Here is a 61,367-nt window from a genome sequence, read left to right on the forward strand (position 1 = left end):
TATTATATTGAATCTATAGATTCCTTTGGGGAAAATTGCTATTTTAACAATACTGAGTTTTCTGATTTATGAACATGCTATATTTTTCCCTTTATTTAAGTCTTTTTTTTTTTTTTTTTTGAGAGGGAGTCTTGCTTTGTCACTCAGGCTGCCAGGCTACCAGGCTGGAGTGCAGTGGTGCTATCTCAGCTCACTGCAACCTCTGCCTCCCAGGTACAAGCGATTCTTTTTCCTCAGCCTCCTAAGTAGCTGGGATTACAAGCACACACCACCACGCCCGGCTAGTTTTTGTATTTTTAGTAGAGATGGGGTTTCACCATGTTGGTCAGCCTTGACTTAAACCCCTGACCTCATGATCTGCCCACCTTGGCCTCCGAAAGTGCTGGGATTATAGGCATGAGCCACCATCCTGGCCTATTTAAGTCTTCTTAATTTCTTTCAGCAATGTGTTGTAGTTTCTTTTTTTTTATTTTATTTTATTTTAATTTTTTATTTTAATTTTTATTTATTTTTATTTTTATTTTTTAATTTTTTTTTTTTTTTTTTTGAGACGGAGTTTCACTCATGTTACCCAGGCTGGAGTGCGGTGGCGCGATCTCGGCTCACCGCAACCTCCGCCTCCCGGGTTCAGGCAATTCTCCTGCCTCAGCCTCCTGAGTAGCTGGGATTACAGGCACGCACCACCATGCCCAGCTAATTTTTTGTAGTTTTAGTAGAGACGGGGTTTCACCATGTTGACCAGGATGGTCTCAATCTCTTGACCTCGTGATCCACCCGCCTCGGCCTCCCAAAGTGCTGGGATTATAGGCTTGAGCCACCGCGCCCGGCTGTGTTGTAGTTTCATTGTAAAAGTCTTGAACGTCTTTTGTTAGGTTTGTTCCTAGGTGTATTATCTTATTCTGGTGTTACTGTAAATGGTATTCTTTTTATAATGTCATTTTCTAGTTGGTTGTTGCTAGTATACAAGAATTCAGTTGACTTTGTATGTTATCCTTGTATCCTGACACTTTATAAATTCATTTATTAAGTTCTAGTAATTGTTTTGTAGATTCCTTGGGATTTATTTTGTAAATAATAATATAATCTGCAAGTAGGGACAGTTTTGCTTTTTCCTTTTGATCTTTTTATAAACTTATCGCAATGACATTCATCAGTGAAACTATGTGAGCCCGGAGTTTTCACTTTGGGAACTATTTCATACATTCAGTTTATTTAACAGATATGGGGCTATTTAGATTTCCAGTTTCTTCTTGTGTCTGTTTTGGTAAGTAGTATTTTTAAAGAAATTTGTTCATTGTAATTTTTCCATTGATTAGCATAAAGTTATTCAAAGTATATTATTATTTACTGTCTGTATAATCTGCGATAACCCCTCTTTCATTTCTGTTATTGGTTATTTGTAGTATTTTTTATTCTTGATTAGTCTAGTTACAGAGTTGTAAATGTTGTGATCATTTCAAAGAACCACATTTCCTCTGTTGTCTGTTTTCTAGTTCATGAGTTTCTCCTCTTACCTTTTCTTTAGTTTACTTTGCTTTTCCTTTTAAGTTATCTTAAGATGAAATTTTAAGTCATTGATTTTAGATCTTTTCTAGTATAAACATTTAGAGCTTTAAGTTGCTAAGTATTGCGTTAGTTGAATCCTACAGATGTTGATACGCATATTTTTGTTGTTTTTCAGTGCAAAGTATTTTCAAATTTCATTTGTGATTTTATTTTTGACCTATGAATTATTTAGAAGTAGATTATTTAATCTGGAGATATTTGGATATTTTTGTGTTTTCTGTTTGTAGGTATCTTCCTATTATTGATTCCTAAGTTGATTTCAATGTGGTCAGAGAATACACTGTGTAATTTTCATCCTTTTAATAAAAGTTAAAGTTGATGGCCCAGCGTAAGATCTATCTTAATGAATGCACAATGTGCACTTGAAGAGAATATATATCCTGCAGTTGTTAGATGTAGTGTTGTGTAAATGTTAACTAGAGCAAGGTAGCTAATAGTGTAGTTCAGATCATTTTTTGTCTTTTACTGAATTTTTATCTAGTTCTATCAGTTGCTAAAAGGAGGACGTCTTAAATTCTCTGCTGAGATTATGCAGTTGTCTATTTTTCCCTTTAATTCTGTCAAGTTTTGCTTTGTGTACTTTGAGGCTCTATTATTAGGTACCTACAGTGGGTAATTATGTCTTCCCAATGATTTGACACTTTGTCATTATGAAGTGTCTCTTTTTATCTCTGGGAGTACTCTTTGTCTTGAAGTCTGTTTTATCTGACATTGAAATAGTCATTCCAGCCTTCTTATGTTTGCTGATTGTATGATACAATTTTTTCATCTGTTTACTTTCAATCTACAGATATCTTTATATTTTAGAGTGCTTCTTGTAGATAGCATGTAGTAGTAGGATATCACTTTTTAATTTGTCAATAGCTGACTTGTAATTGGATTATTTAGACTGCAAACATTTAAATTATTTGTTGGTACGGTTGGATAGGTCTACTCTTTTATTTTTTGTTCTCTGTTTATCCCTTGTTTTTTGTTCCTCTATTTCCTCTTTGGGATTATATGAATGCTTAGTGTATGCCCCTCCCAGCTCTTGTTTTTTTAGAGACCGTGTCTCGCTCTGATGCCCAGGCTGGAGTTGGTGGCACCTTCCTTGCTTTCTGGGCTCAAGTGGTCCTCCCACCTCAGCCTCCCAGTAGCTGGGATTACAGAGGTGTGAGGCATCTACCCCGGCCTATTTATCATTTCTGTTGCTCTTTCTTCATTCTTAAAAATCCAAGTTTCTCTCTGGTATTATTTTTCTTCAGCTGGAATCATTTGTTTTAGCATTTCATATGGAGCAGGTCTGCTTACAACGAATTCTTTTTATTTCTGAGGGTATTTTTACTGGATATAGAATTCTGAATTGACAAATTTTTTTCTCTCAAGATTTTAAGGATATTTCTTTTTCTTTTTCTCCATCCCCTCAAGCATTTATCCTTTGTGGTATAGACAATCCAATTACACTCTTTTAGCTATTTTAAAATGTACAATTAAGTTCTTAAAATTATTTTTTGGCCAGGCGCCTTGGCTGACGCCTGTAATCCCAGCACTTTGGGAGGCTGAGGTGGGCGGATCACTAGGTCAAGTGATGGAGAGCATCCTGGCCAACATGGTGAAACCCCATCTCTACTAAAAACACAAAAAAATTAGCTGGGTGTGGTGGTGCACGCCTGTAGTCCCAGCTAGTCGGGAGGCTAAGGCAGGAGAATTGCTTGACGCGGGAGGCAGAGGTTGCAGTGAGCCGAGATCGTGCCACTGCACTCCAGCCTGGCACCTGGCGACAGAGCAAGACTCTGTCTCAAAAAAAAAAAATTATTTTTTGTAGAGACAGGGTCTTGCTATGTTGCCCAAGCTGTTCTTGAACTTGTGGGCTCAAACAGTCCCCCTCCCTTGGCCTCCCAAAGTGCTTGGATTACAAATGTGAACCATTACATTGGCTTATTTTAAAGTTACGGTACTGTGTTCTGGTCTTCTTGGTTTCTGTTGAGAAACCCATGGTCATTTAAATTATTTTCTGTAATGTAATATGCCACTTTTCTGAAGCTTTCTAGTTTAAAACAAAATTGTTGTCTTTGAATAGTTTTTTGAAACAGGGTCTAACTCTCATTGCCCAGGCTGGAGTGCACCGGCACAACCTCTGCCCACTTTTCCTTCTGGGCTCAGATGATTCTCCCACCTCAGCCTGCTGAGTAGCTGGGACTACAGATGCACACTACCACACCTGGCTAATTTTTTGTATTTTTAATAGAGATAGGGTTTCACCATGTTTCCCAGGCTGGTCTTGAATTCTTGGAATCAAGGGATCTGCCTGCCTCAGCCTCCTAAAGTGCTGGGATTGCAGGCTTGAGCCACTGCACCCAGCTTAGTTTATTTTATTTATTTATTTATTTATTTGAGACATAGAATCTCACTCTCTCGCCCAGGCTGGAGTGCAGTGGTGTGATCTTGGCTCACTGCAACTTCTGCCTCCCAGTTTCAAGCGATTCTCCTGCCTCAGCCTCCTATATAGCTGGGACTATAGGCGCCTGCCACCACACCTGGCTAATTTTTGTATTTTTAGTAGAGATGGGTTTTCACCATGTTGGCCAGGCTGGTCTTGAACTCCTGAGCTCAGGTGATCCTCCAAAGTGGATCTTGGCCTCCCAAAGTACTGGGATTATAGGCATGAACCACCATGCCTGCCCCCTCCCCCCTTTTTTTTTAAATTAAGAGATGGGGTTTCACTATGTTGTCCAGGCTGACCTTAAACTCCCGGCCTCAAGCAATCCTCCTGCGTCTTCTGAGTAGCTGAGCTTATAAGCACGAGCCATCTTTACTATTTTTAAGTGTACAGTTCAGTGGTAATAAATACATTTATATTCTTTTTTTTTTTTCCCTCTCTTTACCTTCCCCCCATCTCTCCCTTCTCCTTCCTGGCTGAATAATTTCATTAAGATGTGCCTTCACTGGGTACCGTGGCTCCTTCTTGTAATCCCAGCACTTTGGGAGGCTGAGGTAGGAAGATTGCTTGAGCCTAGGAGTTTGAGGCCAGCCTGGACAACAAAGTGAGACCCCGTCTCTACACACACCAAAAAAGAATGAGCTGGGTATGGTGGTACACATTTGTGGTCTCAACTACTGAGGAGGCTGAGGTGGGAGGATTGTTTAAGCCTGAGAGGTGGAGGCTGTGCTTGAGCCACTACACTCCAGCCTGAGTGACAGAGTGAGACCCTGTCTCAAATAATAATAATAATAGTAATGAAGCGTTTTGCACCAGCCTGGGCAACACAACAAGACCCCATGTCTATGAAAAAACACAAAAATTTAGTGGGCGTGATGGTGTGCACCTGTGGTCCCTGCTAGTCTGGTATGGTGAGGTGGGAGGGTCACTTGAGCCAGAGAGATTCAAGCTGCAGTGAGCCATGTACCACTGTACTCTGGACTGGGCAACAGAACAAGACTCTGTTTCAAAACCAAACAAAAAGATGTGTCTTGGTATATTTTTCTTTGAGTTATCCTATTTGGTGTTTGTTGAGCTCCTTGAATCTGTAAATTTATATCTTTGACCAAGTGTGGGGGATTTTCCACCATTTTTTTTTTCAAATGTATTTTTCTGCCTTAGTATCTTTCTCCTCTCCCTCTGGGATTACAACTATACTTAGGTTAGAACTTTTGGTATGGCGGCTCTGTTGACTGTTTTTCAATCTTTTTTTCTCTTTATTCTTCAGACTGGGTCATTTCTGTTGATTGATCTTCAAGTTCACAGACTCTTTCCTCTGTCCTCTCCATTACTGAACCCATCCAATGAGTTTTTATTTCAGACATTGTATTTTTCAGTTCTAAGATTTCATTTGGTTCTTTTTTATGGTTTCTTTTTCTGCAGATGATTCCTACCTTTCATTTCTTGTGTGCTTTCTTTTATAAGAAAGAAATTTATAAGGAAATACTTTTTACTGAAAGTATTGACAGTTCCAACATCTGGATTACCTTGGGGTTGGCATGTTTTGATCATCTCTTCCTTTGAAAATTGCTCACATTGGCTGAGCACGGTGGCTTCTGCCTGTAATCCCAGCACTTTGGAAGGCCAAGGTGGGTGGATCACCTGAGGTCAGGAGTTCAAGACCAGAACTGGTGAACATGGTGAAACCCCATCTCTACTAAAAATACAAAGAAATTAGCCAATCATGGTGGCACATGCCTGTAATCTCAGCTACTTGGGAGGCTGAGGCAGGAGAATAGCTTGAACCTGGGAGGTGGAGGTTGCAGTGAGCCAAGATTGTGCCACTGCACTCTAGCATGGGCAACAGAGCAAGACTCCATCTCAAAAAAAAAAAAAAGGAAAAAGGAAAATTGCTTACATTTTCCTGGTTCTTTATGTGTTGCGTAATTTTGGAATTTATCCTCAACATTGTGAATATTTTTTGTGTAGATTTTGGGATCTATTATAATTCTCCTGGGAAATGTTGCCGTTTCTGTTTTAGCAGGCAACCCTGCTTTAGGTTCAGGCCAAAACTTCTATCTTGCTTTTTGGAGGCATTGGTTAAAATCTCAGTTCTGTCCTTTAGGTCTTTGCTATGATGATTTGGGCTGTCCCATACATGAATAGCTCAGGGGCTTGTCTGAGACTTCTGCAGGTGTTTCCAATCTTATTTCAGTTCTCCAAGCTTTTGCTGCTTTGGTTTGGGTCACATTAGCGTTCAAATCTCATTTTGGTTTTCAAAGTCTTTGCTAGGCTGGTATGTATGGGTACATGCCACACATTGATGGCTAAGGTCAACTTGTGACCTGTGTGGATTCATACACTGATTTAAAGGATTCTTGTTTTTTGCCTTTCTCTCCAGCTTTCCCCCTTCCCCATTCCCCAACTCTGGTCTACAGGAACCTTTTTTCCTGATTTGCTTGGACAGAAAGAAGGGAGTTTCTAGAATTAAAGCTGCTCACACATGAGGGAAAAAGACAGAACTGGAAAACTCACCCCATTTGGGTCACTTCTCCCAGCTTTGACGTCCCTGTGTAATTTACTTGTTTTTGTTTGCTTTACAGAGTCCAATCAGCAGGAGGGGTGGGGCTTAGTGGGGTTAGCTGCCCCACCAGAGCCAGGACTTCTGTGTATTAAATCTGTGCTATTGGACCTCATGTGCAGAGAGCCGAAACTCATCCTTCTCTGTTTGTAGCCTACTGACATAACCAGTCTCTGTTATGTTTACTTATTCCCATTTCCATCCCTTCCCTCCTAGAGGAAACTGTATAAACAAGTGTGATGTTTGTCCTTAAATATTTATGACTCCTTTAAAAATAAGCTGCGTTTATGTGAGGATTTGTTTTTAGCTTGCTGAATTGACATTGTGCTAGAGATGTTGTTTTGTTTCTTTTTTCCTTCAATAGTATGCTTTTTAGTTATGTTCGTGTCTCTATGTATGGAATTGGTTTATTGCTTCTAATAGCAACATAGTATTCTATGCATAGCAGGCATCTATCACATTTTACAAGGGTGGTCACAGACAAACCTCTGTATGTGTAATTCTTTTTTTTTTTGAGATGGAGTTTCACTCTTGTTGCCCAGGCTGGAGTGCAACGGTGCGATCTCAACTCACTGCAACCTCTGCTTCCTGGGTTCAAGCAATTCTCCTATCTCAGCCTCCCCAGTAGCTGGAATTACAGGCATACACCACCACGTCCAGCTAATTTTTTTTATTTTTAGTAGAGACGGGGTTTCAGCATGTTGGTCAGGCTGGTCTCAAACTCCTGGCCTCAGGTGATCCACCCGCCTTGGCCTCCCAAAGTGCTGGGATTACAGGCATGAGCCACCGCTCTATGTATAATTCTTATTAGCTCTATATCTGAAGTGTTATTGTGAATCTTCCAATTCAAGTTAACTTTTTTTCCTTTTGTTTACTTTTTCTCCCATGGTCTGTCTCCATACAGCAGCCAGAAGGATCTTTCTGAACTGTACATCTAAAATAGGCCTCACAGGTATTAAGCTGGAAAAGGGAGGTTCTAGGAGTCCCTAGACCACTCTTGGAGAATTGCTGCTCTACTGTATCTTGAGCCATCTACAAGAGTGTCTGATGCTTTGTAGTTACACAGTCATGTTTGTTAATTGTCATACTGACTGGTCTTAAATTTTGGACTCTGGATTCAGCCGTATACCAGAATTCTCTGGCCAGATTAATTCATACAAGATAGCATCCCTCCTTTAGCTGTGGAAGCTAAGTATCATGTTGCCTAAATAAGATGGGGCATCAGGGTTTAGGGAGAATGCTGAGGGAGAAGAAAGATGGGTCAGATTAGGCCCTACAGATATTCCTTTCCCTTAGAGATACCCTTGAGTTACCGTGCCTCTGTCAGAGAAATAGAGCGGCTGGGTCAGACCAGGTTACAAATCCAGGAAGTCTTCTGAAGGGTCACAGAACAACCTTATTGCTTTGGCTACTTTCTTTTCTTAGATGAATCTAGGAAGGAGTGTCTACTTGGACTGCAAAGTGATCATTTATGTGTACTCCTTACTCTTGCTGATTACAGTGAAGAGTGATAATAATTGCACATGTTGTATTAGATCAGCTATTGCTATTGTTAGATGATTACAACTTACATTCTGTTTTTATAAAAGCAGGCTTCTTAGTTTTCTGCACAGGTAACCAACCTGGTTATAATATAAAAGAATGTATAGAAATTTTGCTACAGACCTTCCTTTGTGGTGTATATTTTTATGTTGTATTAGTAGCAGGACCCAGTGCTCCATAAAGGATAATAGTTTCCAGTACACTATTCCTCATGATGACTCCTTAAGTGGTTCATCATCTGCCTCTTCGTGTGAACCAGTGAGTGATTTTCCAGCATCTTTTCGAAAATCTACCTACTGGATGAAGATGAGAAGGATCAAGCCAGCTGCTACTTCTCATGTTGAAGGTATCAATATCAGTGTCTTCTTATTCCAGAGATGGAACACTCCCTAAAGTTATAGTGTGAGATTATTGTAAATACCTCTTAAGGGTATCAAATGCCAGATATTTGTTTCTCATTAGTGATTTTAAAAAATTTAAGGTGTTAGGCTATTGGACCCTGTTAGCTTCATGAACTGTCTGATAGAATAAAATTCTGCTAGGTTATACTTAGCATTTGATTTTCCTCTTTGTAGGATTTGAACTTCTTTTCCTCTTTTCTTCTAGTTTGAACTTCTGTTGATGATTTAGGGGCTAGTGTAAGGGTTATTTAGGGGAGAATATTCTAGATGGTCACAGTCTCAAGGGTCCTTGGATAGCTAGCCCTCTATCTTGAGCAACTCTTGTGCTCCTTTTTAGTCTCAAATCAAGATTAAGCAAAACACATTGCCTGAAGGCCCTTACTGTTTATAAGGAACAATGGATGGTTTGGGATAGACAACAAGGTAAAAAGAAAGAGGGAGGTTGGGTCAGTTGATGAGAAGTTACACCAGGTTCCCTAAAAATCTCACAGATAGTTCCTGAGTCCTGTGTTCACTGATGCTTTTTCCTTTTGATGGTCTCGTGAATGATGTTTTGAAGGCAGGCCTAGCTGTTATTTACAAAGTGTGCTGAGTTTTTGTTTTGTTTTTGTATGGTACTTCAGGGTCAGGTGGAGTATCAACCAAGGGAAAAAGGAAACCCAGGCAGGAAGAAGATGAAGACTATCGAGAATTTCCTCAGAAGAAGCATAAGCTTTATGGTAAGGCAGTAACTTTGCTACTTCTTTTTCCTTGGGTGACTGGGCTTTATTCTTTGAGGGTAAAAGAAAAAGAGACCTTAGTTTGAGCCCTTTAGTGACCTCTGAGCCCTTTGAATTGTTTAAGAGGGAATGGTCTCCATCCTGCCGCCTTATACCCTTTCATTATGTCATGACTTAGGCAGTCAGTCTGTTGAGGGACTGGGAAATAGGGTGTTGAAGAGAAGGGGAGGGAAGACATTTTGGTATTAGTAAAGGTGACATGTTGGGCTTCAAGTTTCTGTCTTGTGTCAGGGAGGAAGCAACGGCCTAAAACTCAGCCCAATCCCAAATCCCAGGCTCGTCGCATTCGGAAGGAACCACCAGTTTATGCAGCAGGTATGTTTTCTTCTGGAACCATTGTGGGATGTAGTTCTCACACCCTGATTTGTTGTTGGTGTTGTCTGTGAAGAAATGAGGTACTGAAGCATTTCTTTAAGGAGGCAGTTACTAAGGGCCCAAGTTTGGAGTCAGACAGACCTTTGCTCAAGTTTTGGCTCTTCATTAACTTTCTGACCTGCCTTCATTTATTTACCTTCTTCTAGCCTCAGTTTCCCTGCCTATGAATAGGGATGATAAAGGCAGTCAGAACTGTTGTGAAAATTAAATAGATAAAAACATTTAGCATAGTCTCAGGCACATAGAAACACTCAGCAGATAGGCTGTGACATTTCTCAGTATCCCATTGTTATATCCTGTTGTGAAAAATGTTGCTGCCTAGTTCTTTAAGCCACTGGTCTTTGGAGTGGTTCTCAGGTGGTTTTTATCATGGAGAAATGAGAATGAGTTTTCAGAAACTACACTGTCTGAAAAATACTACTATTAGAAGTTATACCCAGCAAGAGTCTCTTTGTTACAGTCTACCAGGAAAAGGAAAAAGCATTTTATGATACTTTTCCTAAATTGTGGGATTATGCTTTTTGTTTTTGGAGAATACTGCAGATTACAAAGTGTTTCTTTCTCTCCTTTGTAGGCAGTTTGGAGGAGCAGTGGTACTTAGAAATCGTTGATAAAGGCAGTGTCTCCTGCCCTACCTGCCAGGCAGTGGGGAGGAAGACCATAGAGGGTTTAAAGAAACACATGGAAAACTGCAAGCAGGTTAGATATTTTGGCATTTCGTTACTGTTACGATTTTAAATCCAAACTTTAGACCTCTTTTGCTGTGTTGGATGTGCTGGTTATAATGGATGAAAAGCAGCATTGTGTAATAAAGGAAACATAGGCTTTGGATCTGACAGTTAGGTTTGAATCTTTTCTTAGCCACATACTAGTGTGGCATTTAGCTTTTTAAGTGTGTACCTCAGCTTCATTTGTAAAATGGAGAAAATATAATACATATGAAATAATAAAAACCTTATATAGTCCAGGAGAGGATAAGAAAGAAGTAACACGTGGTCAAGTGTCTAACCCATTACTTGGCAAATACTGGCATTCAGTAAATGGTAATTCTTACTATTTTAAAAGTGAATTGCTTTTATTTTGCCCTTAAGGACATGACACTGGGTTTCTGGGATTTTGAGGTTTATTGACTGTTGAGTTTGAGAAATAAAGGAGACATAGACAAAAGCATTTGAGTAGGACTTTGTGTCATTCTGTCTCTCTGTGGAACAACCTAGCACTGAGCAGTATTTTTCCTTTTAGGAAATGTTTACTTGTCATCATTGTGGGAAACAACTTCGTTCACTGGCAGGGATGAAGTATCACGTCATGGCAAATCATAATAGTTTGGTAAGAGTGTCTTCTGCCTTTGTGAGTGTTTGGGTGGGTGGGTGTTTGTTTGAGATGGAGTCTCACTCTGTCGCCCAGGCTGGAGTGCAGTGGCGCAATCACTGCAACATCTACCCTCCCAGGTGCAAGCAATTCTCATGCCTCAGCCTCTCGAGTAGCTGGGACTACAGGTGCATGCCACCACGCCCGGCTCAGTTTTTGTATTTTTAGTAGAGACTGGGTTTCACCATGTTGGCCAGTCTGGTCTTGAACTCCTGACCTCAGGTGATCCATCTGCCTCAGCCTCCCAAAGTGCTGGGATTACAGGCATAAGCCACCGTGCCCAGCTTGGATGCCTTTTACTTACGTGAATATAGATATCTCAGTGCAGATAGCTCTTGGATTTTGTAAGAGTATGAGTAAGAGTCATGCACAATGAAACCTTTGCAGTAGATCCATAAATATTTGTGTGTTTAGGTTAGCTCTAAAGGTTTATGTTCTGGGAGGTAGAGGCTCAGAACTCTTATTTCCATTATATTCACTTCCTTTGTCCAGGAGAAGATGGAGAAAGCCAGGAGTCAGATAACTTGGGATTCATCAGCACCAGCTTAGCTGCTAGTCCAATCCTTGATTCTTCTTTGATATTTTTTTCCCCGTGTCTCTTTTCTATGAATCATCTGCTTGTTTACTTCTCTTGATTTCTAGCCCATTTTGAAAGCCGGAGATGAAATAGATGAGCCAAGTGAGAGGGAACGGCTCCGAACAGTTCTTAAGAGACTGGGAAAGCTCAGGTGCATGCGTGAGGTAGGAGACCACGGACACAACTCCTTCTCCCTGAATTCTCAGGTCAATGTCTTTCGTTCTTCTTTTCCATTTCTTCTCTTCCTCATTGTAGACCTCCTAGTTCTGTACTATCTTGGGGTCTTGAACTCATTAATAGTTCTTTATTTTCTTCCTCATTAAAAAAAATTTATTTTTCTCCCCTTTCCCTTTGTTTGATGGGGTTTCCTTACCATCCTTTCTTTAATGTGATGAAGAGGATCCCAGTAACCCCTCACTGTGCTGAACTGTGGTACATATTGCTGGGTATTTGATTGGGATGGGATTGGATCACAGACCAAGGAGGAAGCTCTGACATAGAGTAGATGCACAGTTATAGTTTATCAAGGGCTGACCAAGCTGATTCAAAATCATGCTTGGTCATAGCAGGATGACCAGAGACAAGGAAGGTTGTGCTGATAGGAGATGTTGGAGAGAGTCTACCGAAATCAGAGGGCCTGTTTGTATTTTGTGGTGGTGAGTACTTTATGGCTGTTTAGAAATTTAGCGATCATGTCCAAAGATGTAAGATTATAGTTTAGGCTTCTCTCCTGTGTTCAGAGTTGCTCCAGTAGCTTCACCAGCATCATGGGATATCTCTACCATGTCAGAAAATGTGGCAAAGGGGCTGCAGAGCTGGAAAAGATGACCCTGAAATGTCACCACTGTGGAAAACCATATAGGTCGAAGGCTGGACTTGCGTATCACCTGAGGTCAGAGCATGGGCCTGTGAGTACTGATCCCTTTCTATACCCTGGTTGGGGATGTATTTTGTGGTGAGTCCTTACCCCCCTCTATCTTCCCATATGTGTTTTGTTCCTCATTTGAATCCTCTTTTAATCTCTGAATGCTTGTGCTGTCTCTTCTTTGTCCTTTTGTTATTTCTGTCTTTTGAACATTATTAGGTTAGATAAATCAAAATTCAAAGAATAGTCCAGGCAGAAGTAAACTCATTATTATGTATTTTATATTTATATGTTATATATCTTATATATTTTTATATATTACATATATATATACATAAACACACATTTTTTTGAGAGACAAGATCTTGCTCTCTCAGGCTGGAGTGCCATGGTGGGATCATAGCTCTCTACAGCCTTGAACTCTTGGGCTCAGCCATCTTCTTGTCTCAGACTCCTAAGTAGCCAGGACTACAGGCTTGTATCACATGCCCAGCTAATTTTTTTGTTTTTAATTTTTTATAGAGATAGGGTTCTCATTATGTAGCACAGGCCAGTCTTGAACTCCTGGCCTCAAGCATTCCTCTTACCTTGACTTCTCAAAGTGCTGGGATTATAGACATGAGCCAATGTGCCCATTCATTCATTCATTCATTCATTTGACAGAGTCTCCCTCTGTTACCCAGGCTGGAGTGCAGTAGCTCAATCTTGGCTCATTGCAACCTCCACCTCCCAGGTTTAAGTGATTCTCTCACCTCAGCTTCCTGAGTAGTTGGAATTAAAGGCACGTGCCACTACGCTAATTTTTGTATTTTTAGTAGAGACAGGGCTTTATCATGTTGTCTAGGCTGGTCTTGAACTCCCTATCTCAGGTGATCTGCCCACCTCGGCCTCCCAAAGTGCTGGAATTATAGACGTGAGCCACTGTGCCTGGCCTCATTATTATATTTTTAAAACTAAAGGCATTCCCCTGTAGCTAGAACTTTTATGGGCATCTGTCTAGCAGAGGTTGCAGTAAGCCGAGATGGTGCCACTGCACTCCAGCCTGGGTGACAGAGCAAGACCCTGACTCAAAAACAGAAAAACAAAAAGGTTGTGTTTTGTTTTTCTGAGACAGGGTCTTGCTGTTTCACCCCGGCTAGAGTGCAGTGGCGCTGCCTTGGCTCACTGCAACCTCTGCCTCCTGGGCTCAAGCCATCCTCCCACCCCAGCCTCCCTAGTAGCTGGGATTACAGACATGTGCCACCGTGCCCAGCTAATTTTTGTATTTATAGTAGAGATGAGTGTTTGCCATGTTGGCCAGACTGGTCTTGAACTCCTCAAGTGATCTGTCTGCCTCGGCCTCCCAAAATCCTGGGATTTACAGGTGTGAGCCACTGCACCGGCAAAAAAGATTTTTATGTGAAAATAAATTTTAATTTCCCTTGGGTAAATACTTAGGAATGAGATTTCTGGGTCATATGGATTAATGTATATTTAACTTCATAGAAAGTGCAGCACTGTTTCCCAAAGTGGCTGTGCCATTTTGCATTCCCACCAGCAAAGTATGAGAACACCAGTTATTTTGCATCCTTGTCTACATTTATTATTGTCAATTTTATTTTTTGATCCATTCTAATAGATATGTAGTAGTATTTTACTATGGTTTAAATTTTCATTTCCCTAATGACTAACAATGCTTAATGTTGTTGACCATCTTTGCATGTGCTTATTGGTAATTTGTATGACTTTAATGAAGTCTCTGTTCAAATCCTTTGTTCATTTTGGGGGAAGGATTTTGTTGTCTAATTAAGTTAGGGATATATTCTGAGTTTTTTTTTTTTTTTTTTTTTTTTTTTTTTTGAGACGGAGTTTCGCTCTTGTTACCCAGGCTGGAGTGCAATGGCGCGATCTCGGCTCACCGCAACCTCCGCCTCCCGGGTTCAGGCAATTCTCCTGCCTCAGCCTCCTGAGTAGCTGGGATTACAGGCACACACCACCATGCCCAGCTAATTTTTTGTATTTTTAGTAGAGACGGGGTTTCACCATGTTGACCAGGATGGTCTCGATCTCTTGACCTCATGATCCACCCGCCTCGGCCTCCCAAAGTGCTGGGATTACAGGCTTGAGCCACCGCGCCCGGCCCTGAGTTTTTTTTTTTATCATTCTGGATATAAGTTCTTTATCTTTTTTAACATTGTCTTTTGAAGAACAGAGTTTTAGATTTTGGTATAGTTCAATTTATATATTTTTTCATTTATGGATAATGCTTTTGTTGCATCGAAGAAATCTTTGCTTAATTCAGTGTATGATTTTCTTTCTTTTCTTTTCTTGAGACAGAGTCTCACTCTGTTGCCCAGGTTGGAGTGCAGTGGTGCGATCTTGGCTCACTGCAACTTCTACCCCCCGGTTTCAAGCGATTCTCCTGCCTCAGACTCCCGAGTAGGTGGGATTACAGGTGCTCACCACTGCACCTGGCTAATTTTTGTATTTTTAGTAGAGACTGTTTCATCATGTTGGCCAGGCTGGTCTCGAACTTCTGACCTCAGGGGGTCCACCCGCCTTGCCCTCCCAAAGTGCTGGGATTACAGGAATGAGCTACCACACCCGGCCCTGAGAAGCTTTTTTACCCATAAAATATGCATTAATATGGTGGAACTTGATGCTAGTGGTTAACAATCTACTACCTAGCTCTTTTGATATTTAGAGCAGGAAGCTCAGCCTTTAATCACTGGCTCTGATGGATGCCACTTATCAGGCCTATGCTTTGCTGTGTCTCTTTCTTGCAGATCTCCTTCTTTCCAGAGTCAGGACAGCCAGAGTGCTTAAAGGAAATGAACCTAGAGTCAAAGAGTGGGGGCCGAGTTCAGAGACGTTCTGCCAAGATAGCTGTATACCACCTGCAGGAGCTGGCCTCTGCTGAACTGGCCAAGGAATGGCCCAAGAGGAAGGTGCTTCAGGACCTGGTGCCTGATGATCGAAAGGTAAGGCAGAAGCATATATCAATTTGGGAACCATTATTTCTAATATTGTGCCTTCTGTAAAAAGAAAAGTAAATGCACTTGAGTGTGTATGTGATACGAAGTATTTTGTTTATTTATCCTTGGATATAGAGTACATCTGATCTAGTTTCAGTGTTTGGATTCAGTTAGGTTCTAGAGTGACAGTCTGTTTCATAAGTTTCTTAAAGAAGTAGTTCAGAATTAAAGGGCCTTCTTAATTCTGAACTACTTCCAGAGGGAACCTGAATTCCCAGATTAGATTTTTGTTTAATCTTTGTTTAATGTGTTTTTGTTTTGTTTTGCTAGCTCATATATAGTAGTTTCTATTTAGTTTAGATAAGTGGTTTCAGTTTGTTTTGTAGTAACAGAACTCCTCTCTCCCGCTTTTTTCAAAATAAAATCTTATGCAAAACACCAGTATATAAAATAACTTAAAAACAGATTTGCTCTGAGTGACTGTGAGTAGTGAGCCCAAAGCCTTTTCTACTTGGCCTTTTTCTTCATGATACTTTTGTTTTTCCCCTACATGGCCCCAAGCATACTTCTGAGGGGTGCAGAACATGTTTGGAAGCCCTTGGACTTATTAGAATAGATCATAGAGGAAGGGGCATTATTTAAACAAAAGGAGACAGGGATATATGATTATGGGATAGTCTTGGGAACAGGTTGAAGGGATACATAATAAGGAGTAAGATAGGAGCGAAGGGCCTCTTTTTTTTTTTGAGACAGAGTCTTGCTCCATCGCCAGGTGCCAGGCTGGAGTGCAGTGGTGCGGTCTCGTCTCACTGCAACCTCCGCCTCCCAGGTTCAGGCAATTCTCCTGCCTCAGCCTCCCGAGTAGCTGAGACTACAGGCGCGTGCCACTATGCCCAGCTAATTTTTGTATTTTTAGTAGAGACGGGGTTTCACCATGTTGGCCAAGATGGTCTCCATCTCTTGACCTTGTGATCTGTCTGCCTTGGCCTCCCAAAGTGCTGGGAAGGGCCTCTTATTCTCCAGGGTATCAAGAAGTTCACATTTGGCATAGGGCTCTGACCTATGTGAGAGGAATGTTATGTCTTACAAGAAAATAAGGTCAGGCCGGGTGTGGTGGCTCACACCTGTAATCCCAGCACTTTGGGAGGCTGAGGCCGGCAGATCACGAGGTCAGGAGCTTGAGACCAGCTTGACCAACATGATGAAACCCTGTCTCTACTAAAAATACAAAACTTAGCCAGGAGTGGTGGCATGTGCCTGTAATCCCAGCTACTCAGGAGGCTGAGGCAGGAGAATTGCTTCAACCCAGAAGGTGGAGGTTGTAGTGAACCAAGACCGTGCCACTGTATTTCAGCCTGGGCAACAAAGTGAGACTCCATCTCAAAGAAAGAAAAAAAAGAGGGTCTCCATGTTTGGGTCCCCTTCCACAAATACTCCCTTTGTGGAAGCCGTCTTTCTCTCTCCTGGATTTTCCCTCTGGAGTCCCCTTCCACATTCTCTCGTGGAAACCTGTCTTCTCCTCCTGAACTCCATCTCTCTCTATTCCTTAACACTGAAAAAAAAAAAAAAAAAAAGAAAAAAGAAAGAAAATAAGATCATATTCTAGTTTCTAACACTTACATCTTTTTTGGTTTAAAAATCAGTCCCAAGGTGATAGGTGTGCCCACCTGGTGGACGCTCTTGGTGTCCAAGGAATTGGATTGTATTTTTGAATATCAGATATACTTTCTTATTTTGGACTTATTTCTACATTTTTTTTTCCTGCTACAGGCTAAAGTACATGGCTATCTAAATCCAATTTAAATGTGGGTTTTGCATAGTGATATTATCTCATGATATTATAGTCAGGTTTCACTGTGCATAGATGTCATAAGGAAATTTAAATATTTGTTAACTGGCCGGGCATGGTGGCTCACTCCTGTAATCCCAGCACTTTGGGAAGACAAGGTGCGAGGATCACCTGAGGGTCAGGAGTTCAAGACCAGCCTTGCCAACATGATGAAACCTGTCTCTACTAAAAATATTAAAAAATTAGTGGCTGGGTACAGTGGCTCTATTACCTGTAATCCCAACATTCTGGGAGGCCGAGGTAGGCCGATCACCTGAGGTCAGCTGTTCGAGACCAGCCTGGCTAACATGGCGAAACCCTTCTCTACTAAAAATACAAAAATTAGCTGGGCGTCGTGGTGGGTGCTTGTAATCCCAGCTACTCAGGAGACTGAGGTGGGAGAATCACTTGAACCTGGAAGGCAAAGGTTGCAGTGAGCTGAGATTGCGCCATTGCACTCTAGCCTGGGCGATAAGAGTGGAATTTTGTCTCAAAAAAGAAAAATTAGCTAGGTGTGGTGGTGCACTCCTGTAGTTCCAGCTACTGAGGAGGCTGAGGCAGGAGAATCATTTGAACCTGGGAGGCGGAGGTTGCAGTGAGCCAAGATCATGCCACTGCACTCTAGCCTGGGCCACAGAGCAAGACTTCATCTCAATCAATTAATCAATCAATCAGTATTTGTTAACTCGTTGATAAAATTGGGTATTCTCATCCAGCAGATGCTTTCCTAAAACCAACTAGAGATATAGATAGATAGATTGATGGATTGATTGATTGATGAGTTTTTGAGACAGAGTCTTGTTCTGTCATCCAGGCTGGAGTGAGATGGTGCCACCTCTGCTCACTGCATCCCCCGCCTCCCAGGTTCAAGTGATTCTTGTGCCTCAGCCTCCCAAGCAGCTGGGATTACAGGTGCATACAACCATACCTGGCTAATTTTTTGAAATTTTTTTTTGTTTTTGTAGAGATGAGGTTTTGCCATCTTGCCTAGGCTGATCTCAAACTCCTGAGCTCGGGCAATCTGGCTGCCTTGGCCTTCCAAAGTGCTAGGATTACAGGCGTGAGCCACTCTGCATGACCCAGTTTATATTTTTGACAATGTATAGGTAAAAGGCATTGTTCTTTCTTAAATATAAAAATTTAATCTTTTTGAGTAAATAACATATTCTTCAAATGGTTCAAAAAGTCAAAATGATGATAAACATTGAGTTACCCACCCTGTCCTTGTTCTGTCCTGTCCCCATGGTTAAATTAACCATACTTACTAGCTTCTTGTGCGTCTTTCCACTGTTTCCTGATGTGCATATAAGCAGTGTGTATTCTTTTTAAAAAACTCTTAATTTTGAAATAATTTTAGACTTACTGAACAGTTGCAGAATTAGCACAGAGTTTCCAAATGCTCTTCACCCAGCTTCTCCTAATGCCAGCATCTTACATAACCATACCTTAGGATACTATCAGGATACAACATTTTATTTCATTTCTGTGTCTCCTTAGTCTCTTCCAATCTGTTACAGTTCCCCTGGCTTTGTCTTTCGTGTTCTTGATGCTGTTGAAGAGAATTGGTTGATTGTTTTGTAGAACGTTTCCCAATATGGATTTACACGATATTTTCTCAAGATTAGGTTGAGAGTTCTATATGTGTTTGGCAAGAATACCACTGAAGTAATGTTGGCCCTTCTCCATGTATCATATCGAAAGGTATATGATGTTGCTACGTCTCTTAATGACAATGAAAACTTTGATCAGGTGCTTGGGGTGTGTTTTCTAAGTATCTCCATGGCAAACTACAATCTTCCCACTTTTAATTAGTGAACATTTTGTGGGGAGATGGAATATGCACATATCCTGTTTCTTACACTTTTGCCTACTTAGATTAGCATCCATTGATGATTTTTGCCTGCAATTATGTCTGCGATGTTTATGTAATGATTTTCAGTTTCCATCATTTTTTCTATGGTTATTGATTAGAATGCTACTGTGAAAAGATCTGTTGCTTTCTTCTATTTATTTGTATAAGTAAAAACTCATAGATATTTATTTTATTCCATGGGATATAATCCAATGCTATTATTATTTATTTTGCTGTTCAAAGTGTCCCAATTTGGCAATTGAGAGCTCTTTCAAGTAGGCTCCTGTGTCTTTTTGACATCCCCTCTCATTTCTTTAGCACATTTTTATGGCACAAGAAGACAGGCCGTAGGCTTATCTTTCATTTTTCCTGCCCCAGCCCTGGAATCAACCATTTCTCTAAGGAATCCTGGTTCCTTTTATTAGACAATATATTTAGAAATGAACATTTTAGTGCTAGTTATGTTCATTTCTACTGGAGTGTCATTGTTTCTGTGCCTTCTTGGTGGATAGAGTTAGGTTATAAATGTATGTATAGTCATACATGCACACATACACATTCATATTTATTTTTATGACTGTCTGTATGTATATTAAAAGCCATAAGACCTTCATTTCCAATCCAACTGCACAAGTTTCCTTCTAGCCTTTCTTTTTCCTTATTTGTAACTTCTTTCTCCAACAGTGAGAAACCTGGTTCTCATTATCCACAGTATATTTACTTATTTGCTCAATTCTAGTAGTACATAAAATAATTCCAGAATTACCAACTCATTCCCCTATAACTACACAAATTTTCTATATTTATGTATACTTATTTTCATCTTGAGCCTTACAGCGTGTAGTGAAAATAGTATTTTCCAAAGTTACTGAGGTTGGTTTTTTCTTCCCTGCTTCCATCATTGTGTCACTTATTTGTAATAGGTTCATGTGTTATATTTATTAAGTTTTGGGTTCCCCCTACATCCTTTTTAATGTAACTATTCATTTATTTTGGGAGTATATGAAACCACCATGGTTCTAAATCAGACCTATGCAAAGAGATGTATTCTGAGACACTACTCCTCCTCCCAATTATTCCATTTCCATTCCCCTTTTCTTTCTAATGTGTTTTCACTTACCCCCAAAGTTAACCAAATTCATTCATTTTTGGTTTTTCCTTCCTGTATTTTTATGTGACAGATCATCAGATACATGTATATTTTTTTCTTCTTTTTTTTTTGTATTTTTACATGTATATTTTCTTATATCCCCTCTTTCTTACTGCAGATTTTTTTTTGTACTCTGCTTTATTTCACTTAATAATATAGTTGTTCCTCAGTACATGTGGGGAATTGGTTCCAGGACCCCTTGTATACCCAAATTTGTGCATTCTTAAGTTCTGCCCTGCCAAACTCGTGTATATAAAAAGTTGGGCTTCTGTATAGATGGGTTTTGTGTATTGAAAGTACAGTATTTTTGATCCTTGTTTGGTTGAGAAAATCCACCACAAATGCACCTGCACAGTTCAAACTTGTGTTGTTCAAGGGTCAACTGTGTATCCTGGAAATTGCTCCATATGTGTTCATAGAAATCATCTTCATCTTTTTTTTATAGCTGGATAGTACTTCATTTACATAATTATGATAGTTTATTACTGTATAGTAATAGTTTATATAAATATGATAGCAACTATGATATATCATATATAATATATTTATGTATAACTATATTTATATAAGCTATGTACTGTGGAGCTATAAAAAATTTTTAGATAGGCCCATTTATACTAGCTTCAGAGGAGACTAAGTGCTTATAAATAAAGCCACCTCTGTACTCTATAAAAGTACTCTGTACTCTATTTTTTTTTTTGAGACAGAGTCTCACTCTGTCGCCAGGCTGGAGTGCAGTGGTGCGATCCTGGCTCACTGCAACTTCTGTTTTCCGGTTTCAAGTAATTCTCCTGTCTCAGCTTCCTAAGTAGCTGGGACTATAGGCATGCAGCACCATGGCCAGCTAATTGTTTTGTGTTTTTAGTAGAGATGGGGTTTCACCATGTTGGCCAGGATTGTCTCGATCTCTTGACCTCGTGATCTGCCCGCCTCGGCCTCCCAAAGTGCTGGGATTACAGGCATGAGCCACCACGCCCAGCCTGTACTCTATTCTTTTATGTTTCCTAGAGGTTCTTTGGGCTACCTTCCTTACTTCCTCCATTACCTTTATGGACTTGGGGTGTGTTTTGTTACAGAGAATCAGCTTCTTTTCAGACACTTCCATTGTCAAAGCAGGAAGATTATTTACTCCCCAGAAATACAGCTATTTACCCCTGGTGGACTTTGAAAGAACTGTCTGTGCAGGTTGCTTTCTCTTCTCTGGAAACTCTAGTTGCAGTTGTAAGGAGAGATCAACTCACGTCAAAGCGTATAAATGGAAGTGCTAGAAATAATTCTACTTTTGAAGTTTAAGCAAATATTATGTATTCTGTTCCCTGATTTCTCTCACGGATATCCCTGTTTTATGTTAAACCTTAATTTTTTGTTTTAGAATTTTAAAAATACCAAAATTAGCATGTTATAATTGAAGAAAAATTAGAAATGCAGATAAGTAGGAAAAAATACTAAAATGATTCAAAATTCTACCAGAGAATACCAGTTAATATTTGATTTATACACTTCTAACCTTTTACCCATCCACATTTATTTCTATAAATGAGTATACGAATATGTCTTTGTATCCCTCTCTCTCTTTTAACATTTTTTAAATTTATTTTTTCTTTCCTAATCATTAGAACCTGTGAATCTTTCTTTTTTAACACATATTTTAACTCTATATAGTGCTCTGTAGCTTTTTTTTTCTTTTTAAACTGTGGATGAAATATTATATCTGAGTCTTTTGTCCTCTGTTAAAAATCAAACTTTTCTAAGACTAAACAAGAGACCATTATACTTACCAGTTTCAGGTACTTTACAGGGTCTTACATTTTACAGTTTTTTTGCATACAAAAATATACCTAGATTTCAGAATTACATAACCTAAAGAGTTGGGTGTGAAACTTTTGGGATATTTTGGTTGGGAGTTGGATTCATCTAATAAAATGTTTCTTATTGTCTTGTCTTGTCTTGTAGTTAAAATATACTCGCCCAGGGCTACCTACCTTCAGCCAGGAAGTACTACATAAATGGAAGACAGATATCAAGAAGTATCATCGTATTCAGTGTCCTAACCAGGTGGTTCTTTCTCATTCATTTATTCAGTAAATGTTTATTAAGCATCTGTTCTTGCTTCTGTTATTTATTTCTTCATGACAAAACACCTGGACCTCGGTGGCCTAAAACAACAATTACTATATTTGTTCATAATTCAGCTCAGCAGGGCAGTTCTCCTGTGGTATGTAGCATCAACTAGGATCACTCATGAGAGTGCATTCAGCTGGAAGCTCAGTGAGTCTGGAATGTTCAAGATGGTTTCTGTGCAGCTGCATTTATCTGGGAGCTTGGCTGTCCATATGGCCTCTCTTTCTAGCAGAGTTAGTTGGGCTACCAGCAGGGTACACAGTGACTGACTTTTCAGAGAGTATTTTGAGAACATGAAAGCAGGGCTGTAGCTCTCTTAAAATCTAGCTTCAGAATTTGCACAACATCACTTTCATGGTGTTTTATTGATCAAAGGAATCATGGGACTAACCCAGATTCACCGGAAGGGTAAATAGACTCCACTTCTTGATGGCAAGAGTGGAAGAGAATTAGCAGCCATCTTTATTTTTACCATTCTTAAAATATTTTTATTTTTATATTTTCTAGAGTCAAGATGAAGGAGAGAGCCATCTTTAAACTATAACAGCTATAGTAGATTCAGTACTTTGCAGAGGAGTAAATATAAAAGAAGTGGGAACACATTTGCACTAAATCAGATTTAAAAAAAACCTAACTGTATAATTTTCTGCGTTTCTCTTAAGTGTCTGAGAAAATATTGAGGGAAGGAAATGGCTTAATCTTTCCTAAACAACTTGTTCACCTTGTTTCTTTTCCTTTTCCTTGACTTTTCCTTTCCTGCTTTTGTGGTTTGCAAATATATTCTATTTTGTTTGTCTGTGGCACCAATTATTGGTTTCCTTTCTTCAAATGTAGAGTTGGTCAGTGTAAATGGCCAGACTGTTCAGAGAAGGGAGCTATTTGACATAGTCTTCACACTATTTCTTCTCTTTTTCAGGGTTGTGAGGCTGTCTACAGTAGTGTATCTGGCCTTAAAGCTCACCTGGGCTCTTGTACATTGGTTTGTAACTTTTAAAACTTAATATCTTAACATGTCCTCTAAAGTAGTCTGACATGGAAGAGAATTCAGTTTAGGTGAACAGCTAGTTGTCCTGTTTACCATTATCTTCAGAGGCTGCTTTAGTTTTTTATATCTCAAAGATTCTTGATCTGGTATTGGGTGGGATGTTAGAGGGATGTCCAAGACTTAGAAAAGATTACCATAGTCATAAGTCATTATCAATTTAAAGGAATTTAGAGAAAAATATATTTGTTCTGAGTTCCTATCCCTGAATTCCAAGAGATTTAGCTGCTTTCATTTGAGCATCTCCTACACTGGGCCTACCCTATTTGGGTGGGTCTAAGGCTTTATAGAATCACCTTATATGTGCTTATCTGGATTGGTAAAGATCCTCTAAACTCATCAGAATCATGGTGGCCTCTGGGGATAGGAGGTAGGATAGGGTGTCAGGCTAATAGCCATTCACCTCACTGAATCTTTTCCATGTTGACCCAGGTGTCCTACAACCTACCAGCCATGAGAATTGCTGCCATTTTCCAATCTCCTCACACAAAATGAAAACCATGGAAACCTGAATCTTCAGGAGGGGAGAGAAGTCTCAGTTCAAGGCAACAAGGGAATTGTAGGCATCTAAACCAGATCTGTCCAGTAATGATTAGGAGTTTGTCATCTTGATCCTAGTTTCTGAGTCCTTAAACTAGGTATTATGGATGGTACTCTTCTAATTCTGGAAGGCACTTTTTGCAACAGTGGATCATTGTACATTGGTGCCTCTGGTGAATTTTGGGCATTTGATCATTTTGGGGGAGGAACCAAGACAACCTGGAAGTGAAGTGAAAGGAGCATAGGAAGGTAGGAAGATATGGCATGCTACCTAAGAAAAAGCAGGAGACTGTCAGGTTGTGTTGAAGTAGGGTGGGTGATTGGAACAGAATTGCATTAGAATGGATTTATGTTGGTAATAATTCCATCCAAGCTGGTTTTCCTAAATGTATTACTCTATTAGATCTTTTTCCTTCTCATCCTTGCTGAAGTAGAATTCCCTCTTTTCATCTCTAATAATCCCTATACATAGCCCAGGTATGTGTTTCTGAATTTACCAATAATTCTTTTTTGTTTCTGTCTTGGAAATAGGGAAACTTTGTGGCTGGAAAGTATAAATGTCTTCTATGTCAGAAAGAATTTGTGTCAGAAAGTGGTGTCAAGTATCACATCAACTCTGTCCATGCTGAGGTGAGGTTTTTGTAATCCTCTGGATCTTGTATATAAGCCATAAGAAAGGTAGATTTGTCCCTGCTGTTATGGGCTAAGGCTGTCAAGGAAAGTAACTCTAAAGTGGTTACCAGAGACATTAGAGTTAAAATATTCTCTAAAATTAGATGTATAATTGTATTTTTCTGTGAAAGTATTTGAAGTCACTGTGAGGGGTGGGTGTGGTGGCTCATGCCTCTAATCCCAGTACTTTGGGAGGCCAAGGTGGGAGGATCACTTGAACCCAGGAGTTTAAGGCTACAGTGAGCTGATGGTGCTACTGTGCTCCAGCCTAGGCAATAGATTGAGATCCTAAGCATCCTTGAACTTTTCTTTTTCTTTCTTTCTTTTTTTTTTTTTTTTGAGACAGAGTCTCGCTTTGTTGCCTAGGCTGGAGGGCAGTGATGTGATCTTCGCTCACTGCAACCTCTACCTCTTGGGTTCATGCAGTTCTCCCCGCCTCGGCCTCCCAAGTAGCTGGGATTATAGGCACTGGCCACCATGCCCAGCTAATTTTTGTATTTTTAGTAGAGACGTTGTTTTGCCATGTTTCCCAGGTTGGTCTTGAACTGCTGACCTTAGGTGATCTGCCTGCCTCGGCTTCTCAGAATGCTGGGATTACAGGCATGAGCCACCGTACTACCCGGCCTGAACTCTTGTAATTCTTTTAAATCCAATTAAGTCAAACATTTGGGAATCAGGTTAAATTTACATGTTTGAAATTCTTGTTTCATAGTGGTCTCTATATGTTCATGGTTTCTAGCATTCTAATGTCTTCCAGCAACCTGTTTTTAATGCTGTTTAAAATACTGCATAAAACAACTATAAAGGACATTCTTGAGACAGTTGGGGAAATTTGAATACTGACTATATTGAATAATAGTATTGTGTCATTGTTAACATTCCCAAAGGTGATAGTTGTAGTCATGCAGAATACCCTTGTTCTTAGGCAGATGTATGCTGAAGTGTTTAGGCATGAAGTATTATGATGTCTGCAGCTAACTTGCACATGGTTCAGCAAAAGAAGGAGGGAAATAAAGAAGGAAGACAGAAAGGAAAGAGATTAACAATGGTAAATTTGGTTGTTCATTGAACTATTACAACTTTTCTGAAGGTTTGTAATTTTTCATAGTAAATTTAAAAATTGTGTATACAAATGCTTTAAAGTTCAGAAGGTCAAGAATCTTCTCTTGGGAAAGGTTTTTTACGTAATACAGGTTTTTTACGTGAACAGATAAATCATTTATGATATAATTAAATTCTCTTACTACAACAGCTTAGGAATACAATGTGCATTCTCTTGGAATATCTTACTGCAGCTGCCTGATGTGGGAAAATAAAGGGAGCACCTTTACTTATTATTCTCTGCTCTCAAATGTGATAGTACTTAATGTGGGCTTTAGTTACTTCCATAAAATTTGGTTTCTGTTGCTTTACTGGCATAAGCTTTCGGAATCCCTAACCAAAATCTGGCATGTCTTCTGAAGGCAGTCATAGCTTTTTAGTAATAATAGTATATCTTTTTTTGCTTCAGGAAGTATTCACAAATTATCGACCGGTTGCGGTGGCTCACACCCGTAATCCCAGCACTTTGGGAGGCCGAGGCTGGTGGATCACCTGAGGTCAGGAGTTTGAGACCAGCCTGGCCATCATGGTGAAACCCTGTCTCTACTAAAAATGCAAAAATTAGCTGGGTGTGGTGGTGGGCACCTGTAATCCCAGCTATTTGGGAGGCTGAGGCAGGAGAATTGCTTGAACCCAGGAGACGGAGGTTGCAGTGACTTCAGATTGCGACACTGCACTCCAGCCTGGGCGACAGAGTGAGACTTCGTTAAAAGAAAGAAAAAAAAAAAGGCAATTATCTTCTGACAAAATCTGGCCTTTATATAGTTAACTGGTTTGTCCATTTTCTTCCTAAAAAGTTAGAACCAACAGAGTTGGAACCAACAAATTTCACTTGGTTTGGGGCATGCGCCCAGGCATTTGTTCATTGATTTATGCCTATATTTATGAATTTTGTGATTGGTAAAACATCTTTACCCTATTTCTTCCTACCTCCACATTTTCTTATACTCCTTTTTTTTAACAGAAAATTTCAAACACATGAAAATAGACAAAATAGCATAATGAACCCAGTGTGCTGTCAGCCATCCTCAGCAATCATCAGTGTATGGCCAACCTTGTGTCATTTCTAACCTCACTTTTCTCCTCCCTTAAAACCTTACTTTAAAGCAAATTCCACATGTAATTTCAGCTGTAATTGCTTCTTTCAATATGTATCTCTAAGAGATAAGGACTTTTGAAAACATAGGACCACAAACATTACACCTAAAAAAGAATTTTAGCATTAACATATATCTAGTTATTAATTTTCCCTGATTGTCTTATAATGTTTTTTCAGAGTTGATTTATTCAAATTAGTATCTAGAACAAAGTCCAAATATTGCATTTGTCTGTTTTAGTCTAGGGTGGCATTATCCAAAAAAAATGTACTGTGAGCCATACATAAAATTTAAAATTTTCTAGTAGCCACATTAAACAAGTATTTTAAAAAGGCGAAATTAATGTTAATAATTTATTAAGCCCAATATATCTAAAATTATTAACATGTAACTCAACTATTGAGATATTTTACATTTTTTCCATACCAAGTCTTTAAAATTTGGCGTATATTTTACATGGAAGCCTATCTTAAATTTGTTCTGCTCACATTTAAACACATCATGTACCATACATGGCTACTAGCTATCTTATTGTACCATGCAAGTCTAAAAGCTTTCTCTCCCTTTTTACAAATTTGCCATTTATTGAAGAAACCAGATCACTTGTCACATGCATGTACCCATATTCTGGAATTTTGCTGATTTTATCCTATGGTAGTATTCCTGTATCCTGGCTATTTCTCTTTCTTTCCTTTTTCCTTTCCTTTCCTCTTTCCTTTCCTTTCCTTTGTTGTTGTTTGTTTTTGAGGTACAGGGACTACTGCAGAGTGTCTTGCAGTGGGGTAGAGAGATTGGGCTCAACTCCCTATCCTGGCTATTTCCTATAAATTGATTTAGAAGATTGAACAGATCACTTGATAAGATTGAAGTTCTTTCTTTTTTTGGCAAAAATACTTTATAATTGGATTTCGTGTCCCCTACCCCTTAATTTTTTAAAGTGAGTCTCAAAAATGTTAAGTAATTTGCCCATGGTCACATATTTAGAAACAGAGCTGGGATTTGGACTCAGGAGGTCTGGCTGCAGAATTCATGCTCTTAGCTACAATGCCATCATGAAATAAAAATCTCCTGTGGCTCAGTGTGTTATATCTCATGATGAGATTTATACTGCAGGAGCTACAAGAGTGGGATAATGCTAAGTAAACAGACTCTGTAGATCATTTATTAAAGTACCTAGAATTATACCTTACAAAATATGTGCTTATAATAGCTGCTCTGTATTGATTTCTCCAGTTTAAAATATAGAATCCTGAGATATGGTTCCATATCTGTTTCCTTCTTACTGTGTTCTGCCCTAATCATGCCTTTTTTCCTTTCTTCCTCCACCTTTCTTTATGTTCTTCACTATATTTTCGACTGGATGATGTTTCTATTTTGCCTCTCTAGGATTGGTTTGTTGTAAACCCAACAACAACCAAAAGCTTTGAAAAGCTGATGAAGATAAAGCAGCGGCAGCAAGAAGAAGAAAAGCGGAGGCAGCAGCACAGGAGCAGAAGGTGTCTAAGAAGGCGGCAGCAGCCTGGCATTGAGCTTCCCGAGACAGAGCTGAGTCTTAGAGTAGGGAAGGATCAGAGGAGGAATAATGAGGAACTGGTAGTGTCAGCCTCCTGTAAGGAACCAGAGCAGGAGCCAGTGCCAGCACAGTTCCAGAAAGTAAAGCTCCCAAAGACTAATCATAAACGAGGAAGGAAATAGGCAGTCAGTATAAAAGCGCTCTTAGGAAAGCAGATGTGATGTTGTTGTCACGGGGACCTGTGCTGGGAGGACTGAGTGAAGATTCTTTCAGCTGTTTGTGTAAGGCTGTGACTTTCTCAGCTCCTTCCTCCTGTGTAAATTTCAGTCTTCCCTTCTTACACTTTGATTCCCTCCTCCCCTTTTAGTAGGTTTTCCTGCTATTCCTCGTGGAGTCCTCTTGTTTTTTTTCTGATCTTGCCCAAAGAGCTCCCTTTCAAGGCCAACTATAGGCTCCTCTTGTTCTGTACAAAACTAAGAAACCTCTTTGGTTGTCCTTTCCTTCCTGGGGTATAGAATGTTCTTGGAAGCTCCATTGATTTAGTAGCTGCTCCATCATCTAGCTTGTGAAATCATTCCAAACTAATTTTTTAAAACCATAACTGATTTATCATTTTGTATTTGTGATATAACAAGTCTAGAAGCTAGAACTGTTGTCATTCATATAATAAGATTACCCTGTCTCCTTGGGAAACAAATTTTATGGTGGCTATTTGTCCTCTCAATATAGTTTTAAGTAAAAAAGTAAGAAAATGGATTTAGGATGAACTTCCCCATGCTGTAATTTATATGGGAAATGCTTTGTTTGTGCCAAGTAGCAGTGACTAGACCCACAGACGTGAAAAGCAGCCTTAGGAGTAATGTGTCCCCAAACATTAAAATGACTGGAAAGAAAAAGTAAAAGCAGCAATAAATACTGCTCCAACTTTCCTGGAGCCTGAGGCCTCATCCATTCTGAAGGTGAAGCCTGAGGCCTTCACCCTCTGAAGCTTATTTTTGCTTTGGTTTTAAGAATTGAGAAATATCACATTGTCCTTGACATTTTGACAGTCTCCTAGTGCTCCTGGTAGTGGCACTAAGGGAAAACCAAGGTGCGCATTCCTTCTCCCTGGACTTTACCTCACTTGTTAGTCTACACCCTACTAAGTTTTCACCCATCCCCTTAGCCAACCTCTGTCTGAATTTTCTGAGAATATTGTCCTCTGTCCTCTTTTATATATGGCGTTCTATCCTCTTTATATCCTGAGACTTTGACACCAGATGTAGATATTTATCTGGAGCTGGAAAGAAAAATTCTTTTTCTGTACCTCATACCTACCTGGTAATGTTTAATGGGTTATTTCTCTTTGAGAGTGGCTTTCTCTGGAACATTGGTTAGAGCAGCATTGTTGTCGTGTTTCTGGATTCTCTTCCCCCTTTTGCATAAATATTGGTCTTATATATTCTTGCCTATTTTGTGGCATGTGCCACATACAAAATGAACCCTGATACAGACAAATACTACCTTTTCAAATTCTGAAAGGCTATTACCACTTTAACTCTGTGTGCTCCTCCAAATAGCTTTAAAATGTGGGCTTTTGTGAAGACCACTTTCAAACAAGGGAGCATTGAAACCTGAAATTGGATACTGCCAGAATAGGTAGTTTTGAAACAAGTTAAGGACATGGTATATCCACTCTGCATTTTCATTGGCAGTGTGCCCTTAAAGCCCTTTCAGAAGATGAGGGTTATCAGGGAGGAGAAATGAAGAAGCTATGTTAATTTCTGGTGAGTAAGACCTGGGTAATGTTTGGCAATGACAAAAGAAATAAATGACTCTCAGAAACATGTTTCCAGTGTTCTTTGACGCCGACCTGCTGCATGACTCCTTGACATTGTAGGGGGGGGTTAAGAAGATGGCTAGAGATGGGGGTGAGTTTGAAATAAGTTCCATGCAATTGTCTCAGTAGTTATTTAGTTCCTGAACTATGCTGGTTAAAATGAATAGTTTGAGATTAAACTGAATTAGTACAGGAAACTTGGCCAGTCTCATCCAGAGACCCCTTGCAGGCATTCCTTTCCTTTTTCCTGACCAAGACCAGAGATTGGCAGGACTCTATAAGACTATTCTAATCATAGTATTGGCTTTTAAAGTTTTTTTTTTTTTTTTTTTTTTAATTCATTAGACTAACATAAACAGTCTGACAGTATTATGAACTTTCATACGTGGTGTGAAATGCAAATTGATACAACCACTTCAAAAGTTATTTGGCAATATCTAGCAAAGTTGAAGCTATGTACCTGAAGACTTAGCAGTTTCTCTCCTGGGTAAATACAGAGAAACTCTTCTTGTTCAGGCATACCAAGAGACACAAAAAGGAATGATTATTGCAGTACAGTATACAATAGCGAAACACTGAAAACATGTATCGGAGATCTATGGGATCTGAAATCCCATAACTTCACCTTTGCAAGTTATGGGATTATAGAACAAATGGCTAGACTATATTTCCCAGTTGTTCCCCTTCCCTCCAGTCTCTGTAGTGAAGGAGAAGCCAGCTAACTCCTTTCCCATGTAGTGTGAGTGGTGTAATGAGAATGCCACTAGCAGGCTAGAACTTTTGAGTGGGTGTATATCCAAGCTTTCTTCACCCTTCTTCCAGCTAAATGCAGATGATGATGGGGCTCTAGGAGATGGAAGAACACAAAATGAAGACAGTTGACTCCCTTAATCACCTCCTGAAGGAGAGCCACTTGCCAATCAGGAACATGTATCTGAGACTATTAAGTGAGCAAGAAATAAATGTCTTTTGAGACATTGTACATTCTTGGGTCTCTTGTTAGCCTACTCTAATACACAATAATTATCTGTTATCAGAATGGATAAATTACAATATAATCATACAGTAAAATACTATACAACCTATAAAATTGAGTAGGGTTTCTTTTATCATGCATATGTCTCAATGTCTGGGGCCAGGCATGGTGGCTCATGCCTGTATTCCCAGCATTTTGGGAGGTTGAGGTTGAAGGATCGCTTGAGCCCAGGAGTTCTAGACCAAGCTGGGCAATGTGGTGAAACCTCATCTCTCCAAAAAATAAAATTAGCTGGGCATTGTGGTGTGTACCTGTAGTCCTAGCTACTCAGGAGGCTGACATGGGAGGCCTGCCTGGGCCCAGGAGGTTGAGAGGCTGCAGTGAGCTGTGATTACACTACTGCACTCCAGCTTGTGTGACACAGCAAGACCCTGTCTCAAAAAAACATAGAAAAATATATTCTGCACATCTTCTCCTTAAAAGAGAACATTTTTGAAATTTACTCCAGCTTCATTTTGATTCCTTTCTCTTTTCTCATAGCAAATCCATTAGCAAGTCCTGTCTACCATCAATTACATTTTGAATCTGTTCACTCTTCTTCTGCTATTCCAATCTAAGCCATCATCACCCCTTGCCTAGACTACAGTATCTTCCTAATTGGTTTCATTCCACTTTTTTCTGGCTTGGATATACCCCACATAACAGCTGTAGTTTTAAAAATTGTAAATCAGACCTCATTCACCTGCTAAAAGCCCTTGGCCTAGGCCTCTGTGCTCACAACTGCTAGCCTTAATAGCCTCACCTTCCTTTCTTCTACCCATGTTCCCTGACCATTCTCCAGCTATGCTTTATACACATACCTTTCTGATCCTTGAAACTACCAAGCTTATTGCCATCTTAATGCATCTGCATTTGCTATTGCCTCTGCCTAGAATGGTTTCTTCTCCAGTTTTGCATTGTAGGCTTCATTTAGCATTCACAGCAGGTCTTAAATTCCACCTCAGAGGTCTTTTCCATCTAAACTTGCTTTCTGTAACATAACCCTGTGTAATTTTCTAAGTAGCAAAGCAGACAAAATGTAGACTGAAATCTTAGTTGGCCAACTTAATGGTCACCTAGGGATATGGATTTCAAAGTATGAAATCAGGTATCATTCAGCTTTTAATGTCTTCAAGCCCTCACTCTGGAAGGGACAGCCACAAGCAGTATGCCACATCCACTATCTGGTATGATAAGAAGTAAAAATAAACAGATCAGGTGGGAGTTACCCACTCCTGAATTAGATAATTGGGACACCAGTGGCAGGAAGGGAATTAACAGAAGAACTAATGTCCTTCCTGCTTTCCAACTTCTTATCAGCCTTAGAAATATATTGCCTTAGGGTTTTTGCATCCAGAGAATAGGCTTTCAAGTATGTCTTGGATACCATGCTTTCCTTGTTCAGTCTTTCTGTATTTTCAGCTCACAAATTGAGATTTATATTAAAGTATCTGCATGCTAAAATCTTAATTGCTGCATTAAAACTAGTTATTTGTACGTGTGAATTAGATGCAAGAATGGTAATACAAAAGTGATGAAGTAGAAAATGTGTTTTATCACTGGAACAGTAATAAAACCAGTGGACAAATGTTTTTATTTAATAACATTGTTTAATAAAAAAGAAACTACATATTTAACAGAAAAGTTGTTAAAGCTCGAAGATAAAGGCACATTGAAGGAGAATCCTTTTTAAATCCAATTTTAAGTGAATTCACTTTACATGTAAGTCAAGCTGAAAACTCAGGAAAATTATTTTGAAGTTTTTCATCACAATTTCTAGGGAACAGAGTTGATCCTATTTTCCCATAGAGGACCAATGTTATTGAGATTATATTCCTATACTAGGATTCAGCATTCAAATAAATCACTAGTCCAACTTCAATGTTGTAGAATTTTACATATATTATATATATATATATATCCTGAAAATATGATTTAAAATACAATTTATCGTTTGACTAAATGGGAATAAACATATGGCACACACTAATTATAAAAAATACTTCATGTACTAGAAAGTGCACCTGTAAGAGCTGACTTAATATATGTCTCCTTCATCTTCTCTTACTTTCTCAATTTACTTAAAGCTAAACTTGTAGGGACTTAGCATCAGATGAAAAGTCACTCTGCCTAGCACTTACTGGACTTGCTGTTACCAGAATACTTTTTCACTTATGAGAAAACTACAGAAGGAGCTACCTGGTCACTGGCACAAATGTACAAAGAGTTTGTAAGAACTGCTTTTGTCTGCTAAGTCCGTCTAAAGGAATGAGAATAAATATATTGGTTATTTACTGAGCAGAATGCTATTCAAAGTATATTTGGAATGCTATCCTAAAAGGTACTGTCTCTATAAATAAACCTAATTTAGCTAGATAAATCACAACTGTTTTCACTTCCTTAGCTTGCTTTTTTTTAAAAATTTTAGCCACGAAGATACTGCATTTAGGTTGGTTTCCGTTAGCTGGTTTGATGTATGGTAAATGGCTACCTTAGGGTCATGTGTTAGGTTAACTGGAGGTTTGTGGAATATCTTGTTTATTAACAAGAGTATTTAAAGAAAAAGCTAGCTAAGGAAAGCTGGTTACCAGATACCTAGAAGGACTGTTGGATAAAAGCATCTAATCCTTTACACTAACACATGATGATGGAGCTTTTAAAATAGCAATCTGGAATTCAAAAGCCTTCCTAACCAGGTTGATGTAGCACTTTAAGAGTACTCGCTCCAGTTCTTATTTAATCAGTGTTATTTTAGGAATTACTCTGGATTAATCTTTGATTTGGTGGCTTGGGGAAGACTGGGTGTGGTCTTTGGAGCGTCCTGTCTGTTTAGGCACTGATTATGCTTTCCTTGCAGTCTCTGCCTCACCCTGATTAAGCTCTCCACATAACACCGTTCCTGCTGCAGCTGCTGCTTCCGGTTTTTTAAGTGGCTTTCAGTAGCCATTAGTTTCTGGGATTGCTCAGTTAGCTGTAGTAATTCCTTCCGTGACTGCTGGTTCTCTCTTTTGATGCCACAGGCGTATTCAAAAAGAGACTGTTTAGCTGTCAACTCCAAGGCCCGGGCCTTCATACTAAGCTCTCTTCTTTTTCTCTTTCCCAGTAGCCTCTTGCCTGTATCCCTCAGTCGTTTTTCCAGTAATCTTTTCTCCTGGAGGAGCTGGGCCTGTACTTCCCGTTTCTTTGCCTCTGTCTCAGCTTGGACTTTCTTTTTCTCCTCCTGTAATGTTTGTATTTCTTTCTCCTGCTTTTCCTTTAACATAGCAATGTCCCTCATTGCCTGCAACTTCTGCTTCAAACTGGATTGGATCTTTTCCTTTTGCAAGAGTTCTGTTTTAAGCAATGACATTTGCTCTGCATATCTGGAGGCTGATTGTTGTCTTCTTCGTTCAATTTCTTCATTTTTTTGTAAATAGCTGTTCCATACCTTCTCGGGTTGCTTTCTGTACTCCTCAGTTTTGTCAGTCAGGTATTCCAGAAATAATCTGTTTTCAGCCTGGACAAGTAACTTTTCATGGTATATCCGCCTGCAGTCTTCCAGCTGCTGGTCCCGCTGGATTTGAGCTTGTTTTATACGCTTGTTCAGATCGGTGATTTCCGCCATTGTCTTTTCTTTAAGGCGTGTCTCCACCTTTGTTAACTTCTGTTGCTTGAAAAGATTGTTTATTACAGTCAGATAGGGTGTAAAGGACCTTCTGGGGCCTTTAGCAAACCTGAAAGAACAAATGAGACATTCCTCTCTCAGTTCTTAATTAGGAAATAAGCGCACAACTGTCCTTTATTCATACAAGAAAAGATTTCTGAGCACCCATTATGGTTCCGTACATTATGCAAGGTGTGTGGAATACAGTTAGTGGTAAAGGATGAAGGATGTCGCTCATCATTTGCAACATGCGTTCACTACAACCCTGGAAGGTATTAACTCAGTTTTTAAAAAGAAAAAAACAGGTTGAGCTTAAGTGACTTGCCCATGACTCACACCACTAGCAAGTGGCAGAGCCTGTGTATGAAACTTATGACTTAATGCTGTTAGCAGCTACAAAGGGCCACAGAAACAGGCTGGGAGGTCGGGAGTAGAAATAATTTTCTAGGCTCTTTCATCTTCTTTCCTGAGTTTGTGAGAACCCTTCCGCGAGGAGGAAGCTCCTCTCCAGTACCTGCTCGTACCTGGAATCCAAGCATTCATCCTCAAGGTCACGGCAACTGTGTAGTTCACTGAGGGCGATTGCTTTGGAGTGAACGCTAGCATCAGGAACCTGTGCCTGCGAATCGCGGGAACAATATGCAAGTGCGGGAAGTTCCCGTGGTTTATCCGTGCAGTGCTCAAAGGGTCTCGGCGCTGCCCAGCAACCCTGGAGGCCGCACCCTGCTCCAGTCCCGGCTGGTCCAGCCCTCAAAGGTTTAACCTCCTTGGCTACCGAATAAACCCCAGCAGTTGGTCCTCCAGTGGTTCCGGCCCCCGCTCTTAGCTGGTTCGACGTGAGAGGCACTCTCCTCGTTTTCCTGCTGTGTGAGCCCTGCCCTTGGGACCCCATCGCTTCTCGCCCTCCTCCAGGGGACAAGGGTATGCCCTTCCTAGGCTATAGAGGTCAGCGCCCTTTTCCTAGCTCCCTACAGCCTTCCAGTCGCTTGCTCAGCGACACCACTTCCTCTCCTCTGTCATTAGTTGGCCCCTTATCCCTGCCGGACGCTAAGAAAATGCCCCGGACACCGCCGCGCCCCTTGGCCCGCTCCTTTCTGACGCCTTGGTTCTGTCTTCATTCGCAGCCCAGAACGTCGCGGAAGTTCCTCTAGCCACGCAGTGTCTCTATGGTCGGGTAGGCGGGGCTAGGAGGAAGATGGCGGCGCCCGCAGCTGCAGCTGAGCCCCTGGCTTCTGGGGGTCCGCGGCCCCCAGTGTGTCTGTTGGTGTTGGGAATGGCGGGATCCGGGAAAACCACCTTTGTACAGGTAATGTACACAGCGTGGGTGTAGTAGGGAAGCGCGAAAGGTTGCCTCCGGCAGGCGGAAAACGAGGAAGAAAGCTAGGGAGGTCTCCGAGGAGTTGGAGGGTACCGGCGCGTGGCTTTGGCAGACTTCTCATCAACTTTAGTTCTTTCCCCGGCAAAGCCTCCTCGGGCCCTAGCCAGGTTAATTAAGGCTTTCTTCTGGGGCACTTTCAGTGCATTCTCGGTTCAGATTACCGCGTTGTACAGGAATTGTCTTGCTAATAAAATTGCCAGTTTCTCGAAGGCAGGAGCTTACAAGTAACTTTAGAGATTAATACAGTGCTAGCACACAGGTTTTTGGTGAAGATTTGCCATAGAATTATTTTTTGCACGCCTGCCATGTTCCGTTCATTGGGGATATAGCAAAAATGAGGTTGACAAGATTTATTCATGGGACTAAATATTTAATGGAGGAGACAGAGAAAACCCACATACGAAAAATCAAAACAAGTAAACAAGTGACTATGAGTAGGGGAAGCTTTGTTAGATAGGTAATGAAGAAAGGTAGCATTTGAACTAGGAGCTGAATCTTAGAGGTGGACATAGTGGGTGGATATTTCAGGTAGAAGAAAATCTAAGTGCAAAACTCTTAAGGCTTGGGTGGTAAAGGAATGGAAGTTCTTTCTTGTCCCCTCTTTGTCTTCTTCCAACCTTCTCCCCATATCTCTGCAGAGGCTCACAGGACACCTGCATACCCAAGGCACTCCACCTTATGTGATCAACCTGGATCCGGCAGTACATGAAGTTCCCTTTCCTGCCAATATTGGTGAGTAAACTGGTAACATAACTTGTGTGAAGTGCTTTAAAGAGAGTGGAAAGACTCAAGCCTGCCAGTCTTCAGTGCCTTCTTTTTTTTCTAAACTATCTGCTTTCATGTGCTTTGGATTTGCTTGAGTTCCTAAACATCTTAGGCGTCTTTCTTTCTTTCTTTTTTTTTTTAGACAGAGTTTCTGTCTCCCAAGCCGGAGTGCAGTGGCATGATTCACAGCTCACTGCAGCCTCAACATCCCAGGCTCAAGCCATCCTCACATCTCAGCCTCCTGCCACCATGCTGGGCTAGTTTTGTTTTGTTTGGAGAGACAAGGCTTCTCATGTTTCCCAGGCTTGTCTTGAACTCCTGGGCTCAAGTGATCCTCCTGCCTTGGCCTCCCAGCGAGCTGGGATTACAGGTGTGAGCCACTGTGCCCAGCCTAATTCTTTTTTAAAAGTCATGTCTGGCCGGGCGCGGTGGCTCAAGCCTGTAATCCCAGCACTTAGGGAGGCCGAGGCGGGTGGATCACGAGGTCAAGAGATCGAGACCACCCTGGTCAACATGGTGAAACCCCGTCTCTACTAAAACTACAAAAAAATTAGCTGGGCATGGTGGCTCGTGCCTGTAATCCCAGCTACTCAGGAGGCTGAGACAGGAGAATTGCCTGAACCCAGGAGGCGGAGGTTGCGGTGAGCCGAGATCGCGCCATTGCACTCCAGCCTGGGGAACAAGAGCGAAACTCCGTCTCAAAAAAAAAAAAAAAAAAAAAAGTCATGTCTGCATTGCTTTTGTGTTGCCCTTGTCAGTAGTAGGCAATTAGTAAGAAGATTTTTTTCCCCTTGATTTTTGCCTCTGTTTTTCTAGGCATGTTTAAGTTGTATAAAACTTTTCACTTTGTGGAGACAAAACTCTCTACCATAACTTTAGAGCTCCTAGCCCTAACATTCTTTTTTTTTTTTTCTTCGTTTTTTAGCCCTGACATTCTTAATGAATTACTTGGCATTTATTCTTTGTAAGGAAGGAAACCAGTTTGAAAGTGGAGAAGGTGGTAGAAGAGAATGGTGACAACAGAAGGCTAGAAACCTGTTTTACTTTCTTGCTAGTAGGGAATGTATATGTATTACATTCCAGTTAATTCTTTTTCTCCTCAGATATTCGTGACACTGTGAAGTATAAAGAAGTCATGAAACAGTATCCTTTTCCACATCTGCTTTGGTGTTGACTCCTTCCTGGCTTCTTGTCTGTGTATTTTGTGGCTTTGAAAAAGTGTTTTTGCCTTTTCCTTGTAAAATATACAAGCAAAAGGATGGAAGCTGACTGTGGGAGCGGTAGGGGATTAGAAATACTATTTCAGCTTGAGATTTTAGTTTTCTTACCATCTCCCCAGATGGCAGGCAGTTGTAATTAAAGAGCAGAGAGTACGATATGATAATTGATAGCTACCTGGGTCCCCCAAGGTAGTATTGCCTTGGAGGATCATCTATTGGTCACCACCTCTTTAGACTGGGAAACTCGGAAATGACTGGGTTTAGTTTGGATTAATTCTTAGTAAATTGCTGTGTGAAGTGTGTACTCTCTCTGTAGGCAAGTCTAAGTAGGAAGACTAATTATAATCTTGATTTATTTATGAGGATCAGGGCCGGAGGTATTATATAGGTGGCCGGAATGGCCAATGCTAGTGGGCTGTCACTCTCTGATGCACCTGTATTACTATTTGGCCACTTTGCTTTCTTCTTTTTGCCTGGCCATTCCTAAATCTTAAATGAGTGAGCCAGACCTTGATAGTGAATGTTTCCCTGTGGTTAGGGTTGTGTGGTAGTCAAGGATTAGGCTGCCAGCATCCATTAATGGAACACTAATTCCATAATGCCGTTTGTGTGAGTGATACCCTAGGTATGAACTTTATAAACTAACATATAAGCAATTTCAGTCCTCAACTTGGTGTCTAGATATGGACTTGGGCCCAACGGTGGCATAGTGACCTCACTCAATCTCTTTGCTACCAGATTTGATCAGGTATGCCTGTCTTTAATATACTAATATGGCTGTGTAAAAATCTGTGACTCTTAAATGCCTTAGCTTGATCACATTGGTAAAAAAGAGTAGCAAACCTGACCATAAATATAGAAAATAAGTAGGCATTTTGTCAGACAGAGAAGTAGACTGTGAGAAGATGATCAGTATTATCAGACGCTTCACATTTTATATTTGTGATAGATAATAAAAATCCAAAAGACCTGGGTTATTTTCTTGACCTGTTCTTTGCCTGTGGTGCGTTACCCTGAAGCTGAGATGGGACTATCTGGGAGTGGGATGGACTAGCAGTCATGGAATGGAAAGATAATGGGGCATTTTACTTGTGATAAATGTTTGTCATTCTTTAGGTTTTCTTTGTCACCTACTTCCATAAGAGTGTTTTATAATCATTGGGTTTTTTTACTCTGATGTCATGCCATGACACAGGCTCTTAACATTTTCTTTGTTTTTGAGATGGAGCCTCACTCTGTTGCCCAGTCTGGAGTATAGTGGTGCAATCTTGGTTCACTGCAACTTCCACCTCCTATGTTCAAGTGATTGTCCTGCCTCAGCCTCCTGAGTAGCTGGGCCTCCAGGCAGGTGTCACCACGCCTGGCTAATTTTTTGTATTTTTAATAGAGATGGGGTTTTGCCCTGTTAGCCAGGATGGTCTGTATTTCCTGACCTCGTGATCCACTTGCCTTGGCCTCCCAAAGTGCTGGGATTACGAGCATGAGCCACCACATCCGGCCCATGGCTGTTAACATTTTGACAAGAGATACAACTTGACATTGACAGATCAAAGTCTTCAGCCTCTCAGGTCCTTGGGTTGTACCCCAGGGTGGTATTGCAGTGCTGCTGATGGGGCTGTGCTGCCTTAGTTCAGCCTGTTTATTCCTTGTTGTCCTAAGATTGCGAACATTCAGTAGGTGATTGAGAGATTCAGTAGATGATAGAGCTTGTGAGGTATGCCACCCTGGAGAGGGTCCTGTGATTTTGTGTTAAAATCGGAATTTATTGTCATTTACATCTTTTTCTTTTAGGTGATGCAATTTATTGAGAAGGCCCAGAATGTGTCTAAGTAAGTTATTTCAGTTTAGCACCCATTTATTACTCTGTAGTTGACATATTTCTAGGCCTAATGGAGGATCTGGGATACCATCAACCTCTGAAAGGGTATAGATTGAGGAGAAACCATTAGGAGTGAAAAAAAAGTTCAGCAAGAAAATCATTATGATGCTTTAGAGTATAGATCTAAATTTAATATCATTTCATCCACAATTACTTTGATCCACAATTTACATGGCTTCTTAGGAAGTATTTTGAGACTTTGTCCAAATTCAGTTGTCCACCTGCCTTCTCTTGGGAAACTATGCTTGTTGCCATTAAAGTCTCTGAAATACCTTTCTAGTCTTATTTAAATGAATATAGTCCACATGGTTCAGAGAAAATTTTTTACTTTAAAAAGTATCAAAATAGGAAATATTCTTATGGTCATTACCAACACAGTTAGCTGTTGTTCAGGGTTCACTTTTTTTAAAAAAAGTAATTTATAAAAATTCAAACCATACATGATATTTATAAGATGAAACCATCACCCTGATCTCCACTAGAAGTAATGCCATTATTCAGTGACTAGCATTCCACAATTCTATATACATAGATAGAAGGATGAATGGGTAAACATACTTTTACAAAGATGGGGTACTGGAGGTAGCTTTTGTTTTGTTTGTTTTGAGACAGGGTCTTGCTCTGTTGCCCAGGCTGGAGTTAAGTGTAGCAATCTCAGCTCACTGCAGCTTCCACCTCCCTGGTTCAGGTGATCTTCCCACCTCAGCCTCCCAAGTAGCTAGGACTAAAGGTATGATCTACCATACCTGGCTAATTTTTTTTTTAAATCTAATTTTGGGGACAGAGTCTTGCTCTATTGCCCAGGCTGGAGTGTGGTGGTATGATTTCGGCCCACTGCAACCTTCGCCTCCAAGGTTCAAGCGATCCTCCTGCTTCAGCCTCCCGAGTGGCTGGTATTACCGGTGCCTGCCACCATGCCCAACTAATTTTTGTATTTTTAGTAGAGATGGGGTTTCACCATGTTGGCCAGGCTGGTCTCAAACTCCTAACCTCAAGTGATCTGCCCGCCTCAGCCTCCTAAAGTGCTGGGATTACAGGTGTGAGCCACCATTCCCAGCTATTTTGTATTTTTTGTAGAGATGTTGCTTTGCTGTGTTGCCTAGTCTGGTCTGAAACTTGTGGGCTCAGCCAATCTGCTTGCCTCAGCCTCCCAAAGTGCTGGAATTATAGGTGTGAGCCACCAATCCTGGCCTAGAGGTGTTTTTTTAAAACAACAGCTTTATTAAGATATAATTCGGCTGGGTGCGGTGGCTCACGCCTGTAATTCCAGCACTTTGGGAGGCTAAGGCGGGTGGATCACCTGAGGTCAGGAGTTTGAGACCAGCCTGGCCAACATGGTGAAACCCTGTCTCTACTAAAAAGATACAAAAAATTAGCAGGGTGTGATGGCGCGCACTTGTAACCCCAGCTAGTTGGGAGGCTGAGGCAAGAGAATTGCTTGAATCCAGGAGGCGGAGGTTGCAGTGAGCCGAGATTGCGCCATTGCACTCCAGCGTGGGCGACAGGGCAAGACTCCATCTCAAAAAAACAAAACAAAACAAAAAAGATATAATTCACGTACCATAAAGTTCACTCATTGAAAGTGTATGGTTGTTTTAGTCTGTTCACAGAGTTATGTGTTGATCATTACTATGTAACTTCAGAATATTTTCATCATCCTAAAAAGAAACCCTATACTCATTACCAATTACTCTTTATTTTCCGTTCCTCTCAGCCCTTAGTGGCTACCCATTTTCCATTCCCATTTGCAATATGATTTCTCCACATCTGGTTCCTCCGTAACCTCGCCAACATTTGTTATTGTTGTTTTTGATTATAGCCATTCCAGTGGGTATAGAGTGTCATCTCATTATAGTTTTTAACTTTTATTTCCTTAATAACTAATGATATTGAGCATCTTTTTAATGTACTTATTGGCCATTGGTATATATTTGTAGAAATGTCTATTAAAATTCTTTGCCAATTAAAAAAATGTTGATATAATTTGTAATTATATCAAATTAATTCACAAAAAAGTCAGTACATTTCATAAAAATAGCTTTATTGAGATAATTCACATACCATACAATTCACCCGTTTTAAGTATATAATTCAGTGGCTTTTAGTATATTCACAGGATTGTACAATAATCACCACAGTCAATTTTAGAATATTTTAATCATCTCAAGAAGTAACCTGACATTCTTCAGCTAGCACTCCCCTATCCCATTCCTTCCACTCTTCTTCCTGTGTTCCATACCGCACTCACCCCACCCTAAGCAACCAGATATTTCCCAAGAGATTTACATCCTATTTTTGCTTCTTTCATTTTTAATGCATTGTGTTTCTGTAACTATAATAGTTTCCCCCGTGATCATTTGCAGCAACTCGTGGTCTGCTATTCCTGCCCATTAGCATGAATATTGGACATTGAACAAAGTGTAGGGGATCATCAAGCGTAGTTTTAGGGCAATAGGAGGAAGTTAGATTTGGCAGTGTGGAGAGCTTATTCCAGTGCTGGATAACCAGATGTTTTTCGTCTTATATGATGGAGTATCCTTTAGCATAACACACGTAACACTTTTTTAATGATCTTTCTTGACATAGGTATGTGTTGATTGACACACCTGGACAGATTGAGGTATTCACCTGGTCAGCTTCTGGGACAATTATCACTGAGGCTCTTGTGAGTATTCTAGGACTTGCTACTGAGAGTAGCTAGAGGGGCTAGACTGGGTGAGAATTTATTTTTAATTGCCTTGGATGTTATATGGCAGGGAGTTGTAGAAGCTCTGCACACCCTGCCCAAAGTGGTTTTCCCTTGCTAAGGATGGTGGAAAAAGAGTTTGAGGGCAGGTTGTGAGCCCTCTGACCAAGGCTTTGATTATTTTGTGGCTTTAGGCATCCTCATTTCCAACAGTTGTCATCTATGTAATGGACACATCAAGAAGTACCAACCCAGTGACTTTCATGTCCAACATGCTCTATGCCTGCAGGTAATTGACTATTGGTGGGCAGTGTTCCATCAAGGTATAAGGCCTTTTTCTCTTCTTCTTCCTCTTTGTTTTTGAATCTGGTTGCTTATCCCTGGATTTGTGCTCATTCATATTTGCCATTCAGTTGAGTGGCTATGAGCTGAGGAAGGTCAGAGGAAAAAAGAGGCACATGTGCTGTTGGTGTTCCCTCTCAGTACGGTCTGATCGTCCTCCCTTGCTGTTTCAAAAATAGGTGATGTATGAATATGAGCTGTCTGATAGTTGTTCCCAGTTGAATAAAATCCAAGTCTAAATAGAATAGAGTCCCCTGGACTGGGTCTGTCATCCCAGTGCTTGGGAGGCCAAGGCGGGATGATCACTTGAGCTTGGGAGTTTGAGACGGGCTGGGCAACAAGACTCTGTCTCTACAAAAAATTAAAATTAGCCCAGCTTGGTGGCATGCCCCTGTAGTCCCAGCTACTTGGGAGGTTGAGGTGGGAGCATTGCTTGAGCTCAGGTGGTTGAGGCTGTAGTGAGCCATGATTGTGCCACTGCACTCCAGCTTAGAGCAATAAGACCCTGTCTCAAAAAAAAGAAGAATAGAGTCCTCTGGCCTGAATGATGCTGGTAGAGTGAAATTGTAACATGAGGAGATGCCATGAATAAGAGAATTTATCCATAATTGTAAAATGCACAGGTAGCCAGGCATGGTGGCTCATGCCTATAAATCTCGGCATTTGGGATGGCTGTGCTGGGAGGATTGCCTAAGCCAAGGAATTTGGGACCAGCCTGGGCACCATGGTCAAAGCCCCATCCCTACCAAATATACAAAAAATTAGCTAGGCATGGTGGTGTGTGCCTGTAGTCCCAGCTACCTGGGAGGCAGAGGTGGGAGGATTGCTTGAGCCTGGAGGCCAGACTACAGTGAGCTGTGATTATGTCACTGTACTCCAGCTTGGGCAACAGAGTGAGACCTTGTCTCAAAAAATTAAAATGCACAAGTTTGCCCCAAATGTAGCACCATTAGCAGAGAAAGGGCATGCTTCACTGGATTATATTAGTGCATTAAGACAGAGGAGCAAAGCAGACAGTTATTAAAGCTCAGGGAATTTAATTTTGAGTGTACAGAAAAGCCGTCACCAACATTTGTCTCTTCTAATATGACAAAGGATGTGCCTTTTTGTTGGATGCAAGAAATCTTGATCCAAGTAGAAATCCGAATATCGACAGCATTATTTTATTTTCATATTGTTTATTTATTTATTTATATACTTTTTGAGATGGAGTCTCACTCTGTCGCCCAGGCTGGAGTACGGTGGCATGATCTCAGCTTACTGCAATTTCCACCTCCTGAGTTTAAGCAATTCTCCTGCATCAGCCTCCTGAGTAGCTGGGATTACAGATGCCCATCACCATGCTTGGTTAATTTTGTATTTTTAATTGAGATGGGGTTTCACTCTGTTGACCAGGCCGATCTCAAACTCCTGAGCTCAAGTGATCTGCCCACCTTGCTTGGCCTCCCAACGTGCTGGGATTACAGGCATGAGCCACTGTGCCTGGACCATTTTCATATAATTGTTTAAAAGGCAATTATTTGATTTGTCTGATAGTGGTAATCATTTCTTTCAAAAAATAATTAATGAGTTAAATTTTTTTTTTGTTTGAGATGGAGTTTCACTCTTGTTACCCAGGCTGGAGTGCAATGGCGTGATCTCGGCTCACCGCAACCTCCGCCTCCTGGGTTCAGGCAATTCTCCTGCCTCAACCTCCTAAGTAGCTGGGATTACAGGCACATGCCACCATGCCCAGCTAATGTTTTGTATTTTTAGTAGAGACGGGGTTTCACCATGTTGACCAGGATGGTCTCGATCTCTTGACCTCGTGATCCACCCGCCTCAGCCTCCCGAAGTGCTAGGATTACACGCTTGAGCCACCAGCCCCGGCAATTATTTATTAATTAATTACTTTAGAGTCGGGGTCTTGCCATGTTGCCTAGGCTAGTTTTGAACTCTTGGGCTCAGGCAGTCCTCCCAGGTTAGACTCCCAAAGTGCTGGGATTACAGGTGTGAGCCACCACACGCAGCTGGTAATCATTTCATGATATAAACATACAGTTGACCCTTGGACAATTTTGGGGTTAGAGGAGCCAGCCCCTTCGGTGTGGAAGACCCGAATATAACTTTGACTCCCCCAAAACATAATTACCAAAGGCCTACTGCTGATTGGAAACCTTGCTAGTAACATAAACAGTAGATTAACACATATTATATATATTATATACTGTATTCATATAATAAACTAATCTAGAGAAAATAAGGGGAAGATGTATTAACTATTCATTAAGTGAAGTAGATCATCATAAAACTCTTCATTCTCATCATCACTTTGAGTAGTCTAAGAGAAGGGGTTGGTCTTGCTATTTCAGGGCTGGCAGAGGTAGAAGAAAAGCTGCATACAAGTAAACCTTGCAGTTCAAACCCATGTTGTTTAAGGGTCAACCGTGTGTCAAAATATCCTGTTATACACCTTAAATATATACAATTTTTATTTGTCAAGTATACCTCAGTAGGGCTGGGGGTAGAAACATTTTAAAAATACTACTTTACAAATTGGAAAAAATTTTAATGTTCTTTTCCCAGCCTTACTGAGGTATAATTCACAAACAAAAATTGTATCTATTTACATGTCATTTGTAAAGCGTAAAGGAGATAATACATATAAAAGTGCTTATTAGCACAGTACCTAGATTACACAGGTTGAGTATCCCATATCCAAAAATTTGAAATCTGAAATGCTTCAAAATCTGAGACTTTTTGAACACTGACATGACACTCAGAGGAAATGCTGATTGGAGGATTTTGGATTTTCAGATTTGGGATGCTTAACCAATAAGTATTTACAAATATTCCAGAATCTGAAATCCAAAACACTTCTGGTTCCAAGTATCTCAGATAAGAAATTCTCAACCTGCAATTGGTATTCAATAAATATTCATTTTCTTCTCTGAAAAATACCAATTTGGGGCCGGGCGCGGTGGCTCACGCCTGTAATCCCAGCACTTTGGGAGGCCGAGGCGGGTGGATCACGAGGTCAAGAGATCGAGACCATCCTGGTCAACAGGGTGAAACCCCGTCTCTACTAAAACTACAAAAAATTAGCTGGGCATGGTGGCGCGTGCCTGTAATCCCAGCTACTCAGGAGGCTGAGGCAGGAGAATTGCCTGAACCTGGGAGGCGGAGGTTGCGGTGAGCCGAGATCGCGCCATTGCACTCCAGCCTGGGTAACATAGGTAAAACTCCGTCTCAAAAAAAAAAAAAAAAAAAAAAGAAAAATACCAATTTGGTAAAAGACAAAACAACAAGTTCAATACTAAGGCATTATTACTTCAAATGAGAGTGAGAGTGTGTGTGTTGTTTCTGGGTGATGATTATTTTCCTGTTGGGAGAGACGATGTGAGTGTTATGTAAAATGGATAGGCTGGGCGTGGTGGCCTACACCTGTAATCCCAGCACTTTGGGAGGCTGAGGTGGGTGGATCATGAGGTCAAGAGATCGAGACCATCTGGGCCAATGTGGTGAAACCCCGTCTCTACTAAAAATACAAAAATGAGCTGGGCGTGGTAGAGTATGCCTGTAGTCCCAGCTACTGAGGAGGCTGAGGCAGGAGAATTGCTTGAACCAGGAGGCGGAGTTCGCAGTGAGCCAAGATTGCACCACTGCACTCCAGCCTGGCGGCAGAGTGAGACTCCATCTCAAAAAAAAAAAAAAAAAAATAGATGACTGCTTTTTAGATTCTGAACTCATTCCCCTTCTCTTACTTAGTCCCAACGTGCTGACACTGGATGAGCAAGAGCTTATGTGCTTTTTTAAATAACATCTCAATGTTTGGTTTTCAGCATCTTATACAAAACCAAGCTGCCTTTCATTGTGGTCATGAATAAAGTAAGTGTATTCTTCCTGTTGTGATTCACCATTTTTCATCAGAACCTTGTGGTTAGAAGGTTTAGGTGGGTGAGAAGGATTATTTCAGATGCTGGAGACCAGATTCAGGCTTTACTGAAACAAATTCACAGGCACTTTGAGAAAATCAATCAATCAAATTGAATAAGTAATTGTTACTAACTCTTGTCTAAAACTATTTTAGGTAAGGTAGAGTAGCCCCTCAACCATAATGTGTAGATTATCCCTCAGAGTCAAGACTGTAATTACAAGAGGGACAGCTAGTTTACTGGGAGTGGCAATTAAAAAATACAAAACTTCCCTGTTGGTTGATGGCTAGGATGTAAGAGACCTTTTGACTTCAGAGTCTGGAATATGCTGGTGTCCATTCTGGCCCTGGTTACTTGGCAATGGATAGTGGAGGGTCAACTAAGAGAATACACATCTTCATTTAATTACAATGACTACACAACGATTGTGGTTCTTTGTGGCATGTTGCAGTGGAGGGGAAATAGAAGCAGAGAAAGAAAATAATATGGATGATATGCTCTTTGCTGTCACTACTTAATTTAAATAATAAATTTTGCCTTTATTATCTCTGGTTGCTCATAATTGACTTCTCTCTGGTACAGACTGACATCATTGACCACAGCTTTGCAGTGGAATGGATGCAGGATTTTGAGGCTTTCCAAGATGCCTTGAATCAAGAGACCACATACGTCAGCAACCTGACTCGTTCAATGAGCCTGGTGCTAGATGAGTTTTATAGCTCACTCAGGGTAAATTTTCTCTCCTGCTCACACTGACAGCCTCTCCAGATTACCTGTTAACCCACAGAACTGGCTTTGAACCTGGCTGAGAAAGGAAGCTTATTACCTATTGAAAAATAACTTTTAAATCATTGCTTATTAAAAATTGTAGAGTGTACAAGAATAAGATAGGGACCCCAACTTCAGTGTATGTAGTCTATTTGGGAGAGAAGGCTACACATAGAACTAAAACATATGATATATTGTAGTAAGTACTTTAAGAAAGGTTGGAAGGTGGGCCTGATGATTGTGAGGCAGCAGATCAAAATGACTGATTTTGGAGGTTGTAGCATTAGAGGTATGCTTTGAAGAAGGGTAAGATTTATGTAAGCAAAAGCGAGCGAGTTAATTGCCCAAGCAAAGGCATAGACAAAAAATTATAGAAAGTGATTTGGTTTGGTTTGTTAGGGAATAGATAATAAGTCTTATTAATTTTTCAGTTCTAATTATATCTTTATTTTTCTTTTTTCCTTTGGAGAGGAACTTGCTTTTTTACCCATGCTGGAGTGCAGTGACATGATCACAGCTCACTGCAGCCTTGACTTCCTAGACTCAAGGGATCCTCCTGCCTCAGTCTCCCAAAGTGCTGGGAGTATAGGTGTGGGCCACTGCACTTAGCCCATATCTTTCTTTTCCAATTTTTTATTTCCCACGGACTTATTTCCATGACTTTTGACTAGGTGTGCTGTTTTGTTCCTTTTTAGCCTGGCTTTTTGCCAAAAACTTCTCAAAGTATAAACCTCTTTTCATTAAGATTTTTTGACACTTGAACAAGTTAATATACATCATTAAGAAATATACAGTGGCCAGGCGCGGTGGCTCACGCCTGTAATCCCAGCACTTTGGGAGGCCGAGGCAGGTGGATCACGAGGTCAAGAGATCGAGACCATCCTGGTCAACATGGTGAAACCCCGTCTCTACCAAAACTACAAAAAATTAGCTGGGCATGGTGGCGCGTGCCTGTAGTCCCAGCTACTCAGGAGGCTGAGGCAGGAGAATTGCCTGAACCCAGGAGGCGGAGGTTGCAGTGAGCTGAGGTCGCGCCATTGCACTCCAGCCTGGGTAACAAGAGCGAAACTCTGTCTCAAAAAAGAGAAAAAAAAAAAAGAAATATACAGTGGTTTCTTTAGTGGTATTTATGATGCTTTTTGGCAGGTGGTGGGTGTCTCTGCTGTTCTGGGTACTGGATTAGATGAACTCTTTGTGCAAGTCACCAGTGCTGCTGAAGAGTATGAAAGGTGAGGATAAAGGAAAATTCTATCGATGACATTCTTAATGAGTCACAATTCTGATATGATAGCAGTTTTTCCAGGAAGAGCTTTATGTTTTCATGATGGATGTATTATATTTGCCTTCCATATGTGTATTGAATCAGGCCACACTTAGAAGTAAAACGTTCCCTTTAACTTTTTTTTTTTTTAATAGAAGTATAAATCTTCACTGTATTGAGTGATTAAGAGCGGGGATCATCCGACTTTTCTATAAAGAGCTAAATAGTAGATATCTCAGGCTTTGTGGACCATACAGTCTGTTTCAACTGCTGACTTCTGCCAGTGTAGGACAAAAGTGTCTTTAGACAGTTCGTAAATGAATGGGCTTGGCTGGTGTTACAGTAAAACATTATTTATGAAAACAGGCCGTGGGCTGGATTTGTCACAGAGGTTGTTGTGATGATTGAGAAAACGTATACAGCACTATCACAATTGCTAACATATAGCAAGCACATTTTATAATAAATGTTATAACTATTGTCATTGTTAATGCTGGAATTCCATTTAATTAAAGGAAAGTGGATTCAGAGCACCTATATGCTTTCCTTAGGCCCGTGGCATGATAGCCAGCTTATTAGCATGTGTCTTTGGCTTCATATTATGCAAGATCCTAACAACCACGTTTTGGTTTTCAGACATGTTATTTTGATTTTGATTCATTAGACATAAGGATGTTATCAAAACCTTAGCATAGACTCTTTCCTGTCTCCTTTCATTGTTGTTATGTTATATAAAGTACATAATTGTATGTTGCATGTCCTGAGCTCAACAGGCTTACCTTTTACTTATCTCAGCCTTTTATCTCTGATGAATGATGAGCTCCTTCATTATGTTCTCACCAGTATTAATCTTTCCAGCCCAGCAGTCAGGATTGCATCCCCTGGTTACAAGGTGGGAACAAGCACCTTGGCTTTTAATTCCATTAGGTAGACTCTGTCAGTAACTAAGATTTGTTACATCTGATGTTTTATTATTGTCAGAATCCTAGGAAAATAGAGGAGATAAGGGGCAGTGGGGAGTGGTTAGGATAGATGATTAAGCAATGGAATTGAGAAAGTGTTTCTCTTTGCAGGGAGTATCGGCCTGAATATGAACGTCTGAAAAAATCACTGGTAAGAAGGGAAGCCATTTGTATATTTTTATTTTTTATTTTTAAAACCAGAACATTTATTGCGTGACTAATCGGTGAAATCCTTAAGATGAACTGGATGCCGCAACAGCTGCCCTCTTGGGTTTAGGTGTTGTTCCTTCACGGAATCCATGCCTGAATCTGCGGTATACAATTTTTAGGTGCCTCATTCGACCAGTCCCGGTGGTATTTCGTCTTTTAGCCTTGGCACTCCAGTTATACTTTCTCTTGCGCTTGGCTGGGTAGCCACATTTGCCGCAGGTAGACTTCTGAAGGTGGTAGGCCTTAGAGCCACAGCGGCGGCACAACGTGTGCGTCTTATTACGACGCTTCCCAAACGATGACGTTCCCTTCGTCATATTGCTTCTGCGACCGGGACCAGAAAGACCGCCATTTGCATATTCTAAAAGGGACATTAAAAAAACCCAGCTCAATCCTGATGACATAAGTGCTTTTGTTTTGGTTATTATTGTTTTTTTATTTAATTAAAAAACCTTTTGTGGCTTTATTGAGGGTATAATTGGCTAATGAAGTTTCATGTATCTTACAAATAAGTCTCCTTAATTTTTCTTCCCTTTCAGAGGTCAATTTAAAGCTAGTTGTAGAATTTTGTTTAAGAATATAGTGGTGGTTCACAACTCCTTTTTTTGTTGTTGAGAAAGGATCTCACTCTGTTGCCCAGGCTAGAGTGCAATGGCACGATCATGGCTCACTGCAGCCTCAACCTGCTGGGCTTAAGTGATCCTCCCATCTCAGCCACCTGAGTCGGTAGGACAGCATGTGTGTACCACATCCTTGGCTAATTTTATTTTGTAAATTTTTTTGTACAGACAGGTCTTGCTATGTTGCCCAGGCTGGTATCAAATTCCTGAGCTTCTGTGATCCTCCCCTCTGGGCCTCCTGTCGTGCTGGATTACAGCATGAGCCACCATGCCCAGCCTTCTCTTATCCCAAATGATCAAGTGTCCTGCTTCCATAGGCTCATTGGGTCCTTTGTCTCTGAGCCTTCCTGTTATGTCTACTTCAGGGTTTTGTGTTTTTTCCCCATATAATAAAGTTTATTGTATCTTTTTTTTTTTTTTTTTTTTTCATTTTGTAGCCTGGGTATGAATAAAAAGTAATGCTTTCTATCTAGGCATTTTCCCTAGCCCGTTTAAATGTTCCAGATCAACCCTGGACTCAACTCAATAGTTTGAAATTGAGGGTTCTTTTGAAATGTTTTTGTGTTCAGTTTCTGAATCCTTTAAATCAGTGTGTAGAGCCCTCCAGTCTGAACTTCTGCTGTAGCCCAGGTCTATGCTGCTTAGTGTTTCTGTTGCTATACCAGATGTCCCTTATCTGCATCAGTTTTTATGTAGCCTCTGTATGTGTATAATTCTTCATCTCCACTGAGAAGTCTGGTATCTAATTTGGGGCTCCTTTTTGAATATGATGACATTTTTCTCTGTATATACAGGCAAATGCAGAGAGCCAACATCAGAGAGAACAACTAGAACGCCTTCGAAAAGATATGGGTTCTGTAGCCTTGGACGCAGGGACTACCAAAGGTATTTGAGGGCTTCTTGGTGTTAGGAACTAAAAAAAGGTTACACTTATTTCTACTCAGCAGGATTCTATTTATATATGAGAGAGAAAAAGAGAAAAAGATAAAGGAAATATGGTTTTATACATATATATACACACACACAACACACATATATGCATACATATATATCAAAAATAAAGGATTTGGAGAGGCAAACAACTGGAAATTTTATACAGCTATACCACTTTGGATTCCTCTTTCAGGAAGTTTTTGCTTTACTTTGGCAATATACTTGAGTGTGCTGTGGGTTTTTTTTGGGGGTGGGGTTTGTTTCTAACACTTTTAATTCTCCCCAATTTATTTATTTTTTTCATTAAAAATTTTTTTTTTTGAGATAGAGTCTCGCTCTGTCACCCAGGCTGGAATGCAGTGGCGCGATCTCGGCTCACTGCAACCTCTGTCTTCTGGGCTCAAGCGATTTTCCTGCCTCAGCCTCCTGAGGAGCTGGGACTACAGGCATGTGCCACCATGTTCGGCTAATTTTTTGGTATTTTTAGTAGAGACAGGGTTTCACCATGTTAGCCAGGATGGTCTGGAGCGCCTGACCTCGTCATCCACCCGCCTCCACCTCCCAAAGTGCTGGGATTACAGGAGTGAGCCACCGTACCTGGCCTCCAATTTTTTTTATAATTAAAAGTTCTTTTTTACAGTTTGACCTTAAAATTTCAGATTTACAGAAAAGTTACATAAATAATACAAATAATTGCCATAATTCTTCAGATTCCCAAAATGTCAACATTCTACCACATTTACTTTATTCTTTTCTCTGCCCCAGCCTCCCGAGTAGTTAGATCTACAGGTGTGTGCCACCATGGCTGGCTAGTTTTAACAACATTTTTAATAGAGACGAGGTCTCACAATGTTGTCCAAGCTGGTCTTGAACTCCTGGCCTCAAGCAGCCCTCCTGCCTTGACCTCCCAAAGTGTTGGGATCATAGGCATGAGCTACTGTCCCCAGCGCACTTTTTTTTTTCTTTTAACTTGCTTTGATGAGCAAAGACTATTTACTTTTATGCCTGTACCATTTTGTTTTCATTATGTAATTATGTTCAATATCTGCTAGGTCAGATTCTCCTCATAATTTTTATTTGGTTGTCCTTACATGGTCTTCCACATGAACTGAGCATCAATGTTAGTCCCCTAAAAAGCTTTTTGGTATTTTTGTTGGGATTATATGATATTCATAATTAATTTAGGGAGAAGTGACATCTCTATGATGTTCAGTCTTGCTGCCCAAGACCATGGAGTGTCTTTGTATTTGTCAGGTCTACTTGTGTCCTTCAGGAATGTTTATGGTTTTCCTCATGTAGGTTTTTCATATTTCTTTTTAAACTGTTTTTGTTGTTTTAGCCAACCTTTTTGACTAAGAGTTTTTGCCTGTTTCTTTTTAATTTTTTTTTTTTTTTTTTTTTTTTTTTTTGAGACGGAGTTTCGCTCTTGTTACCCAGGCTGGAGTGCAATGGCGCGATCTCGGCTCACCGCAACCTCCGCCTCCCGGGTTCAGGCAATTCTCCTGCGTCACCCTCTGAGTAGCTGGGATTACAGGCACGCACCACCATGCCCCGCTAATTTTTTGTATTTTTAGTGGAGACGGGGTTTCACCACATTGACCAGGATGGTCTCGATCTCTTGACCTCGTGATCCACCCGCCTCGGCCTCCCAAAGTGCTGGGATTACAGGCGTGAGCCACCGCGCCCGGCCTAATTTTTTTTTAAACAATTCATTTTTATTTGAGACAGGGTCTTGCTCTATCACCCAGACTGGAGCGTAGTGATGTGATCTTGGCTCACTGCAGCCTCCGCCTCCTGGGTTCAAGCTATTCTCCTGCCTAAGTCTCCTTAGTAGCTGGAAGTACAGGTGCCTGCCACTGTGCCTGGCTAAATTTTGTATTTTTAGTGGAGATGAGATTTTGCCATGTTAACCCAGGTTGGACTTGACCTCCTGGGCTCAAGTGATCTGCCCACCTCAGCCACTTAAAGTGCTGGGATTACAAGTGTGAGCCACTGCATCCAGCTTGAAATTTATGTATGAATGTATGTATGTGTGTATTTATTTTTGAGGCGGAATCTAGCTCTGTTGCTGGAGTGCAATGGTGCGATCTTGGCTCACTGCAACCTCTGCCTCCCAGGTTCAAGTGATTGTCGTGCCTCAGCCTCCCAAGTAGCTGGGACGACAGGTTCGCACCACCATGCCTGGCTAATTTTTGCATTTTTAGTAGAGGCAGAGTTTCTCCATGTTGGTGAGGCTGGTCTTGAATTCCTGACCTCAGATGATCTGCCCATCTCAGCCTCCCAGAGTGCTGGGATTACAGACATGAGCCACCATGACCAGCCAACTTTACTGAATTTTCAAAAATTTTTTGAGTTAGTTTTGTCATTGACTCTCCAGGGGTTTTTAGGTTAGTTTTCATTTAGCATGCCTTCCACCCTGACCCCTGTATATTGATGAACTGCCCTCAAGGTTCAGTTGCAAGTCTCTTGTAGCTTAGTGGATCCTGCAATCAAATTGACTGTACTTAAAAGAAAAGCTCCATTTATTTATTTATGGTAATAAATTGGGGCTGGGCACGGTGGCTCATGCCTGTAATCCCAGCACTTTGGGAGGCCGAGGCGGGCAGATCATGAGGTCAAGAGATTGAGACCGTCCTGGCCAACATGGTGAAACCCCGTCTCTACTAAAAATACAAAAAAATTAGCTGGGTGTGGTGGTGAACGCCTGTAGTCCCAGCTACACGGGAGGCTGAGGCAGGAGAATTGCTTAAGCGCGGGAGGCGGAGTGCCAGTGAGCCGAGGTGGCACCACTGCACTCCAGCCTGGCGCCTGATGATGGAGTGAGACTGTCTCAAAAAATAAAATAAAATAAATTGGGCATAATTTTTTTTTCTTCTTATCAGCAACACTAGCCTTTTGTTCTTCTGGGACATCTTTCTTAAAGGAGTGATGTTTCTGTTCATGAAAGTTATTGCTTTATTAAACAGCAAAGCTGAAAACAGACTGGGTTTACCAGTTAAGTGAACTCATTTGTGCCATCCTTGTTGCAAACCTTAGCAAAATACATTTTCATGTGCCACAGTCCTTTAGAATCACTTCTGAATATGTCAAGTGATTGTTAAAACTGCTGCTGCAAAGGGTCTGCTGTACTCCGCTAACCTGTTGTAGGGTGGGAGAGTTTAAGTAAATCATTTGAGGAAAGTCAAAAGTATAGTTGCATAATTGTTAGTTGGGCACAGAAATGAAGCATTTACTGTCAGCATGTCCTGTCATCCTCCTTTCTCACAGGCCCCATGAGATTTGTGCCAGTTGATGTTGCTGCCTCTGGCCACCCTTATTCCCTAGCCGAGCTCTCACAAGCCTCATAGGCTCCTGAAGAGAGAGTGGCCGTGTCCTCCCATGGCAGTAGTGAGTTGACTAGATTTTCTTCTCATTACTGGAGCTCAGCCCTTATTAGTTTTTCTGAATAGAGAATTTTACTTCTGTTAGTGTATTTGATTTTCTATTTTTCCCCTGCCTCCTCTTCTTAAATAATACCCTGGCTCCTCAATATCATTTCACCCTGTGTTTTCTGGGGTCTGAACTTACATTTCCACCAGGAGGCTTCCTTAGCACTCCACACTTTCACTGTGACTCACCAGCACACTGGATCTGTTCAGGTGTTTTTAGCTTTCATAGGAGAAACCATCATCACTCCTTCCAAGCTGTGAGCCAGTAAAAAGAATGATGCTACTACTAAGACAAGCTTCTTAAAAATTATTTCCCTCAGCTTAAAAAATGGGACTCCTGGCCGGGCGTGGTGGCTTACGACTGTAATCCAAGCACTTTGGAGGCCAAGGCGGGTGGATCACCTGAGGTCAGGAGTTCAAGACCAGCCTGACCAACATGAAACCCCATCTTTTAAAAAAAAGTAAAAAATGGGACTCCTAGAGTTGTTTGCCTTATGAAAGCACTTTGTGAACTAAGTATAGAAATGTTGAGTGGTATTAAGAATACATTTAGAAGAGGTCAGATCCTGCATTTATGTGTATCATGAGCACTTTCATCCTGCCAGTTTATGATCATGTTATTAGTGATTCCAAATCAACTTTTGAGGAGGCATATGCACTCATAGCTGTTTTTACTGTAGACAGCTTATCTCCTGTGCTGGACCCTTCTGAATTGATCCTGACTCGTGGAACCTTGGATGAAGAGGATGAGGAAGCAGACAGTGATACTGATGACATTGATCATAGAGGTGAGAGGTAGCTGAGGTGGCTCATGGCAACAGAGCATCTGCTTATCCTCACGTTGTTTGCCCAGGAGTTTCTTATTGTTAAGCATGTAACCAGTAGTAGTGGGGGAGAGGAGATGGTAAAGGATACAGCACCAGAAAAGAGTTCCCTTCATTGAAAGTTCCTGTCCTGCCTACTGGCGGGTTAATATTGAGCTGATTATAGGCCTTTCATTGGTCTTGTGTCTCCTTATCTTTAGGTCCTAACTTGGTTTGAGGGATCCAGGACTTTTGTTTGTTGTTATTAGGATTTTGTTTTAAGAATACGTAAGGGCTGGGTGTGGTGGCTCATGCCTGTAATCCCACAGCTTTAGGAGGCCAAGGCAGGAGGATTGCTTGAGGCCAGGAGTTCTAGACAATCCTGAGCAATATAGTGAGTCCCAGTCTCCACAAAAAAGAAAACAAAAATGGCTGGGCGTGGTTGCTCACAGCTGTAGTCCAAGCTGCTTGGGAGGCTGAGGTGGGTGAGTTGCTTGAGCCCAGGAATTTGAGGCTATAGTGAACCGTGATTGTGCTACGCACTCCAGCCTGGGCGACAAAGCAAGACTGTCTCTAAAAGAGGAATATATAGGTGGTATGGACTATGATAGAATGGCTCTGGAAACGCAAATTCCACTTGGCATGGTTTTATGGACTGTGAGCAGAATCTGATTATTATTTTTTGAGACAGGGTTTTGCTTTTGTCCTCCACGCTGGAGTGCAATGGCGTGATCTCGGCTCACTGCAACTTCTGCCACCCGGGTTCAAGCAATTCTCCCACTTCAGCCTCCTGAGTGGCTGGGACCACAGGTGTGTGCCACCACACCCAGTTAATTTTTTGTACTTTTAGTAGAGACAGGGTATCGCCATGTTGGCCAAGCTGGTCTCGAACTCCTGACCTCCAGTGATCCATCCACCTTGGCCTCCCAAAGGGATGGGATTATAGGTGTGAGCCACCGCACCCTGCCAGAATCTGACTCGTAAAACAACCATAGGCCAGGTGCGGTGGCTCACGCCTGTAATCCCAGCACTTTGGGAGGCCGAGTCGGGTGGATCACCTGATGCCAGGAGTTCGGGATCAGCCTGGCCAATATGGTGAAACCCTGTCTCTACTAAAAGTACAAAAAATTAGCCAGGCTTGATGGCGGGCACCTGTAACGCCAGTTACGCAGGAGGCTGAGGTGGGAGAATTGCTTGAACCTGGGAGGTGGAGGCTGCAGTGAGCCGAGAGTGCACCATTGCACTCCAGCTTGGGCAACAAGAGTGAAACTTGGTCTCAAAAAAAAGAAACAACCACAGGATTAAGGTCTAAGCTATAACCAAGAGCAAACCTTGGCCAGGCGCGGTGGCTCACACCAGTTATCCCAGCACTTTGGGAGGCTGGGGTGGGTGGATCACGAGGTTAAGAGTTCAAGACCAGCCTGGCCAAAATGGTGAAACCCCATCTCTACTAAAAATACAAAATTAGCCAGGTGGGGTGGCGAGCACCTGTAATCCCTGCTACTTGGGAGGCTGAGGCAGAGAGCTGCTTGAACGCAGGAGGTGGAGGTTGCAGCGAGCCAAGATTACACCACTGCACTTCTAGCCTGGGTGACAGAGCAAGACTCCATCTCAAGGGGAGAAAAAAAAAAGCAAACCTCGTTGTTCTTTGGCTGGGTTTTATATGTAAATTGCCTCATTTAATCAGATTTCTTAAGATGTAATTTACCAACAGTAAAACTCAACTTTTTGAGTATCTAGTTTGATGAACTTTAACAAACACATACTTTCTTGTAACCACCATCGCAGTTGAAATGTAGAACACTTACCTCGACCCCCAAAACTTCCTCATGCCCCTTGTTTTTCAGTCCCTGTCTTGAACACCCAGTGCCTGGCAACCACTGATACTACCTTTTCCAGAATGCCATACAAATAGAATCATAGTATTTAGCCTTTTACATTTGACTTTTTGGATTCAGTAGTATAGTCTATCCATGTTGTTGCATGTATCAGTAATAGGTTCTTTTTTTATTGCTGATAGTCTGTTATTGTGGATGTACCACAATTTGTTTAGCCATTCCCCAGTGGATTGATATTTGGGTGGATTTTAGCTGTTATGAGTAAAGTGACTATAAACATTTCCAAATAGATCTTTGTGTAGACATATGTTTTCATTTCTCTTGGTTAAAAATACCTACAAGTGGGACCTTATTTTAACTACTATGAAGGAGGTATTCTTTCTACTTAAACATTTTGGGCAGCATGATAGGGCATGCTTCTAGGAGACATTTCCTCTTGGAGAAAGGTGAGTACTTAGTTTCTTAGAAGTAACATACTGTTTTCTGATGGATGGGTGATTGGGGCTTTAATCAGTTTTGTCTAATGAAAGAGAATTGAAAAGGAATTGTCCTTTTTTCCTTGCAGTTACAGAGGAAAGCCATGAAGAGCCAGCATTCCAGAATTTTATGCAAGAATCGATGGCACAATACTGGAAAAGAAACAACAAATAGGACACCCTAGGACACTTCACTTGTTGCTAGAAGTCCAGAATTTTGGACCTCTGTGTGAAAGAACTATCCTTACCTCTGACTGGGGGCTACCATAAGGGACAATTTTCTTCAGGGTAGCAGAGTTTCTCTTATTAGAGAAATCTTGTGACTCAGATGAAGTCAGGGCGAGAAGACCCTTGGACCTGGCAGGTTAATGCTGATTATTCCTTGGCCCTTCCCCTGTATTTATGCAAGGAAGGATATACTGAGCTCATATTCTTCCAGCCCTACAACTTCAGGTTTTATCATTTGAACTCAAGTACTTTGGCTGCTGAGGAATGGAATCAAAAGAACATAGTCTCTTGGTGACCACTTCAGATCTCTTTTAGGCTGAGTATATAGCCTCTACTCGCCCCTCTCCTCCCCCCCCAGCTTCATGCCCTTGACCCTGCACCATGAGTTGCCCTCCTATTAGTAGCCAGGGAAAAGGGAAACATGAGTTTGTCCAGAACAGCGCCAGAGTATTCTTGGCAATCCACCAACGTTGGTATGAAATATGCCTCACACTGTATAGCTCATTATAGGACGCCAGGTTTGTTGAAGAAAGTGGGCAAGACATGATTGATGAATCAGAATCCTATTTCAGTGGTGACTTGGATAAAGAGTGTTTAATTTTAACTTTGTTGTAAGACTACTTGTCATGATTTCAAATTAGAAAATTATGTAATTGTGAATAGATTCACTTCTGTTCAACAGAGGCTTAAGGCCACATGTCCAAAGTTGTCTCAATAAGGAGGTGATATTTTACTAAAGTTTCCCGTGTGCACATACTGAGTAAATATAGAGCTAGTCCCAGTTTGTATTGTACTCTGAACTTAATGCAAAGTTTCCTTGGTGATTTACACAAAGGCCATGGATTTAGGTTCGAGGCACATTTCATACATAACAGCCATTATAAAGGTTTGCCTTGCCTCCACATTTTACAGTATCTTAAAACAGTACATTTCTTTCAGGGAATTCTATCTCTGTGATTCAGTACTCCAACTTATTGGTTCTCACAGTATGGACCATGAGCATCAGCATCACCTGGGGAATTGTTCAACTTGCCTCTTAAAACCTGTGAACTCAGAAACCTTGGTGGGGGGCGGGGGGTGGCTAGCAGTCTGTTCTAGTAAGGCTTCCATGTGATTCTGGTGCATAGTAGCCTATGACATAATTCAACACCAGGTGACTCTCAGATACTAATCCTCACATCATTTGTCTTCTCAAATTACCCTAGTCTTGCCCATCTGGTGCCTGTTCTGCAATTTAACATTCTGCAGCAATAAAAGTGTTTTATTATGAAGTATTAATTTCAATGTTCCATACTTAGTGGGAACCAGTGGTCTCAAAATTTGAAACTATTCTTTAAGAGGAGAGCATTCGCAAAGCAAAACTCAAGCATACTTGGTTTTTCTCTTTCTTACAGAATAACTTGTCTTCCCTATGCTTTAAGCTACGAAAGGGTAAGGGCTAAGTCTTAATCATCTTTGTATCCCTTGCACAGGACTTAGCAAATAACTGGTATGCAATATTTGCTGAATGAAATACATTCTCAGATGGCTACTTTCATTAATAAAGGAAAATGAAGACTGCAACAGAGGCTAGGTGTAATGGTTCACACCTGTAATCCCAGCAGTTTGGGAGGCCAAGGCAGGCATATCACTTGAGGTCAGGAGTTCAAGACCAGCCTGGCCAACATGATGAAACCCCATCTCTACTAAAAATACAAAAATTAGTTGGCTGTGGTGGCACATGCCTGTAGTCCTAGCTACTCAGGAGGCTGAGGCAGGAGAATCACTCAAACCTGGGAGGTGGAGGTTGCAGTGAGCCAAGATCATACAATCTCACTACAACCTGGGTGACAGAGCAAGCCTCCATCTGCAAAAAAAAAAAAAAAAAAAAGACTGCGACAGCATTTAGATAAATGTGCTAAGGAGTTACAGTTAGCAAAAGTATAAATTATATGCTAAACTATAACCGTTTTATTTCTGTCATATTCATTCTCAATACCTGGGACATTTAAGGCATTCAGTAATGAACTTACTAAAGCTATGCTTTATTTTGGTCTATATTAAAGGATTGGTCTAAATTTTACAAGATGTAGTCTGCATCAGAAAACCAAACTTGAGGCTGGGTGCAGCAGCTCACTCCTGTAATCCCAGCACTTTGGGAGGCTGAGGTGGGCGGATCACCAGGTCAGGAGATTGAGACCATCCTGGCCAGCATGGTGAAACCCTGTCTCTACTAAAAATACAAAAATTAGCTGGGCTTGGTGGTGTGTGCCTGTAATCCCAGCTACTCGGGAGGCTGAGGCAGGAGAATCCCTTGAACCCAGGAGGCGGAGGTTGCAGTGAGCTGAGATTGCGCCACTGCATTCCAGCCTGGCAAGAGCGAGATTCCATCTCAAAAAAAAAAAAAAAAAGAAAAGAGAAAAAAAGAAAACCAAACTTGAGCAGTTTAACATGGCATCCACCGCCAAGGCATGAAGCAGCATATTTGCTAATAATTCATAGTCACTACAGTGCTACATCATTTACTTAATAAATACTGATTCAGTACTTTATACAGATAGTCTGATGGATGAGTAACAACAGTAATGTTCAGGATGTGATGTAAAGTTGAAAGGTACATATTGTTATGCTTTAAAGGCTGCCCTTACAGTAGCAGAAGCAAAGTGTGCTTAATGGACTGCTATCCTCTGATGACCAAGCCAATGCAACAAATGAAATATGCACAAGGCTGTCCTTGGACAGTACTTGTTTGCTTTTTTCACAAAGGGGAAAAAGAAACAACTGAAAAGATGTATGGTGAAAGTATGTGAGTCTGAGCAGAAATAACAAAGGCAAAAAGGATGAGGATAGATGGAGTAAGTCTGGAAAAGAAGAA

The 61,367-nt window shown here is 40.9% G+C and overlaps 4 protein-coding genes, 2 long non-coding RNA genes and 1 other non-coding gene across 9 annotated transcripts; 3 read left to right on the forward strand and 4 right to left on the reverse strand.

Moving 5' to 3' along the window:
- The first annotated feature begins 7,285 nt into the window (after positions 1-7,285).
- On the forward strand, positions 7,286-30,149 carry ZNF512 (zinc finger protein 512). Of its 2 annotated transcripts, XM_032301357.1 has the most exons (12): positions 7,287-8,433; positions 9,112-9,207; positions 9,499-9,582; positions 10,217-10,341; positions 10,885-10,971; positions 11,656-11,754; positions 12,331-12,498; positions 15,221-15,415; positions 22,193-22,294; positions 23,277-23,339; positions 24,474-24,572; positions 28,199-30,149. In XM_032301357.1, the coding sequence occupies exons 1-12, from the start codon at positions 8,187-8,189 to the stop codon at positions 28,505-28,507; spliced, it is 1,674 nt and encodes a 557-aa protein (XP_032157248.1). In that variant the 5' UTR covers positions 7,287-8,186; the 3' UTR covers positions 28,508-30,149. The 2 variants fall into 2 exon arrangements, with proteins under 2 accessions (XP_032157249.1, XP_032157248.1); XM_032301358.1 differs by lacking the exons at positions 23,277-23,339; positions 24,474-24,572 and having other exon boundaries at positions 7,286-8,433.
- On the reverse strand, positions 22,346-45,571 carry LOC116566803. Its single transcript, XR_004276013.1, has 4 exons — positions 45,560-45,571; positions 33,184-33,192; positions 24,440-24,447; positions 22,346-22,431 (listed from the first exon to the last, which is right to left on the reverse strand). It is a non-coding gene; the product is annotated as an uncharacterized LOC116566803 (long non-coding RNA).
- CCDC121 (coiled-coil domain containing 121) lies at positions 33,579-35,942 on the reverse strand. Its single transcript, XM_032301359.1, has 2 exons — positions 35,327-35,942; positions 33,579-34,872 (listed from the first exon to the last, which is right to left on the reverse strand). Exons 1-2 carry the CDS (start codon positions 35,692-35,694, stop codon positions 33,918-33,920), a joined length of 1,323 nt encoding a protein of 440 aa, XP_032157250.1. The 5' UTR covers positions 35,695-35,942; the 3' UTR covers positions 33,579-33,917.
- GPN1 (GPN-loop GTPase 1) lies at positions 35,943-59,117 on the forward strand. Of its 2 annotated transcripts, XM_032301363.1 has the most exons (14): positions 35,943-36,108; positions 36,819-36,912; positions 38,049-38,088; positions 38,847-38,913; positions 39,957-39,994; positions 42,631-42,709; positions 42,925-43,019; positions 46,894-46,939; positions 47,569-47,715; positions 48,901-48,983; positions 50,089-50,128; positions 51,602-51,692; positions 55,849-55,956; positions 58,375-59,117. In XM_032301363.1, exons 1-14 carry the CDS (start codon positions 35,998-36,000, stop codon positions 58,458-58,460), a joined length of 1,125 nt encoding a protein of 374 aa, XP_032157254.1. In that variant the 5' UTR covers positions 35,943-35,997; the 3' UTR covers positions 58,461-59,117. The 2 variants fall into 2 exon arrangements, with proteins under 2 accessions (XP_032157254.1, XP_032157255.1); XM_032301364.1 differs by lacking the exons at positions 42,631-42,709; positions 42,925-43,019 and having other exon boundaries at positions 35,951-36,108.
- On the reverse strand, positions 50,159-50,531 carry LOC116566802 (60S ribosomal protein L37). Its single transcript, XM_032301365.1, has one exon. It carries the CDS (start codon positions 50,502-50,504, stop codon positions 50,211-50,213), a length of 294 nt encoding a protein of 97 aa, XP_032157256.1. The 5' UTR covers positions 50,505-50,531; the 3' UTR covers positions 50,159-50,210.
- LOC116524358 lies at positions 51,237-51,343 on the reverse strand. The gene has a single exon (XR_004257301.1). It is a non-coding gene; the product is annotated as a small nucleolar RNA SNORA36 family (small nucleolar RNA).
- Positions 57,535-58,199, forward strand: LOC116566804. Its single transcript, XR_004276014.1, has 2 exons — positions 57,535-57,636; positions 57,771-58,199. It is a non-coding gene; the product is annotated as an uncharacterized LOC116566804 (long non-coding RNA).
- Positions 59,118-61,367: the final 2,250 nt, after the last annotated feature.

Source organism: Sapajus apella, unplaced genomic scaffold, assembly GCF_009761245.1.
Source record: "Sapajus apella isolate SASKATOON/1434 unplaced genomic scaffold, GSC_monkey_1.0 scaffold44, whole genome shotgun sequence".
Classification (NCBI taxonomy): domain Eukaryota; kingdom Metazoa; phylum Chordata; class Mammalia; order Primates; family Cebidae; genus Sapajus; species Sapajus apella.

Coding starts and splice junctions, on each gene's coding strand:
- ZNF512 (XM_032301357.1), top strand. CDS start 8,187: ATGTATAGAAATTTTGCTACAGACCTTCCTTTGTGGTGTATATTTTTA. Junction 9,208..9,498: donor GAAGAAGCATAAGCTTTATG/GTAAGGCAGTAA, acceptor GTCTTGTGTCAG/GGAGGAAGCAACGGCCTAAA. Junction 22,295..23,276: donor GTATTCAGTGTCCTAACCAG/GTGGTTCTTTCT, acceptor TCTCTTTTTCAG/GGTTGTGAGGCTGTCTACAG.
- CCDC121 (XM_032301359.1), bottom strand. CDS start 35,694: ATGGGGTCCCAAGGGCAGGGCTCACACAGCAGGAAAACGAGGAGAGTG. Junction 34,873..35,326: donor GATGAATGCTTGGATTCCAG/GTACGAGCAGGT, acceptor TTGTTCTTTCAG/GTTTGCTAAAGGCCCCAGAA.
- GPN1 (XM_032301363.1), top strand. CDS start 35,998: ATGGCGGCGCCCGCAGCTGCAGCTGAGCCCCTGGCTTCTGGGGGTCCG. Junction 42,710..42,924: donor CAATTATCACTGAGGCTCTT/GTGAGTATTCTA, acceptor TTGTGGCTTTAG/GCATCCTCATTTCCAACAGT. Junction 55,957..58,374: donor TGATGACATTGATCATAGAG/GTGAGAGGTAGC, acceptor TTTTCCTTGCAG/TTACAGAGGAAAGCCATGAA.
- LOC116566802 (XM_032301365.1), bottom strand. CDS start 50,504: ATGACGAAGGGAACGTCATCGTTTGGGAAGCGTCGTAATAAGACGCAC.